General features: G+C 42.3%; 1 protein-coding gene and 2 pseudogenes across 1 annotated transcript; 1 reads left to right on the top strand and 2 right to left on the bottom strand.

Annotated features, from left to right (window-relative positions):
- The first annotated feature begins 25568 nt into the window (after nucleotides 1-25568).
- Nucleotides 25569-26357, top strand: LOC147432474 (uncharacterized; annotated as a pseudogene).
- Nucleotides 26358-30653: 4296 nt separating this feature from the next.
- On the bottom strand, nucleotides 30654-53008 carry LOC147432473 (eukaryotic initiation factor 4A-III homolog A-like). The gene is made up of 7 exons (XM_086491591.1): nucleotides 52797-53008; nucleotides 31802-32042; nucleotides 31529-31720; nucleotides 31329-31447; nucleotides 31079-31247; nucleotides 30865-30951; nucleotides 30654-30767 (listed from the first exon to the last, which is right to left on the bottom strand). Exons 1-7 carry the CDS (start codon nucleotides 52988-52990, stop codon nucleotides 30654-30656), a joined length of 1116 nt encoding a protein of 371 aa, XP_086347717.1. The 5' UTR covers nucleotides 52991-53008.
- A 7907-nt stretch (nucleotides 53009-60915) lies between these two features.
- Nucleotides 60916-65877, bottom strand: LOC147432472 (uncharacterized; annotated as a pseudogene).
- Between the last annotated feature and the right edge of the window lie 6212 nt (nucleotides 65878-72089).

Raw genomic sequence — 72089 nt, 5'->3', positions numbered from 1 at the left:
TGCTTTCCTGGCAAGACGGCAAATTTCTCGACATATTTTTGGTGAACCCGACGCGAAACTGCTAGGGTGAGAGTTTGTGGGTAACCATGGGTGATCATGTTGAGCAACAGGGTATGCATTTTGACCCAGCAACAATGCAAATGTTTCGAGCATTTGCAATGTTCATGCAACAACAACATGCTACTGAAAGAAGGGAGATTTCAGCAACAAAGGCCATACAAGCGGTCGTCAACAGAATGGATCAGTTCAATGGCAAAGATGTAACCAAGTACTTACGCGAGTATGTGAAGGAGATGGAGCTGCATCGCGTGTCAGAAGGTGAGATGATTCAAAGCTTCGAGCTAGTTGTTGCTCCAGAAATTAGGGAGCATGTTAGAGCAATTAAAAATGGGCATGGGAGAAATTGGGAAGAAATCAAAGTAGCTTTAAAGGAGGAATATTTCATGGAGGACTCGGAGAGAGTGACCAAAAGGACATTCTTAGAATGGGTAGTCAAGCCAAAGCAAGGACTATCAATAACAGAGCTACTTAGGGAATTTGAGCGGCGCTATGCACAACTCACTAGGACAGAAAGGGCCACACTAGATGCAGAGAAGACAGATCTTTTCTTACAAGCTGCAGGTAAAGAGTTTCAAGAAAATTTGGAGCTTCTTCTTGAAGATAAAGATGCTGAGCAAGGACTAAAGACCGACTGGAATGAGGTTGAAGGTGCTGTCTCACTGCTTGCCAAACGACAAAGAAGAAGGGACAAGATGGTAGTAAACACTACAAGTCCTTCCACCTCAACTTCTGACAAAATGGTAAAGCCTACTTTTATCGCTCCTAAGTTTGATGAGTCCATGCTAGATGAGCTTGTGAAGGGAATGCGTGACTTGAAAGTGAAGTTTGCAAAGCTTGAAGAAAAAGGCCAACCATCAGGGCCACTTCCTAGGCAAAGACAACAACCCAAAGAAGGGTTTGTTAATAGATGTATTTGGTGTGATAGTACAAACCATGTAAGAAGGGATTGTGATGATTTTAGTGATGCTTTGTCAAAAGATGTTGTCTTTTTTAAGGATGGTAAAATCCACTTAAGAGAGACAGGTCTACCCTTGAGAACTAACTTTGGGAAGGGGGGAATGCAAACCTTAGTTGAAGATATGGCAACCAAGCATGCCACCTCTTCAGTTGAGGCAGCTACTTATGGAGTAAAAATTGAACATTTTTGTGATGAAGAGGTGAGTGACCATCATGGTCAAATTTGGCCAAATGTCATGCAATTAGCTAAAAAGGGAAAGCTTACAAAAGAGATTCTACATGAAGCAGGTGATTGCATACGTCTAGAAACGGGATGGAATGATCCAGTGGACTCATTGTCAGTGCATGCCTACATTACAAAATGCCAACAAAATGAGGCAATTGTAGAAGAGAAGCGCAGACGTGACAATGCTGATGAAGGACCATCAAAAAGAGCTTCTAGAAGTGGGGGAAGAAGCGACTCAATGCCTTCTCAAACACCCTCAACACAAGGAGCATCTCCACCTGAAGTACTCATAGAGGAGTCTACAACAGGAAAGAAGAAAGAGCCAACGAAAGGTAAGACAAAAGGCCCAACTTATAAACTACAATCTGATATTGAGGTTGCTACAGATTTAAAGAAAGTCTTGGAGGAAAGGATCTTGAATAGCAAGATTGAGTTTACTTTGGGAGAAGTTCTTGGCATTGCAAAGCGTGAATTCCATGAGGAGATCATTGACATCATCAAGAGAAAGAGGCAAACCCTTGCTGAAGTTTCTCGTCCACAGGTTGAAGGGGAAACCTCAAAGACACAAGGGATGCAACTGCAAAATAAGGAGAATGATGGAGCTGTGGTAGGATGCTACCAATCTAGTGGGAGAGTGAAGCAAGTGCATTTCTCAAATGATGATGAAGAAGTTGAAGATATTCCTAGGAGTTACTATTCACGAAGTCATTGGGCAAGGGCTACTACAGAAACTTTGGTCAAGGTAGGTGATCTTGAAGAGCCATTTGTTGCCTTGATTGACCATGGTTCAGAAATAAACATAATGTCAAAGAGTCTCTACAACAAGTGCAAATGGCCAATGGACACAGATCATGGTTGGATGGTTAAAGTGGCAAACAATTCATCCGGTGAATTGTATGCAGCATGTCCAGGTGTGAAGGTGACAATAGGTGATGTAAAGATTGACCAAAACTTCTTTGTACAGGATACATCTTCATATCATCTCATCCTTGGACAGCCCTACATTGTGGGAGTTCGAATGGAAACAAAGGTAATGGACGATGGTTCAGCATATGCTAGGATACGTAGCAAAGATGGTAAACGTGTTGTCCAATTTCTCACAGTTTGTGTAAACCATGAAAGAAATCGTGACAACCTCAGAGAACACCCTCTACCAAAGGTGAGCAAAGAGTTTCATGATCATAGAGAAATGATGGGTTTTGGCCAAGTACCATTGTAAAGCGGGATTGCAGTGGTACAGAAAGAAAAAGGGTCTCGCCTGATCCAAAAATAGGTGAAGCATTTTCAAAGAGCTCCTTGGTAACAAAGAATGGATCAGTATGTTTTACAAAACTTGAAGATTTGAAGAGATGTGATAAGCAATATGTGCATAATGTACAAATGTGCATGAAAAAGAGTGGGTTGCTAGAGCCTACTGAAAATGTTTTGGGTTTGTGTGAACAAGTTTCTTTTGTAGATACTATGGGTGAGCTTGATGCTATAATGAGGTCTAGTTTGCATCTTGAAAATGAAGTTGTGGAAGTTTGCTCTATGGAAATGTATCAAGTAATAGAAGCCTTTAAAGAAAGCCAAACAGTAGGCCCAGAAGTCCATGTTGAAACTAAATACAAGAGTGTAGCAAAGAAGGTGAAACCAGTAGCTTCACCCTTACCACCCAACAACAGGGAAAAGATTGAACAGGCTTCTTTACAACCAAGTTTGCAGAATCCTAAAAAGATCGGGCATACCTTCACAAAGGAGTCTTTTCAAGAGTTGCAGATTGGTTGCGAGGAGTTTCTAACACAGGAGGAGACAAAGTGCTTCAAACAAATGCTTTCAAAGCATGGTAAGGCTTTTGCATTTGAGCCACATGAGATAGGATGTGTTGATCCTTATATTGTAGCTCCTATGGTAATTTTCACAATACCTCATGTGCCTTGGAATCTGCGGCCTATTCCGGTTCCAAAGGCTCATTTGCCAAAGTTGGTAGAGCTACTGAATGAGAAAATCAAAATGGGAATCTTGGAGCCTTCTTGTGCTCCATACTCAAACAGGTGGTTCACAGTTCCAAAGAAGAATGGTTCTCTACGCTTCATCCAAGATATGCAACCAGTGAACAAGGTTACAATTAGAAATCTAGGAACAGGTCCAATTGTGGATGAATTTGTAGAGGCATTTGCAGGGAGGGCAATCTACTCAATGGGGGATCTCTACTCAGGGTATGATCAATTTCAGCTTGCAATCGAAAGCAGAGACTTGACAACCATGAGGACACCTTTGGGTTTGGTAAGGATGTGTACCTTGCCACAGGGAGCAACCAACTCGGTTGCACATATGATGAATGGGATGAATAAGGTCTTACGTGACTTTATTCCTCAAATCACAATGCCTTTCATTGATGATTTGCCTATCAAAGGATGTGAAGAAAATGACAAAGATGAAGCTTTGGATCTCAAGGGATGTCGCAGGTTTGTGGTAAATCACATAAATGATTGTGATAAAATTTTGTCTAGGTTGGAAGAAGTGAATCTTACATTGTCAGGGAAAAAGTCTATGTTTGGTGTCAAAGAAGTGCTCATTGTGGGGCACATGTGCAGGCCATATGGTAGGAAACCTTGTCCATCAAAGGTAGATGCCATCCAAAGAATGAAAGAAACATGCACTAGCATCACTGAGGTTAGAAGGTTTCTGGGAGCATGTGTCTTCTATGTTATTTGGATTCCACATTATGCACATGTAGCTGATCCTCTTTATCATCTGCTTAGAAAGAATCAAAAGTTTAAATGGACAGAAGCACATGTAAAATCCATGAAAAAGCTAAAGGAGTTACTCCAGTCAGCAACGACTTTAAGAAAGGTAGACTATGAGTGTCAAAGGCCAGTGATTGTGACAGTCGATACCAGTCCTACAGGGATTGGATGGGCAATAGGGCAAGATGACAAAGAAGGACACAGGTATGTGGTAAGATTTGGAGCAAAGGTACTAAGTGCTCGCCAAAGAAACTATCCACAGATAAAGAGAGAGTTATGGGGTATGGTTACAGCCTTGAAAAGTGGGAAAGAGTACCTAATTGGTGCATGTGTGGTTGTAGAAACAGATTGTCTACCACTTCTTGGGATGATTACAAGCTGCTCAACACCAGACATTGCTATGTTGCGGTGGATTGCCTACATTAAGTCCTTAAATCCCGAGTTTAAGCACATTGCAAGTAAAGACAATACAGTGGCAGATATGCTATCAAGGGCAAGGTATGAAGATGAGTCACAAATGATTGATGAGGGAGATGATGTAGGCACAAAATTCTATTCTATCTCTCATGTCAAAGGTAACAATGTCTGCATGACTAATTCACTTGAATTGTTCTTGAAAGATCTTTATGAAGGTGATTGGCTTTCTATTGGAAGGTACTTGAGTACTCTAACAAAACAGGATGATTGGTCTGAACAAGAATTCAAGAGAATACGCAGGAAAGCATATGGGTACTTTTTAAGGGATGGTTACTTGTGGAAGCATCCTAAACAAAAGGGTGCTACACCACAACGGGTTATATGTAAAAAAGAGACTCAAGTAAAGCTCATGCAAGAGTTTCATGAGAGTCTATGGGCTGGACACAGGGGTGTGTGGGCAACCTTCTCCAAGTTGAAAGAAAAATACTGGTGGAAGGGTATGTATAAAGATGTATCTCAGTTTGTAGAGTCATGTGTAACTTGTCAAATGTATTCAAATGTTCGACATCGTGATGGATTGCACCCTACATATCCACTAGCCATGCACTATAAATGGGTTGTGGATCTAGTCACGATGCCTTTAGGACTCTGGCAGATGAGATACTTGGTTCTTGCACGAGAGGACCTAACTAACCAGGTTGAAGGAAGAGCATTAAGAGCTAAGACCACAGAAGCTGTGTGCAAATTCCTTCTTGATGAGGTGATTTGCCGTTATGGTTGTGTGGGAAAAATCACTGCAGATCGAGGTGAACTGGATGCCGAAGAAGCAAGGGAGTTCTTTTCTAGATTAGGGATCAAGCTTTCTCTTACTACAGCTTACAACCCTGAAGGCAATGGAAAGAGTGAAAGAGGGCATCCTCCTATCATCAAAGCTTTGGCCAAGGCTTGCGAAGGAAGAATTGGTGAGTGGCCAAAACTGTTACCATATGCTTTATGGGCTGATCGTACAACACATAGCTCAGTAACTGGCTACATGCCTGCGGAGCTAATGTATGGTCAAAAGCCAGTGATGCCGATTGAAGATACAATTCCTACATGGAATGTACTACCTTGGCAAGAGGGGCTTAGTAGGGAAGATCTCCTTGCACTGCGTATAAGGCAGCTAGAGAGAAGACCTGGAGACATTGAAGCTGCAAAAGAACGACTCAAAAATGCAAGGTTGAAAAACAAGGACTATTTTGATAAGCGACATCGACTCAGGAGCAAAGCAATTGACAAAGGTGACTGGGTTTTAGTGTATGATAGTAGCCTTGATAACCAGCATACAGTCATGCGTAAGTTCTCAAAAAGATGGTTTGGACCGTATGTTGTAAAGCATGTGCATGAAAATGCTACTTACAGCTTGTCTGAACTAGATGGTACAGAAGTAAATATTCCCATTGCAGGAAAAAGGATTAAAATGTTTAAGAGAAGAGGAGACAATGATCTCGAAGATATGGATGAGGAAGAAGAGAGAAACACAGGTGAAGATCAAAGTGAACATGAAGCCCTGGAATCATCCAGTGAAGAAGAAGACAAGGAAGATGTACAATCTTACAAAGAGACAATGTGGCACATACCGGAGGATGTGCAGGTTTAGAGGGGGTAGATGTCGTGCTGTGACACGTACATAGTGGGAATGCATGCTACAAAATCTATCTTGTATTTTTTTTAGATACATAATTATATTTCCTATAATGTACATATGCATATGTAAGTATAAAAATAAGCTTTCTATCTCATCTTATTATTTATCTCAAGGGTAATGTATTCTTACTTTACCATCAAAAAAATACTATGGGAAAAGTGTCAATAGCTCCGCCTCTTTAACTTGGGGAAAAAAAGCATTGATTCTTTATTTCTACTATTTCATTATCATCTCACACCCTAGCTAGATCCTATATCTAGGGTAAACTCCAATATATATATATTCTATGTATTTTTTATACTTTTCTTATATTTCTTTTTAAATAGCTACTAGGAGAGAATCAAATCCTAGTGGGACACTAGGTGGCATGATTTCAAAGATACACTTATTTTAATGCATTATTGCAAGCATGATTACAAAACTTTGTCAAGGAGCAATGTCATGATTTCATATGGCATGAGGTGTCCTTTGGAATCAAATGAAAGTCTAGGCTAAGGGGACCACATGAAGACTTTTGCTGCCAGAAATGGACCCTATTTTGATGAATTTTTTACACAAGGTTCCAATCCGAATTGGAGAATGATTTTAAAATGAAAATCGTATCTAATGAGCTGAAGTTTCTGCCCATATTTTTACTTTTTTATTTGGAGCTACGGTTGAGGAGATATGATCAAAATACTGGACCCCAGTCTGCCCACATCATGCAGGGACAGCTCATTTCCAACTTTTCCAATTCCTGTTCACACTGGCTCCTCTCTTCTTGTGTAAACCCTTGTGGGTTCCCTTCACCTATAAAAGGGGACCTCTTCTTCCTTGGAAGGAACTCAAGCATTCAAGCCATTGATGAGAGAAATTCTTGAGAGAGTGAGTAGTAATGCCTAATTGTACTTAGCCCCATTAACATAAGCCCAAGCCTACACTTTCTCCTAGAGGAAAACTAGCCATTCTTGTACGCCATCCTTGGAGGATCAACTCTAATCAAAGAAGGTGTTGTACTTGGCGTATCAATCAACGTTGAATTCTCCCCTCTTCTTCTCTCTCCCATCAATAATGGTGCCGAAGGGTTTCAAGTAAGATGTGTTCTACATTGATGTTTTCTTGATTTCTTGTTGTTTTCATTTTCATCTCTAATCCAACATATATATATGTATCTAATCTCATATCCTTAACCAAACCTATCTCTCTCATTCTTAGTAATTCATCCTCTCTAGGTTCTCTTTGCTACAGGTACATCTCTCCCCGCAGTATCCTTATTGCCTACGGGCAAGAATAGGGCTTGGGAGGGAAACTTCTCATCTCTTCACTTCTCTCGTATCTACATTTCTCACATACTATCCTAGATGAATAACCCACATGATGATCATTTCTATCGCTTTCACTCTGTACGATCTATTAGAATTAACGTATGGATTAGCCGTAAAATACACTTTCAACAACGTATAGTGTTTCTCTTCGGCCCTGAAAGGCTCAATGAAATACTTCTATCACCGGATCCCATCATACTACCTCTCATAGACTATAATTTTTCTTTTGATGTAAGCGTAGTTATCTTGCTATGAACCAAGAGGATTTGTACACACAATTAATCCCAATCACTAGGCAAAATATATATATTATAGTAAGCACAAAACTACAATTCCAAAGAACAATTCGTAGCCTATTTGGTCAGCCAAGATTGAATGCCATTAACTCATCCATTAACCCTTTCATATTACCCATGATACGATATGACCATAGCCTCGATGTTTTCATCTTCGTATTGTTTTGACATTCTCTTTTGCGTTCTTTCTTTGTGTGTGTGTGAGTGCAAGAGAGAAAGAGTGAGTCTTCTTTGATTGCACTTCTTTCCAAACCCTAGTCTTCATGGCATCCATGGTTTAACTCCTTCATATAGTTTTTGTTGAGTTCTCTCACAAACTCTCACAGCCATAAGCCCGGTGCTTTCCTGGCAAGACGGCAAATTTCTCGACAACGTTGAGTGCTTATCCTTACTACGCTCTGATACCATGTTGAACGGGAGCGAGAGAGTGTAGGTAGACGAGAGGAGAGAGAGACAACACCATCATATGCAAACCCCAAAGTGTGTATAGAGCACACACTGAGTACACATATATAGTGGGGACTCCTAGCTATATACCATGTTGAACTGGAGCGAGAGAGTGTAGGTAGACGAGAGGAGAGAGAGACAACACCATCATATGCAAACCCCAAAGTGTGTATAGAGCACACACTGAGTACACATATATAGTGGGGACTCCTAGCTATATATAGCATAAGTGTGGGCTCTCTATATAGCTCCAACACCTATGAAGGTGATAAGTATCCAGGATGCCACGTGTCTTCAAAAGCTAGATCTGGTAAGAAAGCTGGATGAGGAGCTCGCCTTGCAAGAAAACGCCTTGAGCGTTACTGACCCTTCAACTTACCTTACCTTGAGGATGCTATAAACTGACGTTCAGTGAATTGTGCTATTGTTGCTAGCCTACAACTCCAAGGTACAGGACCTCTCTCTCTCTCTCTCTCTCTCTCTCTCTCTCTCTCTCTCTCTCTCTCACACACACACACACACACACACACACATGTAGGGCTGTCAACTGCAATAAGTTATGTTCTCTACAACTAGACAAGGAAGGACCTTTCCTGGTATAGAAAGGGTTGTAATGTCGAGTTGTTAGAATAAAATAAAAATATGTCAGCTATCATGCCTCGAGAACCCAAAGGGTACGAGCACCCGCTCAAATCATTCATCATCATCCTATTTAACTACCCTATGTATCCACACATATCATTGCAATTCAATACCCGCCTAACCACCTATCTGCATGTACTGTCTCTCTCTCTCTCTACCTTCTCTCTCTTCTCCTTCTCTGTGTAACACACACACACACACACTAATGGAATCTCTCACATAATCCACACCCTATGTGCCTCTAATAGTGGGAGGCCTCCTGGCCTTTCACTCCCACATGGTATCAATTACCATATTTCGGTCTGGGACGTGCAGCCTACACACAATGAGAGAGCCCTACAATTCTTGCCCACTGTTGGAAATGGCGATAATTCCTCTAATCACACCCTCTGCAGCGCTGCTGAAGGCGACAATGGAGCCCCTCGTAAATTAGCGACTCTGCAAGCCCTTGTTTGTGTTGCTCAAATAAATCCTGATGTCGGATGCCCACCTACAAACCCTACGTACCATTCTCCCGAGCGCATCCTCTCCATGTTTGGAAGATTTTACGATTCTAAAGAAGTGTGTTTTGGCCCCTTTCACTATACCCACAAGCACACCCCAGGACATGATGCAGCATGGCCGACATGTACGAACGAATCCGAATCTCCTGAAGCAGATTGAAATACGCACTCTTGCTGCCATGATGCGGTGCAATGCTTGAAGCAAGCCAAGAACCGGCCAGAAGTCGTCAAACCTGTTAATAGCCCACGCTGCTAGAGAAGCCGTCAAACATGGTGCTGCACTTTAAGATGCTATAGAAAATGCGGCTCTCATCCTTGTTGTAAAAGATGACGTGGCATTCATTCCTGCCACAAATGCTTCTGTCGCAAATGCAACTATCTCGCCTGATGCCCAAGGTGCTTTTGAATCGATGGCCAAACCAGAGACCCTTGCTAATGTTGGTGCAACTAAAGTTGGTCAAAGCTAGCAGGTGGTCTATGCAAGGCAAGGGTAGCAGTCGAGTGCAGTGCAGAACACTAGGGTAGGTACCAAGGCCCTTGGCAGCCAAAGCGTAGCAGGAATGTATGTTTGAAATGTTTTTTTAGGCCCAAAGTGCTGCGAGATAGTCCAGATGGGATGGCAGGTGAAGGTGACCGAAATGCCAAGTCAGTGTCTAAACATGTAGTGTTCAACGTGCTCTCGAAGCCGGTCCAGACGGCTCGTCAAACGGAGCCCCGGTGCTCAAGATATTGCAGTTTAAAGTTGAAGTGTGTAGCTGATCCCCGATGCACAGGTGGCCCAAACAGGTGTGAGCGGATACGTGTGTAAAGCTCAAGTTGTGAAGCATGCATGTCTTCTCGAATTGCGAATCGGGGCTTTGGATGGCAACTTATGGACATTAGAAGATTTTCCGGGGGCCGTGTCTGAGCCCACTTGACTGCATTGGGAAAGGTTCCATCTGGCATCGTTTCGGCCTCCCCAAGGTTCTCGGTGATAGTATGTACCATGTGGAGTTGGCACGAGTCAACGGCACGTCAATCGGATGCTTGGTCGACCGGATACAGAAAGATGGAGTTGGGAGCCATGGGCAGTGAAGAGTTGCAGATGATTTTATTTCATTTTGGAGGCCTTGGTTCGAGGGTGCCGAGGGATCAAAATGCAGAGATGGCAAATGTAGTTGGGACCGGAAATGTGGAGTTTCAGAGAGTTTTTTCTGCTTGGTGATCGGGTCCAGGAGCAATGAATGGGAGCCTGCAAAAGAGGGCCAAAAAAAAGATTTTTTATATACTTTTTGGAATGTTTTTATGACCCTTAGGGGTGCAGTTAAACGGGCAGCTGCCATGTGGCCGAGGTTGAACCCACATGCGGACGTGCAGCGACTGAATGAAGGGTATAAGAGCAGGGGCGTGGCCCTTTTGTTGGAGTATGAAGCGAGGAACTGACCTCCCGTTGCGTGGGCTATGGCGCGAGCGCCACTGGCGCTATGTAGGCAGCCGAATGGGGCGTATCGCGGTGGTTTTGGCGGAGCGGGGCGGCGGAGCGGTGGCGCGCGTCCACAGGTGGGGATGTAGAGAACCCGATGATGATGTGGCACCCAACTGAGGGGTGGTCCCGCGGCCCCGAAATTTTGAGGAAGGGAAGAGAGGCAATAGCGACATCACTATTGCCCTCCCCCCCCCATGTAAGAGGAAGCTCCCACAGCAAGGCAGTAGAGTAAGAGAGAGAGAGAGAGAGAGAGAGAGAGAGAGAGAGAGAGAGAGAGAGAGGCAGAGCCCGAGGGCCTCCGCAAGCCAAAGCCAAACCAAGGGTTGTCCGGGCAAAATCAAGGCCAAGTAGGCCAAGGCCAAAAGGGAGCAAGAGGAGTCAGATAGAGAGAGAGAGAGAGAGAGAGAGAGAGAGAGGGGTCAAAGATGGGTCAATGGTGCAGTGCCAAGTAGTCCATCCAAAGGGGTAAAATTGTGGAAAAAAAAAAGAGGGGGCTAAGGGGAAATCGCGACATCGCTAATGCCCCCCCCCCTCCCCCAAGTGCAAAGAGTGAAGAAGAGAGAGATAGAGAAAGGCGGTGTCCTCTTTCCCAAAATGCCAATTCAAGGTGCCAAGTGGACCAATTAAATTGTAAATTCCCAAATTAAAGCCCCCCTATAAAAGTCATAATTAGATTAAAAAAATGGCTTTTTTTTTTCTTTTGGAGTGCCGTTTAAAGCCTGCAAAGTGGAGTTCTCTAACAAGCTAGCCCCTTTGTAACTTTTGCTTGAAAATGGCCATGGTGATGGCAGTGCAAGCCTGTGCATATATTTTTTGAAGTGCAATCAAGCCACAGTTTCCTCCCGTGCTATTGTTTCCCCTTCCCCCCTTCTCTTTCTCCTGGTTTCATGTTTCTCCTCGGTGCCCGCTGTGTGGAAGTATGTGCCCCCCCCGACCGACGATGTTTTGTGTGAGAGAGTGAGATTGAGTGTCTATGTGCGTGTGTAAGGGTGGAGACAAGCAGTGGTAGTAGGTGTATCTTGTGTGGTGGTTTGTAGACTGTGTGAGGAGTGGCAATTGAGCAGACGGCGGTCTGCTAGTATAAAGTGTTTCTTTGAAGGTGTTTTCTGAGAGGATAGGGGTGTTGTGAATACCCTTAGCTATAGAGAGGCCCTTTTGTTTGTGCTGGGTGTGTTCCCCCATTCCCCCTCTCCATCTTCTGGTGCCCCCACGGAGGAGCACGCTGATTGCTCCTAGTTAATCGAAAAGAAGCGGTTTTTCACATTGGAAGTCATGGTAGCTAGAAGCTATGGACCGATTTTCCCAGCAGAAGAGAGCTGTGACAAGTGGATGTCAGATTTCGATTTGTACATGCTATCGTTGCCTATGCCGAACGAGGATAGCAAAATGATGTCGCAAAACGGTATAGAGGATGATCCCGAGAAGGTGAAGGCATTGGTGTTGATGGAGCCGCCATCAGATGCTCAAGGTTTGGCTTCATTTTGTTCATAAGCTGAAGTATTTGTCACGTTTCTTTTGGATGTTGTCGCAATATGTGCATCCTCTTCAAAAGAGGGCTCAGCAAGTGCATGGTTATGAGTGGGATGGAGAAGCTCAGGAAGCTTTTGATAGAGTCAAAAAGGTGTCAATTGCCAGCGGTGTGTCCTCCCAATGGAGAGGACGACTTCTATGTGTCTATGACAATGGGCACAGTTGCTATTGGAGCAGTTTTACTCCAAAAGGTAGGGAGAATCTACAAGCCGATATACTTTGAGAGCAGGGTGATTAGCCCAGGAGAGGCTACCTACATCGAGGTGGAGCAGTGGGTGATGGCTCTACTCTTCGCTTGCAAGAAGTTCAAAGTCCATTTGATTGTACGTAAGTTTTTTGTATTCACGGCTAATAATCTATTGCCATAGGTATTGCTACATTTGAAGCCAGGAAGGAGGATTATGAAGTGGGTGCTCGAGCTACAGGAGTTCGAGTTCGAGTTCAAGGTAGATCACACGAGTCGGTCGCACCTGGCAGACATTCTTGTTAGCAAGGCCATTGATTTTCCGGCCTATCCAAGAGTGGTACGAGATGAAGCTAAGGAGGAACCTGACTTGGAAGATGCTTTTACTATGTGGTTCGATGGAGCATATCGAAGGGTAGTGCAGAAGGCAAGAGGAGGTGTGGTGATACATGACCCACACGGCAAAGCTATATTCTTGAATGCATATGATCTAGAGGATGTCCACACCAATAATGAGGTGGAGTATCTCACTCTGCATTTGGGTTTAAAGTAGTGCATAGAGTTTGGCATTTGAAGGATGGTGGTGAAGGGAGATGCGTTGCTAGTCATTGAGCAACTACTAGGCCAATGGTAGGTAAAGCGCAATTCCTTGAAGCATTGGTTCTTTTCCATCAAGAAGATGTTGAAGTCTTTTGAAGAAGTCCAACTCAAGCATATGAGGAGAGAGCAGAACCAAGAGGTGGATCAGTTAGCTAGCAGCAAAGTACAAGTGCATGTTGCAGGTCTATATGTGGTCCCAGCCACTTATGCAGGTAAGGAGACTCTTAAAGAGATTGAAGGTTTTTTTAGTACAGGACAGTGTTCAGAAGGTTTGTCCAAGCTGCAAAAGAGAAGAGTGGTGCAAAATGCCCGCAAATTCACACTGATAGGTGAAGATCTCATGAACTATGGGCATGATGGAGTGCTTAGAAGGGTACTATACAAAGATGAGATAGGAATGGTGCTGGAGCAATGCCATGAAGAGAGCGTACACAAGGGCAAAGACCATGTTCTATTTTGAGTGCTTAGAGCAGGCTTTTGGTGGCCTTCCATTGTGAAGGATGTACATTACTGGTGCAAGAAGTGCCACGAGTGTCAGACTATAGGTGAAAGACGATTGGTAGCGGAGTCACAGGGTGCCATCATCACACAAAGCGCCTTCAAGAAGTGGGGTCTGGATGCTATAGGCCCTCTCCCAAAGTCTACTAGTGGTAGGAAATACATGGTGGTAGCCATTGACTACCTTACAAGGTGGGTCGAGGCCAAAGCAGTGAAGGAAGTAAATGCTAATGTAGTGGCTCAATTCGTGTTTGATAATATATGTTGCCATTTTGGTGTTCCATGGGTGTTAGTTTCTGATAGGGGTCAGGGGTTTAGAAGCAAGCTCATGAGCGCATTAGTGGAAAAGTTAAAGATTCAGAATAGGTTTTCCTCACCCTATCACCCCCAATGTAATGGTCTAGTCGAGAGTGCTAATGGTCAAATTGTCATGATGTTAACGAAGTATGTGTACAAGCAGGAAGCTAAGTGGGAAGCAAATCTAGAGAAGTGTTTGTGGGCGTATAGAACGTCCTATAAGGTGGCTACAAACTTCACTCCATTCAAGCTAGTATTTGGTAAGGAGGCCGTGTTGCTAGTACATGCACATCTAGGTGCTTTAAAGGGTATGTGGTGTGTCAATGCCACTCAACAAGGGGTTCTGCAAGATCTAATAGCCAGCTTGGAGGCTTTGCAGATGGACAGAGAGGCAGTAGCAAACTACTATGTGAAGCAGTCTATCAGAACCTGCCAGACAAGAAAATAAGGAAGGAGACATGGTCATGAAGTACGAAAGCTATCTGGATTTCACATTCCAGAAGAAGGTCAAGAAGAAGTGGATGGGTCCGTATTGAAGGGGATCGGGGAGCACCACAGACGGAGAGTGAGAGAGAGATAAGGAGACACACACACGATGTGGGTGGGGAGATTCAAAAGAGTGAGCAGCCCCGTATACACTTATGCTATGTATAAGGTATACAAGTCAGTGGGCGCCCAGACTCTGGGCGGCCGGGCAAGGCACAGACGCCTATACCCCAACAACCTCCCACTTAAAGGTGACTATGCCTTTAAGCAAAGGAACCTAGTCTAAAGACTACAAAAGGTGAGAGAAAACCGCTCTCAACCGATGCCCACTGGCTGGCTGTGATCGCGTGCATCTGGATGTCCTGCTCCCGTGTAAGTCCATACACCACCAGACGTACCACACACGTACTTCAAGTATGTACGCAATACCTGCATATCTCCCTCGTGCACTATGCCATCATCAGTCAACAAACGACTGAAAACCCCAACTGCAAATGCTCCCACTGCAGCTGCGATATCCGGTCTCAAGATCAACATCTCATACATGAGACCACCGAATGCCGATGCAATGCTAGCGGGCCCTGCTAGCTCTACGGAGCATGCATCAACATATATATACCTCGCAATAGGCATCTCTGACTGACAAGGCGTGTCAGCCACATGCATCTCCTGACTGCCCACAAAAGACGCATCAACCTGTCATGCAACCTCATAGCAAACCAGCTGCTCTAGGTGTCTGTTGGAAGACATATCCTGCACAACTATATCCCCATGCTCACTGTCGAGCATAGAAAGGAATGATTGCATAATCGTTGATGTCTTAGCCTCCTCTGCAATCATCCACTGCAAACATGACCACTCAATCTGTTGTGACTCACTAGAGCTCTCATGCTCTAACTCCGTATGCATAGACTCTTGCACAACGTCCTCCTGGCGTGACTCACTAGAGCAAGACCGCTCTACCTGTCTATCTTGCATAGAAGTATCTCCCACAACTGACTCTCTGCTTTACTCAGTCACTAGCAAAGCATGCATGTCTAACTCTGTCACCTCATTGTGTGACTGCTCAAGTCGTGCCCCAACTGTGTGCACAACGAGATCATTACTCTGCACTCCATGCAAAGCATCCTGCAACCCACAAGCAAAAGAGACTCGCCTGCTCTCTCGCTCTCTACCTGGCTGCATGATCAAAGAGACAACACCGTCTCTCCCATGATCCACATGCAATGGGTAACCTGTACCACTCCTGGCACCTCTCGCAATCACTAGCGAACCCAAATGCATCACAAAATCTCACTCTCGTAGCGAAATCTGATATCCACAATCTCTAAGCTGACCAATCGAGATCAAACTCACTGTCAAATCTGGTACATAGCGCACATGTCATAACAAGTAAGATGCACCACTCGGTAATGACAGTCTCACATCTCCTGCACCTGCTATCGCATGCACCGATCCATCAGTCAAACGTACACTGCCAAGCATCCCGCTAGAATAGCTACAAAACCATTCATGATGCAGCGTGACATGAAACATAGCATCTGCATCTAGCAACCACTGCGAAGGGAGTGCTCGAGGTAAAAGTGACATCCCCATCAGTAGTATACTCCGACACTACATCTGCATCAACTGTCAAAGCAACTGAGTCCATGGCATCACTACATACATCTCTGAGACTGCCATGTCTCCTACGATGTCGCATACGACAAAAACAGCGTCGTTTAACGTGTCCAAAATGACCACAATACCAACATATCACCTGTCGGTGTACTCGTGAATGTACATGTCTCACATGAGTCCTTGATGACTCAGATCTATCATACATATCATGTAATCTGCGCCAAATTGCTCTCGAAGTAGTCTCATACATAACAAGAGCATATACAGGTTCTGCAAGGTGCAAAGAGAGCGTAGATAGTGCCATCTCCTCTAGCTCCTGCCACTGATCGTCAGACAAGCATGAAGGTCTACCTGCATCACCACTCAATGGTCCGTGCAACCCTCACTGTGTCAATGCATCAAGCATACACTCTCTCCATGCCGCAAAGTCTGACCCATCAAACACGAGCATCTGTGAGAGGTCACAATCTGATCGATCACCTGTCTCTGCCATGAGCACAAGTAGCAAGCTAGATAGCAAAACCACCTCACCAACAACACCTGGAAACTGTCTACAAATATGGCCAGAAACACAATGTAAAAGCTGTGAGACACACTCCAAAATAGAGCTCCCACAATGTCAATACAAGCCTCGCCTGCTCTAGTATCACATTGCAATCTGTGAGCTAATCACCAAGCACACACTATGCGGTATCGATGCATACACATGCACAAATCTCCCACCTGCAGAGAACACCGCACACAAATGATGAGTGCAACCCGCAATCTTTACCTAGATCGCATAAATGATACGCATAAAACTCTTGGAAAAATTTCGCCAGAGTTTCGTCAGTAAAACGGTCACAAAACCAGTAACCAAACTGACTGCACACTCAAAACCATGAGCAACCAAAGCACATCAAACCGCACTCCAAATGCATGCACCAATCTCCACACTTTGCATACATCATTGCAAACACCTGCAAATCTAGTACACAAATATCTGCTCTATTTGTGACTGCCAAAAAACATGCTCAAGGCATACATTGCCGAGCTCAAAATGCAATCACATTAGTCTCCCTGAGCATCAAACCACATAAGGCATACATCGTATCCTCCCACCTGTGAGGAAACTTGCAGCAAATATCACTCTCACATCTGAGAGCAAACCATGCGTGGAATCCTCGACACACAATTAACAACTTCTGCTGCAGAAAATTCAGCGTTCATAATTTTAAAATTCTGATATGACGAGTGCGTCCGGAGCATGCCAAAACCCCAAGGTAGACTCCTGGATCACATGTATCTGAGTCCGGGTGTGAAAGCTATGCCAAAAACCTCCGTTTCGACCCAAAAACGCAGCATAAACTGCCAAAGGAGGGCTGAAAAATGCAGCTCCTCAACCGTAGCTCGAATGAAGTTTTTGATGGCTCGAATGGCTTCGAAAGGGGGGTAAAACAGCAAGACACCTGATGGATACGCTCTCGGAAAGCTGAATTTGCCGATGCCGAAGTCGAAACCCTGTTTGCACTCTTGAAAGTGCACGCGCGCGCGGACGCGATTTCGGGAATGAAACTGGCTCTCCGCTGTCGTCGTGACTGTGCACACACGCGCTCCCTCTGCACCTACGCTCTGATACCAATTGAAGGGGATCGGGGAGCACCACAGACGGAGAGTGAGAGAGAGAGAAGGAGACACACACACAATGTGGGTGAGGAGACTCAAAAGAGTGAGCAGTCCCCTATACACTTATGCTATGTAAAAGAGTGAGCAGCCCCCTATACACTTATGCTATGTATAAGGTATACAAGTCAGTGGGCGCCCAGACTCTTAGCGGCCGGGCAAGGCACAGACGCCTATACCCCAACACGTATAAAGTGAAAAAGACCTTTCTGAATGGGACCTATTAGCTAGTAAGGGAAAATGGAAAGCTTCTTAGGAACAGGGTGAATGGTGTATGGCTTAAACTGTATTTCAAGAGGGATCTAGTGCCTAAAGTGCAGCAAATTATAGTCAAGGGGAGTGGAAAACCTACCTAAAGCATGCAGGGTGTGAAAGGAAGGAGATGAAGCTTTTGTACATAACCTCTACATACAGCCATGGTTTGAGAATGCTTTTAATCATCAACTTGGTGTGCTAGTTTCAAAGTTCTGTATATATGTTTTTGGTCGAACATAAATGTTCGACGAGGGGGCTGGGCAATGATGGTGCAACTAAAGTTGGTCGAAGCTAGCAGGTGGTCTATGCCAGGCAAGGGCAGCAGTCGAGTGCAGTGCAGAAGGCTAGGGCAGGTACCAAGGCCCTTAATAGCCAAAGGGTAGTAGGAATGTATGTTTGAAGCGGTCTTTTAGGCCAAAAGTGCTACGAGATAGTCCAAATGGGATGGCAGATGAAGGTGACCAAAATGCCAAGTCAGTGTCCAAACATGTAGTGTTCAGTGTGCTCTAGAAGCCAGTCTAGACGGCTCGTCAAACGGAGACCCGGTGCTCAAGATATTGCGGTTTAAAGTTGAAGTGTGTAGCAGATCCTCGACGGACAGCTCAACTGGGGACAGGTGGCCCAGGCAGGTGTGAGCGGATACGTGTGTAGTGCTCGAGTTGTGAAGCATGTCTATCTTCTCAGATTGCGAATGAGGGCTATGGATGGCAAGTTATGGCCATTAGAATATTTTCTGGGGGCCGTGTCTGAGCCCACTTGATTGCATTGGGAAAGACGCCATCTGGCATTGTTTCGGCCTCGCCAAGGTTCTCGGTGATAATATGTACCATGTGGAGTTGGCACGAGTCAACAGCACGTCAATTGGATGCTTGGTCGACCGGATACAGAAAGATGGAGTTGGGAGCCGTGGGCAATGAAGAGTTGCAGATGATTTTTTTTTATTTTGGAGGCCTTGGTTCGAGGGTGCAGAGGGATCGAAATGCAGAGATGGCAAGTGTAGTCGGGGCCGGGAATGTGGAGTTTCAGAGAGTTTTTCTTTCTTGGTGATCGGGTCCGGGAGCAATGAATGGGAGCCTGCAGAAGAGGGCCAAAAAAAGGGTTTTTTATATACTTTTGGAAGGTTTTTATAACCCTTGGGGGTGCAGATAAACGGGCATCTGCCACGTGGCCGAGATTGAACCCACATGCGAACGCGCAACGGTTGAATGAAGGGTATAAGAGCAAGGGTGTGGCCCTTTTGTTGGAGTATGAAGAGACGGAGTGAGCTCCCGTTGCGTGGGCTAGAGCGTGAGCGTCACTGGCGCTGCGTAGGCGGCCTAGTGGGGTGAGATCGTGTTGGTTTTGGCGGAGCAGGGTGGCGGCGCGGTGGCGCGCTGTCGAGAAATCTGCGGTTTTGCTGGGAAAGCACCAGGCTTATGGCTGTGAGAGTTTGTGAGAGAACTCAAAAAAAACTATATGAAGGAGTTAAACCATAGATGCCATGAAGACTAGGATTTGGAAAGCAGTGCAATCAAAGAAGCCCCACTCTTTCTCTCTTGCATTGACAAACCCTTTGGCACCATTATTGATGGAGAGAGAAGAAGAGGGGAGAACTCCACTTTGATTGATACGCCAAGTGCAAGACCTTCTTTGATTGGAGTTGATCTTCCAAGGATAGCATACAAGAATGGCTAGTCTTCCTCTAGGAGAAAGTGTAGGCTTGGGCGTATGTTAATGGCTAAGTACAATCAGGCATTACTACTCACTCCCTCAAGAATTCTTCTCATCAATAGCTTGAATGCTTGAGTTTCTTTTCAAGGAAGAAGAGGTCCCCTTTTATAGGTGAAGGGAACCCCCAAGGGTTTACACAAGAAGAGAGGAGCCAGTGTGAATAGGAATTGGAAAAGTTGGAAATGAGCTGTCCCTGCATGATGTGGGCAGACTGGGGTCCAGTATTTTGATCATATCTCCTTAACCGTGGCTCCAAATAAAAAAGTAAAAATATGGGCAGAAACTTCAGCTCATTAGCTACGATTTTCATTTAAAAATCATTTTCCAATTCGGATTGGAACCTTGTGTAAAAAATTCATCAAAATAGGGTCCATTTCTGGCAGAAAAAGTCTTCCCGTGGTCCCCTTAGCCTAGACTTTCATTTAATTCCAAAGGACACCTCATGCCATATGAAAGCATGACATTGCTCCTTGACAAAGTTTTGTAATCATGCTTGCAATAATTCATTAAAATAAGTGTATCTTTGAAATCGTGCCACCTAGTGTCCCACTAGGATTTGATTCCCTCCTAGTAGCTATTTAAAAAGAAATATAAGAAAAGTATAAAAAATACATAGAATATATATATATTGGAGTTTACCGTAGATATAGGATCTAGCTAGGGTGTGAGATGATAATGAGATAGTAGAAATAAAGAATCAATGATTTTTGCCCCAAGTTAAAGAGGCGGAGCTATTGAGCTTTTCCCATAGTATTTTCTAATGGTAAAGTAAGGATAGGTTACCCTTGAGAAAAATAATAGGATGAGATAGAAGGCTTTTTATTATACTTAAATATGCATATGTACATTATAGGAAAGATAATTATGTATCCAAAAAATTACAAGATAACTCTTGTAGGATACGTTCCCACTATGTACGTGTCACAACACGACATCCACTCCCTCTAAACCTGCACATCCTCCGGCATGTGCCAACCTCATGGTAACTTGTGAAAGCAACTGTATCCCCTGTCAGCCCATGACCTCCTCCAGGATCATATGGGTAACTCAAAAACTTATATTGTACTAAGCATTGAGATTCTCCGCATCTTTTAATTCCTCTCGGATCATAAGGAATTGTTATATATATCTGTCTCCAAAACATCTGTAACAAATCTCCATTATGCGCAAAATCTTCACGACGTAGAGACATAAGTTCCTCATCCTCCTCTTTAAAAAACACTTCCAGGCTTCCTGTAATATACTTGAAAGATTTTTGAAACTGCACTTTAACCTTCTCACCAACCTCTAAATCCATATGTACCTCTTTCGCATAGAAGTCTGAATCTGCATCTTCATTCTCAAAAGAATCCTCTAGATAGCCTTTCTCAACATCGAGAGAAACCTCAGAAATATGCATGGTACACCTCTCATCAATTCTCTCACCTTTTACCAAATACCTCTCCAGCTTTACATCATAAAACTTTGCATACCTCTCAAATATGGTGTTTAAATCCCTCTCCAAATCATCCTGGTAGGTATGCTCCCGGTCACTTGTAACCGACTACTCAAAAACCTCCTTGGAGTTAGTCTCTGACACAATATCTTCACCCCTTCTTCCTTTTTGACCCATCGCTAAATTATCTTCAATTGAATCATGTCGCCACTTATATAGGGAGAACCCTTCTTCATTACATGACTCTGGTGTCAGCATAGAGCTAGCATCCTCTTCTTGCTTCAAGGCATCACCATGTATACCCTTCCTATCCATAACAGATAGATGCTCACAAACCTGCTTGCAATTTATACCCTGTGACACAAGACCTAAATCCCTTTTATGCCTTAGATATTGTTTGCATACCTGCAGGCAACCCTGTATAGTAGGCACTTTATGGCAAGCATCTTTATTTGCATCTTCACACAGATAAGAAATATCACCCCAATCACAGACCATATCCCAAGAGGTTTCTTGCTCTTCTACTCTATCCTCTGATGTCACTTCAACCTATATAGCATAACCAAACACTTCTCTATCTTTGATTTGTGAATCTTGAAGATTCATAGCTTCATCCGCAGAACCCCAATCCTCATGCAGATAATCTACATCTGTCATTCCTTCCTCTACCATGGAATTGTGAAAGCTTGCTGCATCTAGCTCTAAATAAGGCACAATTTCATGAGTCATCTGCATCACATCTGCTACTCCATATATACAAGGCATACATATTACTCTATCAATGCACTCCTCTTCTTCCACCTCGTCTAACTGAGATACTTCACAATCGGCAATGCTACTAGCAGAGCTATACTCACAAAGGAAGATATTTTTAGTCACCCCCTCTAAATTAGCACTTTTGCAGCTAGGCATATCCATTTGGGTAGTACTACATGCATCAAACTCGCATAGAAAAGCATTGATAATGGCTTCTTCATCCTGGTATATGTCTTCAGTATAGGCATCCGGCTCTTCTAAACTTGGTAAAAGTTCCTGGATCTGCTCAAAAGTAGATTGTAGCACATCACTAATATAGCCGTCTTCCACCTGTTTCCCCTTCACATCCTCTGTCAAAACCATAGCATCCTCATCCTTGTATATACACTCATGTGCATCTTCAAACGAATCAAAAGGAGCGTCCAAATCATCTATCATAGCCGACGAGTTTTCATCATCCTCTAAGTCGCTTTGAGCCGTTTCAGGCGCTTGGATAGCATCATGAGAGTCATTATCTTGAGATACGAAGGTTACAAGACCCAAACGTGCATAAATAGCTTCCACTATGTTTGCTTCATCTGCATACAATAAATTTGCATCTTGCAAAAGATATGCATCTATTACTGCTTCTAAATTAGTTTGTATGGATGTGTTGACACTTGCATGGCTTACAGGAGACACCAACTCTAGCTGGTCACATCCACTTCCACTCTGCTCCATCTCTTGGTCTTGATGTTCCAAGCATACCTGTGTTATAGCTGTAGAAAACTCACCCCAATTGCTTGCATATACATTTGCATAGTCTTGAACTTGGTGCTTGAAATCATCACCCACAAGTTCAACAAATGCTACAATCATCCGAGATTCTCGAATTGCTTGAAGCCTCATCTCTGTCACATAGCACTCAAGATATCCTTTTGGATCATAGCCTTCGAATATATTAAGCTCATTATATACGGATTGCATAGCACTTTCAATCGCTTTTTGAATCCGGTCTTCTTCTTCAAGCCATTTGCATCTGTCTGCAAGCTCTTTCATTTCAGCATATAGCTGCTCCACTTTGCTAGCCATCTTTATGTACTCTCACCCTGGCTTGTTCATGTCAGGTTCACCAAAAATATGTCGAGAAATTTGCGGTCTTGGCGAGAAACCACCGGGCTTATGGCTGTGAGAGTTTGTGAGAGAACTCAAAAAAAACTATATGAAGGAGTTAAACCATAGATGCCATGAAGACTAGGATTTGGAAAGCAGTGCAATCAAAGAAGCCCCACTCTTTCTCTCTTGCATTGACAAACCCTTTGGCACCATTATTGATGGAGAGAGAAGAGGAGGGGAGAACTCCACTTTGATTGATACGCCAAGTGCAAGACCTTCTTTGATTGGAGTTGATCTTCCAAGGATAGCATACAAGAATGGCTAGTCTTCCTCTAGGAGAAAGTGTAGGCTTGGGCGTATGTTAATGGCTAAGTACAATCAGGCATTACTACTCACTCCCTCAAGAATTCTTCTCATCAATAGCTTGAATGCTTGAGTTTCTTTTCAAGGAAGAAGAGGTCCCCTTTTATAGGTGAAGGGAACCCCCAAGGGTTTACACAAGAAGAGAGGAGCCAGTGTGAATAGGAATTGGAAAAGTTGGAAATGAGCTGTCCCTGCATGATGTGGGCAGACTGGGGTCCAGTATTTTGATCATATCTCCTTAACCGTGGCTCCAAATAAAAAAGTAAAAATATGGGCAGAAACTTCAGCTCATTAGCTACGATTTTCACTTTAAAATCATTTTCCAATTCGGATTGGAACCTTGTGTAAAAAATTCATCAAAATAGGATCCATTTCTGGCAGCAAAAGTCTTCCCGTGGTCCCCTTAGCCTAGACTTTCATTTAATTCCAAAGGACACCTCATGCCATATGAAAGCATGACATTGCTCCTTGACAAAGTTTTGTAATCATGCTTGCAATAATGCATTAAAATAAGTGTATCTTTGAAATTGTGCCACCTAGTGTCCCACTAGGATTTGATTCCCTCCTAGTAGCTATTTAAAAAGAAATATAAGAAAAGTATATATAAAAAATACATAGAATATATATATATATTGGAGTTTACCGTAGATATAGGATCTAGCTAGGGTGTGAGATGATAATGAGATAGTAGAAATAAAGAATCAATGATTTTTGCCCCAAGTTAAAGAGGCGGAGCTACTTAGCTTTTCCCATAGTATTTTCTAATGGTAAAGTAAGGATAGGTTACCCTTGAGAAAAATAATAGGATAAGATAGAAGGCTTATTATTATACTTAAATATGCATATGTACATTATAGGAAAGATAATTATGTATCTAAAAAATTACAAGATAACTCTTGTAGGATGCGTTCCCACTATGTACGTGTCCCAACACAACAGCGCGCCCGCAGGTGGGGATGTAGAAAGCCCGATGATGACGTAGTGCCCGATAGAGGGGTGGTCCCGCGGCTAAAAAAATTTGAGGAAGGGAAGAGAGGCAATAGCGACATCGCTATTGCCCTTCTCCCCCATGTAAGAGGAAGCTCCCACAGCAAGGCAGTAGAGTAAGAGAGAGAGAGAGAGAGAGAGAGAGAGAGAGAGAGAGAGAGAGAGAGAGAGGCAGAGCCTGAGGTCGGCCGCAAGCCAAAGCCAAACCAAGGGCTGTCTGGGCAAAGTCAAGGCCAAGTAGGCCAAGGCCAAAAGGGAGCAAGAGGAGTTAGAGAGAGAGAGAGAGAGAGAGAGAGAGAGAGAGAGAGAGAGAGGGTCAAAGATGGGTCAATGGTGCAGTGCCAAGTAGTCCACCCAAAGGGGTAAAATTGAAGGTGGAGAAAATAAAAATAAAATAAAAAGACTAGGGGACAATAGCGACATCGCTAATGCCCCCCCCCCCCCCCCCCCCCCCCCCCAAGTGCAAAGAGTGAAGAAGAGAGAGATAGAGCAAGGCGGTGTCCTCTTTCCCAAAAATGCCAATTCAAGGTGCCACGTGGACCAATTAAATTGTAAATTCCCAAATTAAAGCCTTCCCCTATAAAAGTCAAAATTAGATTAAAAAAAGGGCTTTTTCTTGGCCTTTCAAAGTGCCGTTTGAAGCCTGCAAAGTTGAGTTCTCTAGCAAGCTAGCCCCTTTGTAACTTTTGCTTGAAAATGGCCATGGTGATGGCAGTGCAAGCCTGTGCATATGTTTTTTGAAGTGCAATCAAGCCACGGTTGCCTCCCGTGATGTTGTTTTCGCTTCCCCCCTTCTCTTTCTCCTGTTTTCATGTTTCTCCTTGGTGACGGCTGTGTGGAAGTATGTGCCCCCCCGGACCGACGATGTTTTATGTGAGAGAGTGAGATTGAGTGTCTATGTGCGTGTGTAAGGGTGGGGACAGGCAGTGGTAGTAGGTGTATCTTGTGTGGTGGTTTGTAGAGTGTGTGAGCAGTGGCAATTGAGCAGAAGGTAGTCTGCTAGTATAAAGTGTTTCTTTGAAGGTGTTTTCTGAGAGGATAGGGGTGTTGTGAATACCCTGAGCTATAGAGAGGCTCTTTTGTTTGTGTTGGGCGTGTTCCCCCATTCCCCGTCTCCAACGTCAATGCTGCCACAACAATTGATGCGGCCAATTTCTTATTTTCCGCCTGTGCAACCTCCAACTCTGCAGCCATTGTGGCAACCACAATTGACACCAACCCTGCAAGCTGCACTGCCGTCAACCCTGATGTAGCCATAGATGCCACCAATGATGATAATGCCAGACATGCAGATGAAGTTTTCCCGACTGCAGCCCATGATGAGGGAGAAATTATCACCAACCTTGTTGAATTCCTGATGGAGGACAAAAATCAAGAAAATGGGGTCGACCTTGCTGCCGCAATTGCTCCTACAATGTCACCTGTTGTCCAGCATGGAATTAGAGATGCCGTCACTATTAATGATGGCCATGACATGACTACAATAGGTATGCATTCGTGTAGATCTGTACCCCTGCAAGTCACCAAAGGTGATGACCTCATAGTCACTTCCTTGGCTAACATTGCAGAGAATAATAACACCTCTGATTTGCAGATGAACCAATTAGAGTACGGTTACACACAAGACGATGGCATATACGGTAGCCGTCTCCAAGGAGCTATCGATGATGGCCTCAATGCAAATGTGGCATTACAAATCTCTAAGCTGGATGTTTTCGAATTCTATGACAGAGTCCCCTTCTGCAAATATTGCTCGCGTGCTTCTCACGATCGAAAACCAACCTTGTGCCGCAATTTTGGAACTCAATATCACTAGCATGACGATCCATTTGCTGATGCAATCGGTCTTTCGATGGTTCAGGATACGGATGGAGCACCTGAACAAGAACAGTTCTCCGGAAATGAAATTGACAATGCTTCCTTGGTTTCACTGACATGCCTCCTTGCTGCTGAATGTATGCGGCTAGCACAATTGATCATTTTTGCTGGCTCGTGTCGTGTACGAAAGGGGGGAATAAGTGTAGCTCTTCATCCACGATACTCAAAGCTTTCTCTCGAGTGCTTGATACATCTGAAGCCACGATGGAAGATGAAACCTCACCATCAAATTTTTACCTTGAACACTTTCTTGATTGATCCCGGATGACATTTGTTTTCTCTTTCTTGCACTAATTGCAAAGAAATCACAAAAACAGAAAGCACAACCATCTTATATAGGCACTCCTACATGCACTTGTATTAGGATTGAAATGTAATCAACATCTCTCTCTCTCGGCATTCAGTTAAGGGAGGATGTTGGAATAAAATAAAAATATGCCAGCTATCATGCCTAGAGAACCCAAAGGGAATGAGCACCCGTTCATATCACTCATCATCATCCTATTTAACCACCCTATGTATCCACACATATCATCACAATTCAATACCCGCCCAACCACCTATCTGCATGTAGAATTGTCTCTCTCTCTCTACCTCTCTCTCTTCTCCTTCTGTGTGTAACACACACACACACACACACTAATGGAATCTCTCACATAACACAAACCCTCTGCGCCTCTAATAGTGGGAGGCCTCCGTCCTTTCACTCCCACACGAGTATCAGCTTGCAGGCGGAGAAAGAGTCTCGGAGGCGTAAATCCGGCGGTGGGTATAAGAGAGCAGGGCTTGCGACTGGAAAGCATGCGAATGGAGTCATTTGCTACACAACACTTGAGGGCTTTGGCAATTGCGAGGTGAGGCGGGATGGGTACAAGAGACCAGAGATGGCCGGGGTGGACGCTACAGATTGGAGTGGTAGACCAAGGCGGAATAGCTGCATGGCAATAGCGAAACTATTTCTTCTCGCAATGACGTGCAACCTGAATGCCTCCTGATAGCCCTCTTAATGCTCCGAGCACTGTTGCCTGCGCACAGCTAAACTTTTTTGTTGACATGCAAACCTCGAGCTACTCTGTTGCAGTTTGCTTGCATTATTTCAATTTTCATTGTGCTCAGTTTTTGCTGGGGCTGTGTCGAAGTGCATGCGATGCGCCCGCATATTGTGCTAAAGGGAGAGCACCTGGGGGGATGTTGGACATGGATGGTGAGGAGGTGGCTACATTGATTAGAAGGCTGCACCTCCTTGGAGGAATGCTAACTAGAGGCTTCAGGGCATGCGCAAAGAGAGAGCTGATCGGCCGCCCTTCACAGAGCTTTATGCTCCTGCGTCTAGCTCTTGCAATTAAGACATAACTCATGGGCGAATCTATTAGTGAGTTTATCGCTAATAGCTTGGTTACATGACATGAGAGAGAGAGAGAGAGAGAGAGAGAGAGATCTCAAACACACTATGTCTACCTTATATTTGTACTAATCCTCGCAATAGAGTGCTACGATATCTACCTTATTATGATGACAAACAGGCATGCATTCCTCAATATCGCATGCAAGGCTTCGTGAAATTATACAGCTTGAGCTCTTGCCCGATTTCACCTCACAATTGACCTTCATAATATAGCCCATGAGACTAAATGAAACATGTCACATGCTCTATGTTGAGCTGTAAACGTCTCTTGATGCTTCACGGTTGCGGATATGAGGATGGCAACTAAGAGTCTAGAAATAGCTAGCACAGAGGTAATATGTACGAAGTGGTTCAGAGTGAAAATGTTAGGGAAGCAAGTCTGTATGTAATCAAAATTTGTGCACTCAAGTAGGGTATGATATTGCTAGGACTCTCAAACGAGAACGAGAGAGAGAGAGAGAGAGAGAGAGAGAGAGAGAGATGTAAACACGGCTTATACATGTCTCAACCTAAAATTATTGTTCATGTGTGACTCATGTTCTAAGACACCTCTAAGTTTTATGCATCTCTAATGACTATCAATGACAAGTTTCTCTCTCTCTCTCTCTCTATCTATCTCTTTTTAGACCTTGGTTGTTCCACTTCATTGTAATTTATTTGTACTTATAATTAACCATCTATCTTGGTACTAACATGAATTTTCATGATCAATTGCAATTAATTGATGCATCTTCTTCTCGCTCTGAAAATGTTTCTCAAGGAGATCATGATCGTTAAATGAAGTCATCATGCATACACCTCCAGAGTGCAATAGCATGCGAGCGGCAAAGCAGTTGACAAGATCAGGGGGGCAATTGAATTGCCATTAGGAGACTTCGGAGGTCATTTGGAGGGCCTCCAAAGAAATTCTATTTCTCTCTCTAGAAAATGTTCTTAAAATATACTTGCACTTGTTGCGTACGTCCAAAAGGACAACTGAACACTCTAAAAAATGAACCTAACTTTTCAAAATCCTTGAAAACGGTCACTTTTTAATTCAATGCTTCTGTCGTTTTCATGAAGTACACAATGCTCATTCACTATAGCTTTTGTCATCATTGAAATTAAAAAATCACAAAATTATCAATTGGTGTTAGAATTTAAAGTTTTTGATACTGTCAATGCATACAAAATGACAAAAAACTTTAAAAATGTCTATCTACTTGCCTCAAACTGACAACCAGACAGAGAGAAGTTGTCAAAATACCCCTAAAAAAAGAGATTTTGCTTCACGGTGCGCGAGGGTCCATCTGGAAATTTCCAAATAGCCCTCCGCACGTCATGAGACAAAAAAGAAAAAGCTGGATCACGGCGCACAGAGGGTTATCTAAAATTCTTCAGAATGTCCCTCGCGTGCCATAATCCAAAATCCCTTTTTTAAAGGTTTTTTGACGATTTCTTTTTCTCCGGGTGTCAGATTGAGAAAGTAATAGGCGTTTTTTAGGTTTTATGGACATTCCGGACGCATTGAGGTGTCAAAAGCTTCAAATTCCAACACCAATTGACAGTTTTGTGATTTTTTTAAATTTCAATGATGACAAAAGCCATATTAAATGAGTGTCGTATACCTCATGAAAAAGACATTCGTATTGAAAAAAAAGGCACCCGTTTTCAAGGACCACTGACACCTTTTTTATATTTTTCTTAATATCAATCTATTTTTATACATAACGTAAGATCTTCTTTCATCGGAGGAGCGCTTTTTCCTCTCTTCTAAAAGGCCTTCCAAAAGACCTCCGAAATCTTCTAATGAAGGGTCCTTCAAAGCGTTTACAAATTATTCATGGATTTTGTGAATGCAACGTGCAAAAACTTCTTACATAAGATTTGCAAACAAGTTCAAGGTGAAGAAGACTACATCACCTTTTGAGTAGATGTGATTATAGCATTGCAGGGTATCAAGGATGAAATTACACGTTTAGAAATCAATCAACATAAACTCTATACATTCATGAAAAATTTCGAGCATGAAGTTGTGCAACAATTGTCTTTATGCTTCAAAAACCACAAGGACCAAGTTGAAGCGCTGAAAGCACATGTAGTAGGTTTGGGGTTTGAGATTAGGACCTTTAAAGAACAGAAGGAGCAAGTTGAAGCTTTGAAAGCGCATGTAACAGAATTAAGGTCTGAGATGAAGACCTTCAAAATTCCAATTAATCGCTTGAATGCCATCGATAGAAAACTTAGTCATGTTGTCATGCCTAACACACAGAGGGGTGTTACTGCATCCTATCCTAAAATGTAATGTTTTCTGTGTGTGTGTGTGTGTGTGTGAGAGAGAGAGAGAGAGAGAGAGGTTGCATACCTATACTTCTCTCAGAAAATCAAGGTAACAACCACCTCGCTACAATACCTAAGGAATTTGATCATTTCATGCTGGGTGAACACAGCATAAGGTGGTACTAAAAAGCTTGTCCTCGACAAACAGAGCTAGCTAGGCTCCTTACTAGCTTGTACTTTTCATGCTTATCACATGGTGGATCCCATTATGTTATATATCATGCAAAAGATCCTGATGACTCATGAGTAAAATTTAAAAAGCTAGCCTAGGCAACACTTTAGAATACTTTACATGAATTTTGCTGGATGCAGAACTTTGACTGTCTAGCTTGATTTAATGGCACACCCTAGCATGCTTCTACACTGCTAGAGGATAAATGCTACCCAACGGTTTCGTTTGCAACCAGATCTGGCCAATACTTTGCACATTGCTTTCATTTGCACATATTTATAGCCCATAATTTAAAAGAAGTCATGTCTGCACACTTTTTTTGTTTGTTTGTTTTTTAAGGGAGAGTTTAACTGCACCCAAACTTAGTATAACACAGGTGCGGGTGCTGATTAACCAAAAGCTCAAAGAGTATTGTTGCAAGTAATGATCAATTGGAGTCAAGAAGCGTGATCTGCACAAACGTCACCTGGGATAAAATCAATAAACCAACTCCAAGGATACTCCATGAACTCTCCATCTACGGAAATAAACCGCCTCAACCAAAGACAGAAACCCATCTTCTAAGGAGAAGTACCCCAATACTGGCCTTTGCCATGTGTCGTATCTACTGTCTAAATCTTTGTGATAATTTGTTGTCTTATGTCTAAAGCCTCTACCACTGGAGAACATCATAACAAATCTGCAACATTCATAGGCATTTCATCAATCTGCATACTGTAATACTGCTCTTTGTCCCGAAGTATCCTTATGTCGTCACCCCTGACAAAGTTGATAGCAACACCCTGGCACAAAATGCAAAGTAGTCAAAAGACATTAGATTGCAATATTCCATGCATTCAAAATGTTTGGCTACCAAACAACACATTTGCAGTGACCAACCTTGCGTCCAAATCGACCAAAACGACCTATCCGGTGTATGTACAGTTCACGATTGTTTGGAAGGTCATAGTTGATAACCAATGAGACCTACATAAGCAAAACATGCATTTACGTCAGCCAGTGGACAAACATCAGACACTGCTCAAGCAATGTACTTAATTACTCAAACACTGCATGAAATCTAGCAAGTTAGCATTGACCAAGCAGCAAGTACCTGTTGCACGTCTAAACCTCGAGCCCAAAGATCGGTAGTGATAAGAATGCGAGTATTTCCTGCTCGAAAGTCGGACAAGATTGTATCTCTTTCTTTCTGAGGCATGCCATCATGCATGAAGGACACTATAAAATTGTTGTATCGCATCCTCTCTGTAAGCCAGTCCACCCAACAACAATCAAGAGGGTTAATAAAAAATTGTGCTTGATGATTCACTTAATTTGCAATACATAGAAAATGTCATTAAACCTTCTTTTTTGTATTGCAGAAGATCACAGCTTGATTGATATTGAGTGTTTCATAGAGATCACAAAGTGTATCAAATTTCCAGTCTTCTTTTTCAAACGCAACAAAAAATTGTTTGATGCCCTGAAATATTAAGCAAGGTTAACATGACATCTTGCATTTACAAGAAAGGACATGGCACAGGAGCGTCACACAAGAGCCTACCTCAAGAGCCAACTGATCACGCTCGACAAGAATGCGAGTTGGATGTGTCATAAATTTGTTGGTCATCTCCAAAATTTCATGTGGTAAGGTAGCAGATAAGAGAACCACCTGCAGATTGGATGGCAAATATCTATAGACATCAAAAATCTGGTCCTTGAAACCTCTTCTGCTCAGCATTTCATCTGCTTCATCCTACACAAAAGGAAGAAAATGTCAATTTTAGTATTCGACACATGAATATGTAACTGTAAAAACAATCAAACTGGCACTTACGAGAACAAGAAGCTTTACCGCTCCTGTACATAAAGTCATCCTCTTTATCATGTCAAAAACCCTTCCCGGAGTTCCAGAAACAATATGGACAGCATGCTCAAGCTTTTTGATATCCTTCCCAATGTTTTTACAAGCTATGCAAGTATGAACTTGCACATTCATAAATTCGCCGATTACTAATATAACTTTCTCTGTCTGAGATGCTAGCTCTCTCGTGGGAGATAATATTAAAACCTGCACACTGCAATTCAATAGTTAGACGAGAAAGATGTGCATGGAAACAAACAAGCTCCAAGCTCAAAACAGGAAAACAACAAACCGTCACTACAAGAGGCTATTCATATTAGCGACGCTCACACAGCGACGCTCAAAAAAAAAAAATCCCGACGTCGCTATGAGCGTCGCAAATTTACTTGTAAATTTGCGACGCTCATAGCGACGCCGGCTGGGGTAAAAACAATAACAAAGAGCGCCCAAAAACTCAGATCTCAGATCTGAGTTTTTCAGCGCCCTCAAGCAAGGAGCAGGTAACGCTCTCCCTCTCTCTCTCTCTCTCTCTCTCTCTCTCTCTCTTTCTTCTCCACACACACACACACACACATACACACACACACACACACACACACACACACACACACGAGGAGAGGAAGGAGAGCCAGGTATGCTCCTTCCCTCTCTTCACTCTCATGTTCCCTTCCCCTCTTTCTCTCTCCCTCTCTCTCTCTCTCTCTCACACACACACACACATAGTGTTTTTTGAGAGAGAGAGAGAGAGAGAGAGAGAGAGAGAGAGAGAGAGAGAGAGAGAGAGAGAGAAAGAGTACAAACATAAACAAAAACGCACACACACATACATAAACAAAGAATGCACACACACATTGAGAGAGGAAAAGAGAGAGAGAGCATGCATAAACAAAAAGGCACACATTGAGAGAGGAAAAGAGAGAGAGAACATGCATAAACAAAAAACGCACACATTGAGAGAGGAAAAGAGAGAGAAAACATGCATAAACAAAAAAACGCACACACATTGAGAGAGAAACTAATTTAACGTCGTAGGAAACTAATTAAAATTAAAAGACCTAAAGATCTAGCCGACGAGGAGTTGAACTCAAGACCTATTATTCAAGAGGGAAATGACAAAACCAATCTATCATACTTGGCATGGGTGATAGAAAGGTTATACCATTTATCTCTTTTTATTGGCACACACATCCACACACGCGCACACACACAAGAAGAAGAGAGTTATAACGTCGTAGGAAACTATCCTAAAAGACGTTAAAGATTAGGTTAGATGTAGACTTACGTTAAATTAGATTTAGGTTTATTTAAGTTAAATTAGATTAGATTTAGGTTTATTTTTGGTTAGATTTACGTTTATTTACGCTAGATTTAGATTTACGTTATATTAGATTAGATTTAGGTCTCCATAGACTGCGATGCCTGCATGAAGCGGGTGAAGAAAGCCCTCAATGGAATATAGGGTATTGCTGCTGATTGCCGTTTTTTCGGCTCTTTGTAATTGCCACAGTGAGTTACCTCACCCTACCAAAATCACCCAAACACTGTGGCTATCCCTACCATTTCACTGTACATAGGCGTGCGTGAGTCACGGGACTTTTCCCATATCTTCTTAAAAACCCTCAGCTAGCTAGTCACTGGGCTAGGTGAGCCAAAATAAAAATAAAAAAAATAAAAAAATAAAATTATATTATGGCCTCTTTGTGTGTAAATATTTCATTGTATATATGGCCTAAATATAGGGATTTTTTATAATTATTTTGGTATTTTATTTAAATATTTCTACTTAGGTGTGTGTTTTATTAAACCTATGTACACCTTCTTTCATCCTCTTACACCATAATTTTATTTTTTTGCCAATATGTACATACTCTAACCTCATATTTTTCCTTTATACAAATCACTCCCACATTTTCACCCTCACCCTCGTGAAAACAAAAAATTGATTTCTACTCATTGGTTACTTTTATTATATTATTCACTTGCATACATTTTCCTCTTTCACCCAGAATAATTCAAGGAGGGACCATATCATATGATTCCAATATCTTTCCATATCCATAACTCCTCCATATTTTTATTATTATTTTTACTCATTATTCTAACACCATGTGCTCATTGAGCTAAAGTCCATGAATAGTCCATACACTAGTCCCACCATGTATATATTTCTTATTTCACCAATAATCCTCCTCCATGCATGGGTCAAGGGCAACTTGAATGCTTTGTATTATAATATGACAAAGGAGGGGCTCACTCTTGGATGCATTGTACAAATTCAACAAAGGAGGGGACCACTAAAAGACTTTTGCAGGCCTAAAAAACAGGCTTTTTGGTGAGAATTTTGGCACCTATCTCCACTCCGAATTTGGAGCGGTGGTCAAAAGAGAAAATATAGCCCACGCTCTGAATAATCACCCCAAATGTTTTCATGATTTTTGGAGCTACCAGCTGTGAGCCATGATTTTTTTAGTGGACCCCAATTTTCCCATGCTATGCAGCCACACTCTCTCTTCCACTTTATCATTTTCCTCTTTCACACACACTTCTCCACTCATCATCCCCATCTCTCTCACCACTCCTCTTTGCACACTACTCACCTTCTCCTCAACCTTGAAGAATAAGAGAAACCATGGTGAACTCATACCTCCCACACACAATTCCATTCCAAAATTGACCACCTAGTCTCATTTTTCCTCCTCCAAATTACCCATATCTATCAAAAAACCACAAAATTCAGCCTCTTCTCTTAAAAGACAGCATCATGGTGGTTGATTACTCAGCTTCAATTACCTTGTCTCTCAAGGAAGGTCAAGAGTGGAGAAAAAATGTACCGTCAAAGCTAGTAGACCGTCAACAAGCGTCAAAATTGGCCCTACTCAAGACACTTGGAGCATCAACCTTGTAAGAAATCCACCTTTTCTTACCTCTTAAGAGTTTTTCTTCCTTATTTGTATCCTACATGGATACTCCCATTGTAAATATTCAATTCCATTTGTAAATTAATACTAACTCTACTAACACTAACCCACTATGAAAAGTCCTATCACCTCCATTTCTCTCCTCTCTCTTTCCCCACCAACTTCTTGATAATTCCAAGCAAAAGAAATTAGATAAATTGCTGAAAATCTAACCCAACCATGGTTAGAGGAGTAACCCTAGCCTTCAAAATTGCTATAAAAGGAGGGTGTAGCTAGCATAAAAGGGGGAAGCCATAAGCAAGAGCACTATGATATAGCTTGAGAAGCCAAGCTCAACCTCTCTAGAAGGAGCTCTTGAGTGGAAGCTCATTGTCTTATGCATGTGCATGTGTTGTAATAGGGGATTAGCAAGGGAAATCTATGCCATTGTAAGAGAGAGAGTGATCATTCAATTGAGAGTAGGAAATCTATCATTTCTCCTACTAGTGTAAGCCCAACATTCGTTGAATCAAGGAGGGTGGATTTGGACTAAGCTTGGATACTTTGTCTCCCTTCCAACGTGAAGTAATGGACAACAATGATGCGTAAGTGTCTTGGTGTTTTTTTTTGTTAAGTTCTTGATAGCTTGTCTCTGGTGTTGTCATCAATCTAGCCATAAATCCCACATACTGTAAGAGGGCGACAGGGTGGAGAGGACTCCCCTGGCCTTAAGACAGTGATTGGGGTGGCTTTTCTTGTGATGTGTTGTGGTGAAATTTACACAAGCTATGTTGAACAAGTACTAATCTCACTTTGATTTGTCATGCAGATTTGTAAGAAGGTATTAATGCAACAAGCACCCCCTCCCCCTTTCTCTCTCTTTCTTAAATATATAGTTGTGTTTGCTTGATCATCGCCGATACGTTTCAAAGCAGCCCGAGCACTATCTCTCTCTCTCTCTCTCTCTCTCTCTCTCTCTCTCTCTCTCGTGTTTTAGTGTGTGAGAGTATTCCATTGGTGTTAGGGTTAGTGTAAATTCCTTGCTTGTTTGTGGGTCGCTCTAACGACTCTCCTCTTTTGCGTCCTAGTTCGCTCTTAAACTAGGTGGTGCCCCTTGTGTAGTTGGGATTTGGCGGTGGGTTTGTTGTTTTGGTTTGTGTTGTGTTGTGCCCCAGCCCCATTGAGCAGCACGGGAGCCTTGAAGGGTGTCTAGAGGCCACTCTTCTTGTTGCCCGCCCCGGACCGCCTCAATTTTGGTGCCCCCACTGAGGAACGGCTTGTGTATTTTTGTGTAGAATCAACCTTTAGCATAGTCAAGTAGTTTGCATGAATCACGAAGCTTTGTATGATCCCTTCATTCCCATTGCAAGGCAAAAGGTACACATAATTGTTAGTACTAAGTTGCAATTTCAACGTGTCATTTGTAGAATTTTAGGTCCTCTTAGGTTGGCCGAGATAAACGGTTCAGTAAATCCTTTTATTTTGCCTCTCATTAGGTACGACCTTAGTTTGGACGTCTATATTTTTGTTTTGTTTTAAGCATTAGGACATGCATAGGCCATGGATAATGGCCCAGGAATAGAGGTTTTTCCCTTTCATTTTACTCCACACATTAGAATAAACGTTGCAATTAGTAGAAAGATCCATTTTCAACAACGAATGGTGTTCATGTTTGGTGCCCAAAGAGCAGGAGAAATTCTTGCATCACCAAACCCTGTCATTCTACCTCTCATTAACTACCACACTTCTTTTGATGTACATGTGTTCATTTTATTTTAAAATGAAGTGCAACCCGGCAAAGTAGTGTGTATGTTTGTTTTTTCTTTGTCCAAGTTGTTACAAGAAACAAAAAAACGATCATTATTCTAATTGGGAATGTGTGTGCAGTGAAAGTTCAATCCTTAGAGATCTAGCTCTATTACCAATTGAGTTGCAGGAGCAAGTAGTAAGGCGTCTCCCTCATAACAAGAGGGTGGTGAAGTTAAGACGGAAGGTCCTACGCGTGGATTCCATTTTCCTCTTGTTGTTGGGCACTAAGGAAGACCGCGCATTCATCCAACTAGTGTGTGCCCTAAGATTGGTAAATAGAGTGAAATTTGGCGTTTGGCGAGTGCATTTCACCATTGAGGAAGACTCTTCAGGAAACTTGCGGCCAGAGTTCATGCTTCATAGACTCACATTTGGTGAATTTTTCCCTCATTTGCGTCTTATTAATAGTCTTCCTTTCGCTTTCAACAAAGGAGATAGGGAGCTATTCAGAGCTTGTCTTAATAAAGAGAGCATAGAGAAGATTGCAAATTTGTATAAATTCTCATCCTTCTCTACTTTCTATGACACTTTGTTCATAGAGACATTGTAAATCTCTTTATGCTTTTGAATGATTTAACCATAATCCTAAGGAGTTTTTGTCCAGGAATTTTGTAGCACAAGTGAAGTCTTTAACTCTTGCAAACTTGATTGGACTTGATGAGGATGTTCTTTATGAAATTGTGAGAAGGTTGCCTCACTCCGACTGTGTGGAACTCGAAGGAAAGGAGCTCCTAGTCAATTGCTACTTTCTCACGGCCTTCGACGAGCATGAAGATCTAGTTTTTATACAAACCGCTTGTGCATTGGGAATTGTAGAGCAAGTGCAATTTATCACTTGGGACGTGGTTGCTCTTTTGGATCCAGAAAATGAAGTTCTAGAGATTTCTGTTTATCGCCTTAGCTTTGAAGAATTTCAACCCTTCTTAGAGCTCATCAATAGTCTACCCTTTTGTTTTGATCAAACAAATCGAGACCTTATTGAAGCTTGGATAGCTGAAGAAGAAAACCTAGAGTGGTATTTTCTCACTTCTTCATTTGCAGGCGAGTGGTTCTAGATCTCTATTGTATCCCTTATTGTGACTCATGTTGTAATCTTTCATAATAATGGAGAGCCAACGCCAAATGTCTGGATATCCTCTTTTCTTTGGAGAGCCTGGAGAGGATGCAGAATTATTTTTAGCAAATTTCAAGATGTCTTGCCGTATCAAGAGGATAGTAACCGATCAAGAACGTGTAGAAATGTTTGAGGTGGTCCTTAGGAAAGATGCTAGTACTTGGTTTGACTCTTTGCCTGAGGAAGTTAAGGGGAATTACACAGAAGTTTTAAATCGTTTTAAGAGATACTTCTTTGATCCCCAAAACACTCAGAAACTATGGCAAGACATTGTTTCTCATAAGCAAAAAGACTTAGATGACTACTACTTGTACAAGCAAGAGTTTCTACGTCTTTGGGCTCTATGGATACGAAATGTTGCTAACCCTGGTGATGGTGCAGAATTTTTAAAGAAGGAGAGGTTCATAGCCGGACTCTTTCCTGACCTTAAGGTAAAAGTTGAGGGGGGTGCACCTGCTACTTTTGATGCAGCTGAAACTAGGGCTGCTGAGAAGTATAGGAAACTCAAGTGCTTAAGGGGAGAGGTTCCAATAGAAGGTCTTAGACCCAAAGGTAAGTCACAAGCATCAACATCGAGGGAGCTTCCTGAGGTAACGGCGGAAGTAATTGAGAAGTTAAACGAATCTTTAAGCAGCCTGTCAATTCACCTTGCACAAGCTGTAGGTCCAAAGGGACAAGCAAAGAAGTCTGAAGAGCGAGATCCACGACCTAGGAGAGTCTTGCAATGTTGGAATTGCGGAGAGTCTGGACATGGGATGTATAATTGTCCTTGGCCCCATGGGGAGCCAGGGAGGCCTAACTTGAATTAGCCAGTGATGAATGCAGGTGAAGGAACTGGTCAACAACCAAGGCTTCTACAAAGGCCAAATGGACCAAGACCACCTCCACAAGGGGTAGAAGGAGTTCCACCTTTGCCAGATCCAAATGTGCATGTGGTAGAGGTGACAAATTCAAATGAGGTTGACATGGAAGCCAATGGAATTAAGCGTGGCCGAGGAAAAGGTAAAGAGAAAGAAGGAGTCACATCACAGAGTGACCATGGACAAGGCAAGAAGGCAAAGGGAACCAAGGAAACCAAGAGGACTCGACGTCGTATCAACCTCCAAGACTTCCCTCTTGGACATGGTATGGCTCCGTACAACTTGTTGGAAGACATGAGAGGTAAGGGTCCTGATATTTCATGGCCTCAATTTCTTGCATTATGTCCACAAGTTAGGAGGGATTTAACAAGGGCAGTTAGCACTAGGAGAAAGGTAAAAGAGAGTGTGCCTGTTGTAAAAATTGCAAAGCTGAAATGAATGAGGACATTACACCGGTGCTAGACTATTACATCAAAGGGAGATTGGTTAGGAAAGTTCTAGTGGATGGGGGTGCACAAATTTGCATCATGACAGAGGGACTCATGCAAAAACTAGGCATGCACATCCATGAGACACCTGAAATTAGGGTCAAGATGGCAAACAATAGCAAGGCTAGGTGCGTAGGCATTTGTAAAAATGTTTTTGTGGAGGCCTTTGGCATTAAGAAGGCAGTGGATTTCTATGTCATGTCTACCAAGGGAAATGGTTACCCATTTATCCTAGGAAGACCATGGCTAATGAAAATGCGAGCTTTGCAGGATTGGGAGAGTGGAAAGCTAATTTGCAGGAATGACAATCACAAGAAGGTTGTCTTTGACATGAAGGAGCAACGCCAAGAGGAGCTCCATGAAGAATCATCTCAAAGTGAGACGGAAGAAGGTTGGACCGATAGCACTTCAGAAGAAGAAAGTAGCGGCAGCATTACTGAAGAGGAGTCTTCCATCGAAGTCATGGGGGTAAGGTTTAAGCCAAGCAACCAAGAGACCTCTTGTCAAGGCTTGGAGGAGGTAGGTCCTCAAGAGAACGAAGGTGATCAAGATGAAGGGATGCTGGAAGGTATGCTATCAACAACACTTACAAGGGATGAAAGAGAGGAGTTCAAATGTGTGCTAAGGAAGTTTCCTAGGCTTTTTGCTAAAGACTACACCGATGTGCGTGGAGTAGATGCTGTTCAACACAAAATTGAGTTGAAGCCAGAGGCCACACCTAAGGCTCAGAAGCTACGAAGGCTAGGAGTCATCAAGGAGCAGGCTTTACTCAAGGAGGTAAGAAAGCTTCTAGCAGCAGGGTTCATTTATCCAGTGGAGAATTCAGAGTGGGTCTCTCCTGTTGTTGTCACTCCTAAGAAGAACGGCAAGTGGAGGGTGTGTGTGGATTACCGTCCCCTCAATGAGGCAACAAAGAGAGATCACTTTCCCCTCCCATTCCAGGATGAGATACTAAATGAGGTAGCTGGTCATGAGAAGTACACTGTGTGCGATGGTTACTCAGGTTACTTTCAAATAGGGATTGCACTGGAGGATCAATTGAAAACAACCTTTATCACTCCTTGGGGTTGTTATGCTTTTAGAGTCATGCCATTTGGTCTGACAAATGCTCCTGCAACATTCCAACGTTTCATGAATATGGTGTTTCAAGCATTCTTTGGAAAGTCAATTAGGGTGTTCATTGATGATTTCTGTATTTATAGCTCAAAATCATTGCATCTACAAAGGGTAGAAGAAGGTTTAAAGAAGCTCTACGACATGGGAGGTCAACTCAACCCCGACAAGTGCCATATAGGTGAGGATGAAGTAATCTTGCTTGGTCATAAAGTTTCTTACAAAGGCATTGAAGTGGATCCTTCGAAGGCAAAGGCTCTTATTGAGCTACCATCACCCAAGAGTCTTAAGGAGGTCATCTCATTCATTCAAAAGGTGAAGTATATGTCACGCTTCATTCACTTAGCCTCGGAGTTACTTCACCCTTTGCAAAAGTTGACACAACAAGTAGAATTTGCATGGTCTGATGAGCTTGAAGAGTACTTTTGTAACATTAAAGTCATTTTGTCAGAGCTACCAACACTCATGCCTCCTTGTTGGGAGTACACATTCTTTGTTAGCTCTAGTGCTGGGAAAGAAACAATTGGTGCTGTGTTGCTACAACAAGATCCCCACAGTACAAGGATGCGACCCATCTACTTTGCTAGTAGGGTCATGAATGCTTTGGAGAGAGACTACACAGAAGCAGAACTCATGATGCTTTCTCTCATGTTTGCGGTGAGAAAGTTTAGATCCTACCTGCTACCAAAACCTTTTGTAATTCTCACTGCAGAAAATTTGTTCCCTTGGGTGTCATCTCAAATGAATCTTAGTACTAGGATCTCAAAGTGGATTATGGAGTTGCAAGAGTTTCAATACTCTTTCAAGGTAGAAGATAGTGTGCGTGCACAATTGGCAGGGATTCTCACTTATAGGGTGCACGAAAAGGAGATTAAGGTGCCTGAAGTAAAGACCCTACCATTGCCACCACCAAAAAGTATTCCTAATGCTTTTACTTTGTTCTTTGATGGAGCTTTTCGTCGAGCCACAGGAAAAGCAGGGGGAGGGCTAGTGTTGCTCAACCCAAGTGGAGAGGTGGTCATGAGAGAGAAGTTCAATCTACCAAGTTCAGCTAGCAACAATGAAGCAGAATATGACAATCTACTTCATGGTTTGAAGATGTGCATTGGCCAAGGGATACAACGCCTCATGGTAAAGGGAGATGCACTTCTCATTGTTAAACAGATTTTAGGCATTTGGGCATGCAAGAATGAGAGCTTACGGACAAAAGTTCATGCCATTCGTAGATTGTTTAATCAATTTGAAGAAGTGCAACTATATCATATTCCTAGGAAACAGAATGAAGATGCTGATTTACTTGCACAACAAGCCGTTGCATGTGTAAAGAAAGAAGTGCAGGTCATCATGGTGGCGGCTGCTGTGAAGCAACCGAGGTACCAGGGATTGGAGTCATTGGCTCCCATCATTGGCTACATTTTGGAGGGTGAGTTTCCACCAGACTTCACAAAAGCTCAGAAGAGGAGACTCATGAAGAAGGCAAGCGTATATCTCTTCCTAGAAGGCTCCCTCTATCAAAGAGGGAAGGATCAAGTGTGCAGACGAGTACCAACTATCAAGGAAATTCCAGCCATTCTAAAAGGTTTGCATGAAGAGGCATGTGGTGGTCATTTTGCCCAAGAATTAACTGTGAAGAAGATTTTTCTTTCGGGGTATGTTTGGCCAAGTTTGCATGTGGATGTTCAACATTGGTGTAAAAGCTGTCACACTTGTCAGATAAATGGAAATAAAAGGTTGGTGCATGGCCCGAGGCAAATAGTGCTTCCAAATGGACCCTTTGAAAAGTGGGGCATTGATGCTATGGGTCCTCTGCCTAGGACAAAAAATGGTAAACTCTACATTCTAGTGGCTGTAGACTATATGACTAGGTGGGTGGAAGCACAAAGTGTGGCAAAGGTAAATGAGAAGACAGTGAGCAAATTCGTCTACACTCACATTTGTTGTAGATTTGGCACACCTTTGGAGATTGTTTCTGATAATGGTCCAGGGTTTAGAAAAGGATTGCTCACAGAAGTTTGTGAAGAGCTTCACATTCTACATCGTCATAACACACCATACTACCCACAGTCAAATGGTTTGGTGGAGAAGGCTAATGGTGTCATTGCAGGAATCATTAGAAAGATGGTGCAAAACAAGACAAAATTATGGGATGACTTCTTGGATGGTGCCTTGTGGGCATATCGAACCACATATAGGGAAGCCACGGAGTTCACACCATTTCACTTGGTCTATGGTCAAGAGGCTTTACAGCCAATTGAGCTAAACATTCCAACAATGTGACTTCATGGCAAATCAGCACAAGATGATCAAGAGGTATGGATGGATCGACTTCTTACGTTAGTGGAGCTTGAGTGGAAAAGAGAAGCAGCATACGAGTGCTACAAGAGAAAAGCCACACAAGCGAAAGAAACGCACGACAAGAAACTGAAGGACAAAGGCATCAAGGAAGGAGAGCTTGTGCTAAGGTATGACAATCGACTTGACAATCGTTTTGATGCCAAGTTTGAAACTAGATGGCAAGGGCCATACATAGTCAAGAAGGCTTTCAATTCTAGCTACTATCAGCTTATGGACTTGAATGGTAAAGAGCTCTCCAAGAAGGTAAACGGGTATCTCTTGAAGCCCTATTTGAGTCGCCTTCTACCAAAGGATCTACCAAAGATCTGTCCAAAGGCCGCTGTCTCATGTAAGTATTGTTACATGAAGCATGAGTGTAACTCCAGCCAAAATTCTGAGGGGCCAAACAATGAAGATCTCGTCAAGGACTCTGAAGCACTCTCTTTGGAAAAGATGCTCTATGATGGTACATGAATATACCATCATCCAGGGGGAGGGCTAATGATAGCCGTTTTTTCGGCTCTTTGTAATTGCCACAGTGAGTTACCTCACCCTACCAAAATCACCCAAACACTGTGGCTATCCCTACCATTTCACTGTACATAGGCGTGCGTGAGTCACGGGACTTTTCCCATATCTTCTTAAAAACCCTCAGCTAGCTAGTCACTGGGCTAGGTGAGCCAAAATAAAAATAAAAAAAATAAAAAAATAAAATTATATTATGGCCTCTTTGTGTGTAAATATTTCATTGTATATATGGCCTAAATATAGGGATTTTTTATAATTATTTTGGTATTTTATTTAAATATTTCTACTTAGGTGTGTGTTTTATTAAACCTATGTACACCTTCTTTCATCCTCTTACACCATAATTTTATTTTTTTGCCAATATGTACATACTCTAACCTCATATTTTTCCTTTATACAAATCACTCCCACATTTTCACCCTCACCCTCGTGAAAACAAAAAATTGATTTCTACTCATTGGTTACTTTTATTATATTATTTACTTGCATACATTTTCCTCTTTCACCCAGAATAATTCAAGGAGGGACCATATCATATGATTCCAATATCTTTCCATATCCATAACTCCTCCATATTTTTATTATTATTTTTACTCATTATTCTAACACCATGTGCTCATTGAGCTAAAGTCCATGAATAGTCCATACACTAGTCCCACCATGTATATATTTCTTATTTCACCAATAATCCTCCTCCATGCATGGGTCAAGGGCAACTTGAATGCTTTGTATTATAATATGACAGAGGAGGGGCTCACTCTTGGATGCATTGTACAAATTCAACAAAGGAGGGGACCACTAAAAGACTTTTGCAGGCCTAAAAAACAGGCTTTTTGGTGAGAATTTTGGCACCTATCTCCACTCCGAATTTGGAGCAGTGGTCAAAAGAGAAAATGTAGCCCATGCCCTGAATAATCACCCCAAATGTTTTCATGATTTTTGGAGCTACCAGCTGTGAACTATGATTTTTTTAGTGGACCCCAGTTTTCCCATGCTATGCAGCCACACTCTCTCTTCCACTTTATCATTTTCCTCTTTCACACACACTTCTCCACTCATCATCCCCATCTCTCTCACCACTCCTCTCTGCACACTACTCACCTTCTCCTCAACCTTGAAGAATAAGAGAAACCATGGTGAAGTCATACCTCCCACACACAATTCCATTCCAAAATTGACCACCTAGTCTCATTTTTCCTCCTCCAAATTACCCATATCTATCAAAAAACCACAAAATTCAGCCTCTTCTCTTAAAAGACAGCATCATGGTGGTTGATTACTCAGCTTCAATTACCTTGTCTCTCAAGGAAGGTCAAAAGTGGAGAAAAAATGTACCGTCAAAGCTAGTAGACCGTCAACAAGCGTCAAAATTGGCCCTACTCAAGACACTTGGAGCATCAACCTTGTAAGAAATCCACCTTTTCTTACCTCTTAAGATTTTTTCTTCCTTATTTGTATCCTACATGGATACTCCCATTGTAAATATTCAATTCCATTTGTAAATTAATACTAACTCTACTAACACTAACCCACTATGAAAAGTCCTATCACCTCCATTTCTCTCCTCTCTCTTTCCCCACCAACTTCTTGATAATTCCAAGCAAAAGAAATTAGATAAATTGCTGAAAATCTAACCCAACCATGGTTAGAGGAGTAACCCTAGCCTTCAAAATTGCTATAAAAGGAGGGTGTAGCTAGCATAAAAGGGGGGAAGCCATAAGCAAGAGCACTATGATATAGCTTGAGAAGCCAAGCTCAACCTCTCTAGAAGGAGCTCTTGAGTGGAAGCTCATTGTCTTATGCATGTGCATGTGTTGTAATAGGGGATTAGCAAGGGAAATCTATGCCATTGTAAGAGAGAGAGTGATCATTCAATTGAGAGTAGGAAATCTATCATTTCTCCTACTAGTGTAAGCCCAACATTCGTTGAATCAAGGAGGGTGGATTTGGACTAAGCTTGGATACTTTGTCTCCCTTCCAACGTGAAGTAATGGACAACAATGATGCGTAAGTGTCTTGGTGTTTTTTTTTGTTAAGTTCTTGATAGCTTGTCTCTGGTGTTGTCATCAATCTAGCCATAAATCCCACATACTGTAAGAGGGCGACAGGGTGGAGAGGACTCCCCTGGCCTTAAGACAGTGATTGGGGTGGCTTTTCTTGTGATGTGTTGTGGTGAAATTTACACAAGCTATGTTGAACAAGTACTAATCTCACTTTGATTTGTCATGCAGATTTGTAAGAAGGTATTAATGCAACAAGCACCCCCTCCCCCTTTCTCTCTCTTTCTTAAATATATAGTTGTGTTTGCTTGATCATCGCCGATACGTTTCAAAGCAGCCCGAGCACTATCTCTCTCTATCTCTCTCTCTCTCTCTCTCTCTCTCTCTCTCTCTCTCGTGTTTTAGTGTGTGAGAGTATTCCATTGGTGTTAGGGTTAGTGTAAATTCCTTGCTTGTTTGTGGGTCGCTCTAACGATTCTCCTCTTTTGCGTCCTAGTTCGCTCTTAAACTAGGTGGTGCCCCTTGTGTAGTTGGGATTTGGCGGTGGGTTTGTTGTTTTGGTTTGTGTTGTGTTGTGCCCCAGCCCCATTGAGCAGCACGGGAGCCTTGAAGGGTGTCTAGAGGCCACTCTTCTTGTTGCCCGCCCCGGACCGCCTCACTGCCTTCACTCATGGTGGGCTCCGTCGATCCAAAAGTACTGGTGAAATGTCTTCAGAAGATAGGGAAGAAGGTGGATCTTCAGGGCGGCAAGAGTCACTACATCCCCGACAATGACCATCTAGCTAGACAACCTCTAGTCATTCAACAACAACTTCAAAGTTAGTAACAAGAGGAAGAACGGTCCAAAGGGCCAATTGCTGTCGTCAGATGTGGATGGAGATGAGGTAGCGTCACCGCCGGAAGTTAACTCTCACATCTTTAGTGATGAGAATGCAAACTCTTGCCGAGTTATGTGAAAAATTATGTGTTAAATCAGTTTTAAGGTTCTTATAATCCCTGTTAGTTTAGTTCTTTGTTTTTAATATAACATAATTTACGTTAGATTTAGATTTATGTTATATTAGATTAGACTTAGGTTTATTTAGGTTTACCCACACACACACACACACACACACACACACAAGAAGAAGAGAGTTTTAGCATCGTAGGAAACTATCCCAAACGACGTTAAAGATTAGGTTAGATGTAGACTTACATTAAATTAGATTTAGGTTTATTTTTAGTTAGATTTACGTTTATTTAGATTTACGCTTATTTACGTTAGATCGACTCCACGCAAGAATTACTTACGGTTTAGGGTTTAGAGTTAGACGAACAGTGAAAAGATCTACTGTGAAAAGATGTTAAGATGCTGTGAAGTGCTACAGCTAGAGAAGAGGCAAAGGGGTTTTGTCCACTACATGCACTATCATGTAGACGTGGGTCTGTAGATTTCTTGTACCCACAAATATAGGTATTGACCAATAAAGACGAGATTATAACCCGGTGGTTCTGATCTCCGTGCACCTCTAGACCGAGGTGTGCGGGGATTGGACATGACTAGAGAATGTGAGGTAGAGAGAGAGAGAGAGAGAGAGAGAGAGATAAGACGAAGAATGCCAATAGAATATTAAATTTGTTGTCCAGGTTATAAGTTTTTTATCCTCATTATGAGTAGTGACGAGGATGTGGGACCGTCCAACCGAAACACCTATCTCTCAATGAGGGTCTTATGTCCTTGTAATCAATGCAATCATGTTGTGCGACGGATAACACGTGTTTCTTTGCAGCACGTTCGTGAATTTGGCGAGTTAGATCCATCTATTGTAGATCGAGTTGTTGCCAATTATAACTCGTCGGACTCTGACGCTGGCCAACAAGCAGCAATCTTGCAACCCAATAGACGTGTTCGTAGGCGCTTTGGTCAAGCAGCATATGTGAGGCCACAAGATGTAGCCTCTGACAGCTCGGGGGATGATCATGCAGAGCACATTCCCAACGAGGCAATGTTTGAGCCCGAGATTGATGAAATGATCGAGACGATCATGGATTCAGAAAGGCTTATCTATGATGATATGAAAAGTGAAGCCGATACGCCATTGTATAATGGAGCACGTATGTCTAGATTGAAAGCACTCCTGGTTCTTCTCAACATGCAGGCAAAGTTTGGATGGAGTGACACTAGCGTCACAGCGCTTTTCAGGCGATCTATTACAATTAGTTTACTTTAATAAAACTCTAAATGTATAATGTCGATCTGATAGATTTTTACACGACTGTATCGTATTTTTATGTTGTGTAGATTGCTTAAAGAGCACATACTACCAGCTGACAATGTGATGCCAGATTCCCGAGATGAAGCAAGAAAGATTTTGCGAAACTTGGGGATGGATTACAATTCTATCCACGCTTATCCTAATGACTGCATTCTTTTCAGAGGGGAATACATAGACATGGAGAAGTGTCTGAAATGTGATTCCGAAAGATATCGAGTAGATCTCCACGGGACAAAAATTCCACAAAAGATTTTGCGACATTTTCCTCGCATCAAGCATTTCTTCGAATGTAAGTCCATGGCCGCCCTAGCATCATGGCATGAGGAGAATAAATCTTCGGATGGTGTGCTACGAATTCCTGCAGATTGCATAGCCTGGAAACATATAGATGGAACATGGTCGGATTTTGCCAAGGAAGCTCGAAATTTGCGCTTAGGCCTGGCTATGGATGGCGTAAATCCATTTGGTCAAAGATCAACATCTTACAGTGTATGGCCCGTTGTCATCGTCAACTACAACATTCCCCCGTGTTTGACTACGAAGAAGGGGCACCTATGGCTAAGCTTGATTGTGCCAGGGCGATATAAAGTGGAGAATATGGATGTGTATCTTCGTCCACTATTGGAAGAGCTACAACAATTGTGGATTGGCATAGAGGTGGTGGATATGAGCCGACACACAGGACGACGGAATGCTTTGATCAGAGGCATTCTAATGTGGACCATGCATGACTATCCCGAGCTAACAGAATGCTCAGGTGATCTATTGACACTCCTCACTCAGACACTGTAAATCTTTTTTTTTCCCATAGTTGATCTATTATCATGTGTATACATGCAGGGCTTCAAACAAGCGGATACAGAGCATGTGTCACATGTGGACCTAGACTGAATGCACATAGGGCGCCCTCACTGAAGAAGCAAATCTACGAAGGTCATCAAGCGTATCTTCCAGAGAATCATGTGTTATGCGATGGCTTTTTGGGAAGAGAGCCACCAAGGATGTCTGCACAAGCATGGTTAGAGCAGAAGGAGATGTGCGATGACGGATTGCCTCCAGGGATGAAGAGACTATCTCTATGGTACGAGTTACCATACTGGCCCCGACTCATGATCAATCACTTGCTCGATCCAATGCACATATTCAAGAATGTGGGTAATCTACTATGGGACCATCTGACCGGCAAGAAAGATACTTTGGGAGCGAGAGTTGACCTTAGAAATGTGGATCGTATGGAGCAATATTGGCCGCAAACAGCGTCTGATGGATCGATAAAACTCCCTAAAGCACCATGGATTTTCACAGGAGTCCAAGAATGCAAAGTAAAAGAGACCATTCGATCTTTGCGGACCCCCACTGGCGTAATGCACTCGCTCCGAACGTGTTTTACTAAAGAAGGAAAGCTTACCGGTTTGAAGTCACACGATTGGCATAAAATGTGTCAGGTACGTTCATAGTGGACTTTAATATCATTGCATAAAATGTGGACTTTAATATCATTGCTGCACATACTTTACAGTTTATTTTACTAGTTGCCATTGAGGGATGTTTGTCTCTCGACATCCGTAACACAATCTACAAACTTGCAAAGCTAGTGCAATGGATCTCACAAAAGGAGATCAACGTAGACTCCATACCATTCGCCAAACTAAATGTTGCGGAGCTTGTGTGCATGTTTGAGAAACATTTTCCTACTACCATGTTAACCATTCAGGTGCATCTTCTTGTTCACATAGTTGATGAGGTGGAAATAGCTGGCACAGTTCATTCCAGATGGATGTTCTTCTTAGAACGTTTCATGAAAACGCTTAAGGGATATGTGCGTCAAAAGGCACGTCCGGAGGGTATCATGGCAGAAGGTTGGTTAGTATCAGAGTCCCTAGTGTACATTGGAGAGTGGCTAGACGGATTTGATAAAGCCCGGGACACGCTATGGCGAACCATAGATGATGAGCGCATATCTGGGATTGTCATGTGCAATCTCGGTGTGAGAAGAAGATGACGGAAGATCTAGAGGCTAAAATCAACCGATTTTGCATGCTTCACAATCCAGTGATGAAAAAGTGGATTTCACAATATGAGGATGCAAAGCAAGAGCGACAAAGGGCACGAATCGAGTGGAGATGGGGAAGACGACCACCGATGCACTATCCGACGGGTCTGGAGAGCCTACCAACATTCATGAGCTTAAGATGGTTGCACAACCAATTGAAAAGCGCACAACAATGCGGTGACGAAGTGACTGAGGAAGAGTGGGAGTACTCTCGGGGTTGCGCGACCAAGGTAAGTTTGCAATGTACGACTAGCTAGTGACTTTATTTCTAAACGTTTGAACGGCCACTTCTAATGTTTGTTCGTTGTAGTATAAGTCATACACAGCAGCATGGTGTAAAGGTCGACATTTTAGGGTGGAACGGATCGACAAAAAGCATTTTACTCAAGATTGTGGAATCATGGCAAAATTTGAACAGTCTAGTCGACGACGTTCCTCTGATGCAGATCCTGTGGTGGCGGAACTCACTTACTTCGGCACGCTACAAGAGATTTTGAGGATCGATTACAGAGGATTTTTTGTCGACTTGTTCGACGTGCAATGGTTCAAGATAATCATGGAGGGTCGCAACGCTACTGTGCGTAGAGGAGAGACTGGTTTTCTTGAGGTGGATTCTACTAAGAAATGGACTGACCTAAGAGACACTTTCGTACTACCCGAGTATTGTGAACAAGTAAGTATGTAAATAGTTAACATCCCCCTTTTACAAGTTATGTGCTTGAAAGCTCTCATGTAAGTTATGTGGCTCTGGCAGGTAATATTTCATCCTACAAAGTCTACATCAAACTGGTGGTACGTCATAGAGGTAGCCCCTCGTAGTGCAAGGATGTATGAAGGCTACCATGTACCAATCACAACGGCATCAATGGAGGAGATCAAAGAAGATGCTCAATCAGAAGCCGCTGCGGTGGTGCCAGACAAGCATCAAGATGCTACTACTCTATATGGGGTGCATGCAGAGCAGCTACAAAATGAAACAGAGGATATGTGTTTAAACGGAGAGCTGTATATAGATATAGGAAGTTATGCTGAGTTATGCGAGGATGAGAGAGAGATCTCTTAAAGCCACAAATATTGTATTTGAACAATTTTTCTCCGTGTTGTAAAAGCTCTGGCTCTCTAAGTGCCTTCCATGGTGTATAACGCTCTTTTCTACTCGCGCTCACATCTTCTGATTGAAAATTATGAGTTTTCGACTTGCCTCTTCTATCACTCAATTCATTGCGTCATTGTATTTATATGCGTCATTACGTCATTGTATTTAATGGTCTTTGCGTCATTGTCTACTCTATTCATTCAATATTAAGTTTAAATATTTGTGTGTTTAATGCAGGTATGGATGATGAGGAGTTCCTTTCTTCTTTGTCACCGCAGCACAGACAGTGGTACGTGGAGCGTCATCGCTCTGGCGCATCATCGCGCGTTCCTACTCCATCCGCATCTCCCTCTCTTTCGGAGCATTCGGCGCGCTCCGAAGCTTCGGTGTTGACGAGACGATCTTCACACTCGTATGGACATCAGCGCTCTAGTGGTGGCGGTGGCGGTTGTTGTGGGGATTCCACCGCCGATGCCTCCACACCGCCTCGTGTTGGACGAGGCTCTTTACCCTCCCCTTCTTTGCCCGCCCCCACACCAGCCACAGCATCGCCATCTACGCCAGGTTTCGCGCGGCTGACTGTTCCTAGCAGCTACACACCTCTACCTACTCCGCCAGGAGCCACCCCACTCGACACTCCTCGCTTCGGGGCCCAGACGCCGGTGGAGACACCTGACGTCCGTACCCCCATTGACACGCCGCTAGAGACCCCTGCCGAGACACCCAGGTTCACGCGTCACCGGCCAGAGGGCTTGCCTTACTCCGTCGACTTCAGCGGCGGCATCATCATGGATGATGACGGCAAGAAGGTGATCTCGCGCATGCGTGGTCTTTGCTCTCAGCTGTTTAGACACTACATACTAAACAAATGGAGTGAAGTACCAAGTGATTTAAAAGCCAGAGTCATCAGCATACTTCATGATGAGTTTCCCATTCCAACACGGGATCAGCGCTTCAATGAAGACCTGATGAAGATTCGAATGCGCAAATACTGCAAACACAAGCGTTCCGAAGTGCAAAAAGCAATCAAGCATGGGTGGAACAGGCCAGATTGGCTGGCCAAAGAAGATTGGAAGAATGCGAAGAAAGCAGCGCGTGAGAATCCCGACAAGTGGAAGCAACAAAAGGATGCAGCCAAAGCGCGAGTAGAGGCAGGGAGCTCGCACCACTTGGGGAGCGGTGGATGGGCATCATTTGAGGCCGATTTTGTAAGTGTTTTCGCATTGCTCTTTATGTTTGATAGTTTAGGGTTTATGAGTTTTTTAATTCTAACATAATGAAATCTTTGTATGTTTTGACAGTGGTCGATGACAGGACGTGATCCTACACCGTACGAGCGCGAGTACGCAGGCAGGAAGGGCTTAAACGCCCTGATGGACATTCTCAGTTCTCGCGGCGGCATGGTTAGTATTAGGGTTTACTCTTTTCTATTTTTTGTATTGTTTTATAAATGTCGTTATATGTTTATACTTACTGAAAGCTGTCTTATTGTCTTTTTTTGCAGAATCCGATAGATACGCCGCTTGGACGCGATGAGACGTCTGACTAGACGACGTCAGTTTAGCCGTAGCTAGATAGCATTAGTTTAGGGTTTCTCATAGCTTATGTATCATGAGACGGATTTTATACGTCTTTTTGAACCATGTATATTATTACATTTGTCACCGCAGTTCATTTTGCCAATCAATTCTTTATGCCTATGATGTTGTACAATTGTCATTATTACATTTGCCAATCAATTCATTTTGCCTATGATGTGTACAATTGTCAATTTTACGCTTGTCAATTTTGCAAACAATGCGTCTTGTGGGTGACTATTTTGGGTCTATTATCTACCCTTACACTTTTTTTAAAAAGTGAATCAAGTACAATATGGTTGATGGGTGGTTGGGCATTCAATGCCCTGTCACCAAAAAAAAATTCTCTCGGGCGTCGCTATAACCGTCGCTATTTATGGCTCTGTAGCGTCGCTATGAGCGTCGCTATAGACTTCTGTGTAAACATCGCTATAACCGTTGCTATAACCGTCGCTATGAGTGTCGCTATATAGCGACGCATATAGCGATGCTCTCGTAGCGACGCTATTAGCGACGGTTTTAGCAACGCCGGGGGTTATAAAAACCCAGTGTATTTCCGTCGCTAACAGCGTCACAAGAGCACACAACCTCTTGTAGTCCTGTTTATTTATGTCTCATTTATAAATCGTGCGATAAGTGATTTAAGACTGTTTGTCGGTTTATCTGCAAGAAGCCGAATCAAACTGACATCATAGAACCATCTTTTAGACACACATGCTCCCCCCCTTTTCTTAAGTATGCAGCTGTTACTGAGTCGACGGATATCGTAAATCTTAAAGAGCTTTAAATCCTAGAGCAACAATTAGTAATTAAGAAGATCGACAGGCCTAGAGGAGAAGCTTACTCTCGGACAGTGGGGTCAATGATCTGGCAGGCGGCAAGGGCAATCAAGGCAGTCTTGCCAGTTCCGGACGGAGCCTGAGCGATGACATCCGCATGGTGATTGGTGATGAGAGGGATGGCGCGCTGCTGAATCGCTGAGGGTTTCTGGAAGCCGCAGGCGTAGATTCCACGAAGAACCTCATCGCGGAGGCCCATGCTGTCGAAAGTGCTGCAAACGTCAGGAGCTTGTGCATCAGCGGCCATGGTCGCTCACAAATAGTAAAGCGTTCCGCACGCAGTAGCTCTTTAAACAGGGCAATCAGCCAGCAGTCTCAAAATTTTCGAGTATTGCCGCTACATAAACCTTACCTCTAAATTTTAAATTTGAAGGTGAGATAAGGACATGCTCACGCGAGGCTTAGGGTACGCGGGCGACTAACGGGACCGGTCCCAATGATTGGACCTGTCTACCCTTAATTTAACAATACACAAGCACCACCTTTAGGACAACTGAACGTGGGTTGCCAAACGGTTAGCCCAGCTAGGAAGGAATCCTTCACCGTTGGATCCGCGCTCGATGTGCATTGGCAGCAAAGTCGTAAAACTGGGTATGGCCGATTTCGCAACTCGACCTCTTTTTTGTTAAGCACGACATCATTATTTGGAGTAGATTTTCAATTGTGAAGTGACGATTACGTCGATGCTTATGCTGCAAGTAGATCTTTCATGCCGCTATCAATCACGCCCCTCCTTGCTCAAAACGGAGTAACGTAGACGAAATCCACCCAGCCCCAAGGTAAAGATGTTAATATGGCCCCTTTACCCTAGTTAGTTTTGTCTAAGCCTCGACAGATCTGACGCGAGGTAGGTACCGTTGCTCAAAAATGGAGGGAGAGAGAGAGAGAGAGAGAGAGAGAGAGAGAGAGAGAGAGAGAGAGAGAGAGAGAGAGAGAGAGACGGGGGGTAACTGTCAGAAACCGGCATAGTTTGAAAACTATGCAGTGGAAAGTTGATATGGTTGTCACTGTTGGTTGGCTCCAATTACGTGAAACTAAGAGTATCTATACTTATATACTACTCTATCAAGGAAGTCCAAATTTCGAGGACCACGTGACGTAAAATCCCTTCTCGAGCTAAACGCATAAGCTTTCAAAGTATTGACTCTATGAAAATCACAAAAAGTTTGTCGTGACATTTTTTTCGTGGTTTGTAGAGAGAGAGTCTAAAATGGGCTAGCCAAAGAAGAGAGAGGGGGACAGGGGGTATTTTTTTGTATTTCAAGTATTAACACAAATATTATTGCTCATATTACTGCGTGTATTACCGCGATTATTGCCGCACTGATTATCGAACTCCACTTTAGCACTAAAACATTCAAATTTTGGTGTTTCTCTATGTTTTGCTAGTAAATAAAAATTAAAGAACATTATTTAAAATTTCAAAAAAATATTTGAAAAATGATATTGAAACATGAAACAATGGCTATGTGGATAAACATGAAACTACGAAGAGGAAGCACCATCCTAGAGTTATGCATGCGCCTCCATGTAAAGCAACTAGTGAGCACCGTGAGAGATGAGAAGCCAAACATGGACGACATCTTCTGTCGAGGCATGGATATGACTTTCTCAGACTTCGCATATGCCCACAAGAGCAACCTCCATGGCATCCATCCATCACGTTTTGGATTGGCTCTCACAAACTAAGGCAGGCAATTCATCCCATTATAGCAAAACACAGTCCAACATGTTTTACAAGTGGAACTCCTCGTCTTCTACCTACACCCTCCAGGCTTGGGGATGGCCTGCCTTGTGATGAGCCAGAAAGCCCTTCGGTAAAGAAAGTGTCGACCTCGCCTTGAAGGTACTCCTAGTGTTGTTTCCTCAATGCCACTTTGGAGCCCACATTTTTCAATTTTCATCATGATAGAGTGAAGGGTGCCTACATTTTACTAGATGGTAGCACCTATGTTAGTTTCTTCGACCTCTATCTTACAACAATGTGCAAGTGGCCTACATTTTTGCAAGAACCTTTCTCATTCTCTTGCAAATGGGTTCGGGAGGTGCACTATGGAATCATGACCCCCCTATAGAATCATGTTAAATGTATAACGTGAGTTTGAAAGGAGGGATTTTAAAATTCACAAATTTAAGAATTTTAACACAAATACATTAAAATAAGGGGTTTTTTTATTCAATTTTGGAAAATTTCCTTAAATAAGGGGTCATTTTATTCATTCACACATGTTAAAAGAGGGGTTTGTTTAATACCCTGCGAATGGACATTATATAGAGAGTATTGAATGGTGAACCCCCCGAACAAATGGGTTGTGCAAATAAGAAAGAGTGGGATAGGACGCCAATTTTTTGGTGTTTAATTTTATCATTTTTATTACCGCTTCTAGTATCGTAGGCTTTCGAAGAATATCCGACACATTTCACCAGAGAGATTGCATCCATGCATTCTTCGCATATGCTGAAAGGTTTTATGTAGTGGTGCCAAAGAGCTCTCTTTCATGAAAAGGTGTTGAGCAAGGAGGACAATAATGGAGCTCTTCTTCAAAGCATTCTCTCACTATGCACAACACAAAATGCTACCTCCACTTGCACCCATAATGCTTCATAATAACAACGGAATGCATTTTGTGAAGGTGGATAGAAGGGAGAGAAAGAGGTTATAATTGTCATCACTACAAGAGACCGCTTAAATTTTAACGTCAGATTATCGACGTCAATGGCCGGCCTCGATATATGTGTAGGTAAACCAGGAGGGAGATCAAATTTCAAAAAGAAAAAAACAAATTTTTGACGCCTATACCGATGCGCATACGGAGGCCGGTTCAGATGCCTATATCGACTCCTACTTCAATGCACATTTCAATACACAAACCGATGCCTGCACTGGCAAGCTCTGCAAAAACAATACCCGTGGTCGGTTTCTCCTACTTATTTCACTCGTTTTTCTTTTCGTCTCTTGCCCTCCTCCTCCTCTCTTGCTTCAGATCTGCTACCACGCCGCTTGCCGAACTTGATATTTTCACTCATACATTGCTCCCCATCAACAAGGTAAGCTTCTTTACAAGTTTCGTAGTAGATTTATTTACATTTGTGTGTGTGAGAGAGTAACATAGTGTGTGTGTGTTTGTTTTTTGTAGGTTTGACAATATTTTTTCAAGTGTTTCTTGCTCAAATAGGCCGCATGTGAGTGCGGCCTATTTGAGCATTTGTGTGTGTGTGAGAGAGTAACATAGTGTGTGTGTGTGTGTGTTTGTTTTTTGTTGGTTTGACGATATTTTTTCAAGTGTTTCTTGCTCAAATAGGCCGCATGCGAGTGCTCTATCATTCTCTTTTGTTGCATACACACATACACACATATTCACATAAACATGCATGCAAATTTTTAAAAAATGCACAATAAACAATATAAACACACTATATACAACGCATACACACATTTTTCAATTCAAGAAACATAATAAAAAATAAACGATAATATAAATTTTGTTATTTTATAAATAATATTTATTAAAAATCATCATTAACAAAGAAAGATAATGGCATTTGATAATTAAAAGAAAGAGGTTTTTAATTTATGTCATTTTATAATCAGGTTTGTTCTTCTTATGTAAATAAATTTAGAAATTAATAAATTATATTGTTTTTCTTTTTATTGTGACTTGTTGTAGGTGTTGTAAATGTAAATTAGAAACTTTTTAGTGTTAGGTCATAAGTACATTTGATTGAGTTTATTCATTAATTTGCAAATCGTCGATCGACGTTGTTATGTCGATCAAACGTAGTTGTCCGCTTTGGGCTACTTCCTTAATTAAGGTTAGTCCCTTGCAACTAACCGGTCCTTTAGGTACCGACTGTCTACGACTGGTCGTATTTATACCGCTGAAGGCTAGCTGCTTAATTAGGGGTTGTCGCTTCTAAGGTATTCAATTGTTTAGCGCTAGCGAAGCCAGCTTACGCCTACCTGTGGCTTGGCTACCTTCATTATTTAGCCACTTAGACGCTTAGAGCTAGTCGTGTAGGTTTTATTAGGGCTTGTCGCTTAAAGCTAGCTGCTTGGGTATTTGGTCGCTTAGCCGCTGAGGCTGGATTACTTTGTACTTAGGTCATAAAAGGGCGCTACACGCTTAGGGCTAGCCGCTAGTGTTAGGAGCCTCCCGCTCGTTGCTTAGGGTTGGTCGCTTAGGTATTTTGGCGCTTAACTGTGTCTCTTAGTCCTACCCCCTTCTTTTTTTAGCCGCTTAGCCGCTTAGGACTAGTAACTTAGGCTTAGCCGCTTAGCCGCTTAGGACTAGTCACATAGGGCTGGTCGTTTAGGTATTTAGTCGCTTAGCCACGTCGCTTTGATCCACCTACTCTGTTATTTAGCCATTTAGTCGTTTAACTAAGGCTAGTTGTTAGGGAAAATCGATATTCATACCGCTTAAGACTTATCGCTTAAATGGCTTGTTGCTTAGGGCTAGCCGCTTAGGTTAACAACCTCTTTGCAAAATGTTTAAGCCTACCCGCTTCGTTACTTGGGTAGGGCTAGTCACTTATGTATTTGGCTGTACGAACGTTCGTGATATATAGGCATTGACCAATAAAGACGCGATAATTACTCGATGGTCTTGATCTTCATGCACCTCTAGACCAAGGTGTACGGGGATCGGGAATGGCTAGAGAATGTGAGGTTGTTAGAGCTAGCAACAATTGGTAGAAAACAGCAAACAGACTTTGACAAAAGAAGTAAATAACACAAACGCACTTCAATACCGCAATTAGACTTCAAAAACGCGAACAGGTTTTAAAAACGTAAATGATGTTTAGAGATGTCAGTCTATTGAGGATTAGGGTTTATATTGGATCTTCGTACATGCGTCGTCATATAGTTATGGGTGTGTACTTGTGTCGAACCCTATATACAGGCATTGATCAATAAAGACGAGATTATTACCCGGTGTTCCTAATTTCCATGCACCTTTAAATTGACCTAGGTGTGCGAGAATCGGGCATGGCTAGAGAATGTAGCGGTTATTGGTATAAAAAATACAAACGACTTTAGAAATGAAACGGTCTCAAAAACGACTTGCGTACTTCATAAAACCCAAATGGACTTCGACAAACGAAGTAAAATAACGCAAACGGACTTCAATAGCGCACATAGACTTCCAAAAGGCGAACAAAATTTAGAAGCGCAAATGATCTTCAGAGATGGCAGTCTGTTGAGGTTTAGGGTTTGTACTGGGTCTTTGTACATGCATTGTCATGTGGTTATGGGTGTGTACTTATGTCAAACCCTAGTGTATAGGCATTGCACAATAAAGATAAGATTATAGCCGGTGGTCCTGGTCTCCATGCACTTGTAGACCAAGGTGTGCGGGCATGGCTAGATAATGTGAGGTTGTTAGAGCTAGCGAAAAATGGCAAAAAAACCACAAACGGACTTTAGAATTGCAACGGTCTTCACAAAAGACTTGTGTACTTTAAAAACACAAACATACTTCAACAAACGAAGTAAAATAAAGCAAACAGAGTTCAATAGCGCACACAGACGGCAGTTTGTTGAGGATTAGGATTTGTACTGGATCATCATACATGCATTGTCATGTAGTTATTCGTATGTAGTTATGTCGAACCTTGATATATAGGCATTGACTAATAAAGTCAACATTATTACCCGGTGGTCTTGATCTCCGTGCTAGAGAGGTACGAAGGGAAAAAGCAACAACGCTTAACAAACAAGCAACCGCTTGCAATTCAAGCGCAATCGTGTAGAGACCTTCCTTTTCTAGATCATCTTTAGAAATTGCTTAACTTTCCTACTAGACGATGGCTAGACACGATGATGGATTCCAAATTTTCGTCCGTCAGTGTATCCAGGAACTGGTCAACCCAATAATCAACCATTCTCGTAATTCCTATATAGGTGCTAAAGTGGATTCAAGGGAAATCTTCCACCAGTCTTAGAGAGGGCCTCCCATTTGATGTGTCAGGGTGGGTTCATTGTCTTATCTATGTAGTCGATGCCTTGGAATATGCACGGTTTAGCATGATGATCGATTTCTTATGAAAGTCCTCAATGGGGAGCATCGATGTCAAGCTACCTGTCTATCGTCTATATATGTCCTCCTTGCAGAGATGATTGAGAGTGTGGGGTTCATTGAGGTTATGATGAGGAGAAACTACATTGATGTGCTCGATGGGCATTGGCATTGCATGGCATGGAGCCAAGAAAGTACGCTTGATGAGTTTGTCTAGGTTAAGTGCCAGCACTGGTTAGGTCAAAGCTTAGCGGCTACGGCGTACGCGAAACTCAAGAGGCATTGGATCGGATAATGATGTTTTGGTGGGAGTCCACCTTTGGTTGGATATTTTTTTTAAATGGTTTAAAAAATAAATTTTTATAGAGTGCAGGGAGATGGGCTTGCCCTAAGGCCACCGTCGGCTGGGAGAGCAAGGGGTATGTGTGCGTGAAGCAAAGGGCGGCGCGGCCGCGTATATCCTGCTAAGGCTCCCACATGCAGAGCAATATAAAAGGAGGGCACAGGGGGGCTCAGAGCACGCTGCAGGAGCTAGGCGCCGCCAAGGGATTGGAAGGGGCTGAAGGCCGCCAGCTGATTGACAGCCAAAGAGAGGGATGCGAGCTGCAGGTGAAAGGGGGGGAAGCCATCTGACAAGCTCAGAAAAAGGCTCTCAAGGCCAGGCTCAGAGAGAGCGAGGGAGATTAGAGACGAGCTCAGTACGGAGCCCTTAAGGGTGCGCTGCAGAAGCTTTAAGGGCGAGCCGCCTGCATGGCATGAGCAGGAGAATAAGGCTGAGAGGTGCAAGTGCGCGAGCAGGAGAGCCGAGCAGGAGAGCCGTCAGAGCGGTGGATTTGTGCAGGACAGAGGATAGCAGAGAGGAGAGCCTGCAGAGCGCTACACAATGAGGCCGATCTGTGGAGTTCATCAGTTGCAAAGGAAAAGGGTGGCACTATCCGCAGGAGGGGTCTTTCACTACAACTTTTAGACATTTTCTCACTTTGAGAAAAAGGTCCTTTTTCTACCCTTTTTATCACCCTAATATGTGAAAAACACAGGAAGTGTGAATTATTTTTCTCATTGCTTTTATTTTTTTTCAATGGTTATTTTTCTTATCCATGGATCAAATTTTCTCATTCTCAAAGTGAGAATAAATCTCTTGTAAAATAAAGTAGTGATGTGAAAAATAATCAAGCTCATAATTGTTATTGTCTTTCTTCAATTCATAAGAGAAAAAATTGTTGACGCGTAATAATTGTTGGTCCTATGGAACAAAAAACCAAATTCACAATATGAAAATAATTTTCACTCAAGACCTTGCAAAGTTCATGGTGTGAATTTTTTCTAATCGAGGCTCTTAAAGATTGTACTGCACCATAGAATTATTTTCATTCTACATTTCTATTGCTAATGCAAATATTTTTTACTCACACATCTTATAATAATAAATATTTCCTCTCTTAACTGAGAGAATTATCAATCTTGAGTGTAAATTATTTCCACTTGTGACATTGAAAATTATTCATTCTTAAGTTGATTTTTTTAACGAGCTAATTAATACATTGGAAGGTAGAAAACCAGTGGAAAAATTTTCTAGCTGGAGCCTTGCCCTTATTTTCTAAGCAAAAGGGAGACATTAATGGTCACCGTCAGTGCAAAAAATTGAACAGGGTAAATTTTTTCACTTCACAATGACTAAAGGATCCTTATTCTCATATATAATTTTTTTGTAGTTATATTATTCACACCTAAAAAGTTTACACGTTAGAAACATTCACACCTCTAATATATTTTCATAGCTATAAATTTATCACATATGGAAAGGAATCTCTATCTTGTACGCATAAAACTGTCCAAATTATGGGATAACCTCAATTCAAACATCTTTATGGCTAGTTGTTTAGTATGAAAACTGCTAATAGTGATCAATCAACTATCATACAAGCATTCAAGACTATAACAAGAGCAATAATTAACTTGTCCCACAAAATCTTTTAGCTTTATAAGTCAGATATGCGCCTGCGCAATACATGTCAAACTGCCCAAACAAGATGTCAGAATTAACGACAATGTTTATCACCAAAGTTCCATAGTGAACTTGACTTTAAACAAGTTCAACTTCATCCTAACCCATATCTTTATCTTTAAGCTTAACCTTGTTTTGCCCAATGGTCCAACGTACTAAAACATCCAATGCCTTCGAGTCTTGACATTCTTTCTTGAAATAAAATGATTTCTTTGGAGTAGTCCATTGCAACTCTTTTAAAAGTCAACTAGTTGCCGATACATGACATCTATGTTGTGCTCGCCCATCAGTTTAAGAGCTATCGCTTCTTTTCTTGTCATCTTAAGTGCCCCATTCTCGAAAAAATATATTACACTTGTGTAAGAACTTTGATAAAAAATCTATCAAATTTACAACGCAACACGCTCATTTGTAAGACCAAAGATGTTAGTAGCAATACATGAGTCAATAATGTTATGAGAAGGAATCAAATTCCTCTTTTTAGACTTATAAACCTGCAATAAAATAGAAACAATTCACAACATTAAAACATGCTTGATTGGATTAGTATACCAAGAAAAGGGCTTGTACCAGGGTAGAGTTATTCTTTTTGCATCTAGCAGGAACTTTGGTAACTCTTTTAGCTTTTGCACTTTCTCTTCCTTCTCTCTTCAAAAACCATTCCATCTCAAAAACATTACAAAAATAGAGATTTGAAGTCTCTACAAACAGTTGACAATGAGCAGACCCTTGAAATGATGACATCATTGTGATGATTTCTTGTTTGTGAGATCCTTTAAAGGCTGCAAAAACAAGAATTTCTTGAGCCCTTTCAAGGGGGACGCCCTTTAATGACATCAAACCACAAATATCATTGAAGGTCTCTTTGTTTCAACACTATAAGTAGACATATAGATACCATTCAAACACCATTAATAGATAGAGTTTTTTCTTTACACTTTGTGTTTGGGACAATTACGTTTAAGCGCATGACCTTTGGCTTATTTTTTGATATGGTAATGAGTAGTGTAGTATCACCATCCTAAAACAAAATTGACATTAGCATGCAAGTCCCAATATTTAGCTCAATGAGATGACAAACCAACGAAGTCTTCCCATCTAGATGTCTCCATATCACTTCTGTCGTCAAAGTCTACTAATGCATGGTTAAGCACCTACATAAACTATCATCTATAAGCAGAAAAGTAGGTCTCAACCCATGAACTAACCAATACTAAAATGAAATCCTCACAAAATACTTGATGATTGAAACGCCATGGTCTTAGCCAAATCAAACATCTTCCATGTCGACTATTCACCAACACCAATAAACATAGCCAAAGTTGAGGGATTGCATGTAATTAATTTTGTGGAAAAGAACACAATCTACCTCTCTCACTTCTTCATTTGAATGATCCAAGTGAATAGGTAGATATGTGCTTAGAGGAGAGTCATTTCCATAAATAGAGATATGCAAAGTGGATACATGCAAGGCCCCTGGTGGGACTGCCTCAGAATGAACCTCCCAACCCCCCTTTATATAGCCCCTGGACCTCATTCCCTATCCACAGTAGCAGTTAGCCCCTTGGGCCTGGTCCTTCACCACTGGCGTTTCTGCCATTGGCATGACATTATTCCCTCCTTGGGGAAGTGTTTTCATCCTAAAAAAGAAAAGTGGGAAACTTCTTCTTAAGAGCACAATTTTTTTCCCAAGTGGCACTTTATTTAGATCGATCTTTCCACTTGACAAGAGCCTGTCGACGCACATGATGACACATACGTAAATCATGATAGTTGAGAATACATTCATGTTCATGCGGTTGGGTAGAAGTCTCAACGAAATCAACCAAAATTTGATGGTCAACAAAATTGTTGCTCCATGCAGGCATTTTCATAAATGACGTAGATGAAAAATCGGATGAATACAAGAATGTAATGGTAATGAGAGTTTGTAAGCTCAATTATCCACTCGCTTGAGTATCTTGAAAGGCCTACAATATCTCGGAGATAATTTAGGTAGTATTGTAACCTAGGGAAGTGGAAGAGGTCACCTTCTCATTATCATGGACGTGCTTCTCTTGCGGTAAGTAAATCTTCAAGGTCGAAAATTTATCTTGTGCCCAACTATGAAATTCAACTTGATGTGTTGGTATGTCCACTCCCAAGGCTTCCCATAAAGGCGCAAACATATATAGAAGATTGCTTCCGTTGATGTTACTATTGAGTATGGTGCTTGTGTATCAATTGGAGCCTAGCATTTAACAAATCGAGTAACTTCCCTTGTATTCTAGAAAGAGATGCATTTTAAGAACTCTTTCTCCATGTTTTAATGAAAGAGCACAAGATCTATAAGTGAAAATTGCTAGCTAAGCACATAATTGGCCTCTATTGGAGGCATGTGAACAATTGTAATAAGAATGACCTCTCTCTCTCTCTCTCTCTCTCTCTCTCTCTCTCTCTCTCTCTCTTTGGAGTAAAAGGTGAAAGAAAAGGTCTTGATTTAGGGTATCATCATTGATCATTTAGGGAAGAATTTGGGCCGCTATCTTTTCTTTGAGATTAATTGTCCTCTTTTGTATATGAACGTGTGAGGCTCATGTTACCCACCCTTTACATCTTTAGTAGTATTTCTCATATCCCCACCTATGATAGATTGGTTAATATAATAATACGTCTCTCTCTCTCTCTCTCTCTCTCTCTCTCTCTCTCTCTCTCTCTCTCTCTCTCTCTCTCTCTCTCTCTATGTACATCCCTCTTTCACCAGTTTGTAGCGGATTGGTCTCATGGGTTATTTTGGCCTTTTGAAGGCAATAATATATTAGATGATTTCATCAACCCCCCACCTCCCCTGCCCACTGCCCGTCCTTGTTTATATACCTTAGATATGTTAAGTAGAGTTTCTTTCGACTCTAGTAGCACCTCTAGATTCATCTTAGTATCTCTTTTGTACCTCTTGAAGATGTTAATATATCATTTCATCTCTCTCTCTCTCTCTCTCTATATATATATATATATATATATATATATATATATACACACACACACCACCCTTGAAGATCATCGATCATAGTCAATCTCGGATAGCTTTCTTGCACCTAGCTTGTGCGATGCAAGAAGCGAGTGTTCCGAGGTCAGATGGAGCGGGACTTATACCAATTGTTCTTGGGAAGAGACTCAGGAGAGGCATGACATCTCTTTCACAAGCACTCTCCTCCCCTAGTGATTACTTTTTTTTATATATGGAGTCAGTATGCAACATCCTTATATGTGTAGACACCCCTTCCAGATCATCTTGAGCCATGTCCATGTACAAGTACCTTCTTTCCCACTGAGATGGTAAAGACAACCATTGACAGGATGAAGACCAAGAGAGCGTATGATCATGAATATGGTCTAGTAGCAGAGCACTTTATACATGCTAGAGATATGTTGACAAAGGTTCTTGCAGTCACGTTCACTCGTGCATCTATGAGGGTCTAATTCAGATCTTGCCCATCTTCAAGGTAGGTGATCCTACTAAGGCTAGAAACTATCATACTATTATGATTGAACACACATTGGCATGGTTGTATGCATCTATCCCTAAGCAAAAGTTGAGGAGCTCTGTAGAGAGTGAGGGTGTACATGCAACACGACATGAGGATTTCAGGAGAGGCTTCTCCACTCTTGACCACATTCCAACACTTAGAGACATCATCAAGGAGGGGAGGCCACAGGAAAGATGGATTTATTATAGCTTTGTGGATTTGCAAAAAATCATTTTACAATATGGTGCCAAGAGCTAGATTGATGCACATGCTACAGGAGATGGGAGTAGAGGAGTATAAGCCACCTCATTATATCACCCTCTTGTACTAGGCACCCATTGTATCAATGATCACAAATTATATTACCCTCTTGTACTAGGCACCCGTTGTATGAGAAATCAAAAATATGCCACACAATACCAGCTAGTAGAACTCCTAGATTCATTTTTAGGATCTCTTTTTTGTACCCAAACATGGTATCAGATTCACCAACTTGTGTTTGTTTGGTCTCATAGGTCATTATGGCCTCTTGACGACAGTACTATGTCATTTCATTTCATTCCTGACTCTCTAGATTTTGGACAAACAGAGGAGCAACCACCACTGCAAAGCTCGGCTCATGCTCACACCCATAGTACTCTCATTGATTGAGCATTGGAGGTAGTGATATCTAGATGCTTGTGACTAAAGAGAGGAGGTTCACAACATTGATGGGGACTGCAGTAGAGGATTCGAGCCATACTATCTCGACATCTAGAGTACACACGAGGATAAACTCATGACCCATTAGATCACCCTATTGTAATGGACACCCATTGTATCAGTGATCACACATACCCTACACAGTTCTAGCTAGTAGCACTCGTATATTCATTTTAGCATCTCTGTTTTGTACTCAAACATGGTATTAGATTCACTAGTTTGGAACGGTTTTAGTTTAATATGGTTTCAGTGGTCTCATAGGTCATTTTGGCCTCTTGAAGGCACTAATAGATCATTTCATTCTCTCTCTCTCTCTCTCTCTCTCTCTCTCTCTCTCTACATTTCCCTCACCTTTCCGCTAACGTCAATCTATTTCCAAGCATGACCAGCAGCTCTTGATTTAAAATGTCACCTATTAGAAGCGGCTGATGATGTTGATCTTGGCAGAAATTTGCGATGGGAGCCCTGCGGAGGCCAGCTCCGCCCACTACTCCGGCAGGCAGCCGTCCTTCGCCGCTAGCAGAGTGTCGTCGGTGCTGACTGTGGTGAGAACATTCTTGCCATCTGTGCTCGACAGGGAGATAGTCCATACAGATGTGCCCATAGTCCATTGGATGGCGCTAATGGACGCCCAGGAGGCGCAACTGTAGTTGCTAGTGTACATACTTGCCCTCCTTGAATGGCCAATGAGCAGGAGCTGGTGATGGCACAGGCGAGACGGCGTTGATGGGGAATCAGCTAGCGCGAACAATGTCTGCACTAGGTTGTGATGCACAATATGAGGCCAAGGCTTTCGTTTGCTAGAAGAATACTAGTGCTGTTCGCTTCATGATTACATTGTTTCTGTCAAGGAGTGGGGGACCTGCCATGCCTTTCCTCAAATGCCACAACTTGGGTGTTTAGCAGTAGCGCCGGGCGCTACTGCTCCCTCTGCATATTGGCACGATTTCTCAAAACAATAAGGGCGCTTGGCCATAAATTTAGCTCGGGTTTAGAGCACGGCTTCAAAAAGGCGGCACCGACATATAATCTTTGTTTTCAAGCGTCAATATCAATGACAAAGCAGTAGGCGAGTGGTGGGGTTGAAGGCTGCCATCACATCCATGCAGGTTCGATCAGGACGCACCACCTTTCAGGCTGAAAAGCGAGTGAAGTGCAAGGTTTCCGAGGGAGGGGGTGTGTCACCAGTTTTTGTGTGGGTCCGGATATCAAGCACGTAGATTTTTTTGAATCAGACAACACCTTGCATGACTGGCATCCCTTTCCTTTTCCTTGCCTCCAACTCGTTTGAGCCCCCGGCCTTAGCCTACAGTAGTAGGCCGCGACGTTCTCAAGCTTAACATCATGGGAAAACGCCGCTACCTGTTGTACTAATTGTACCGCACCTAAGGACCCAGTGTGTGCATGGAATGGCCGTTTCTACTTACGAGGATTGCGCTTGTTTAATAGCCAAATAGGAAAATCTTGTTGTATACAGAAAAACCGCAGCATAACAACTTGTGATCATGCTTGTCGTCGAGGATCATGTTGACTATGGACAAGCTAGTAAGAGAAACCCTATTGAGAGAGAGAGAGAGAGAGAGAGAGAGAGAGAGAGGGATGGTATGTTACATTGACACCTTCTAAACGCCAAAATGGCTTCTGTTGGTAGACAAAAACGCCTTTAGAAGGCCCAAATAATCTATATTCTCAGGGTAAATGAAATAAATGATATATTATCTTCTTGAGAAGGGGGAAACAAAATAAAATGACATAGTAAAGCCTTCAAAAGGCCAAATTGACCTATGAGACCAATCTGTTATAAGTTGGTGAAAGAGGGATGTACAAATTGGGGGGGGGGGGGGGAGAGAGAGAGAGAGAGAGAGAGAGAGAGAGAGAGAGAGAGAGAGAGAGATGAAATGGTATATTAATGTCTCCAAGAGGCCAAAATGACCTATGAGACAAACCCATTACAAATTGGTGAATTTGATACCATGTCTCAGTATAAAAAGGAGATACTAAGATGAATCTAGAAGTATTACTAGTAGGCATTGTGTGGGGTATGTGTGATCACTAATACCACGGGTGCCCAAAAATAAGAGGGTGTTATAATGGGTAGTTCATCCAGTCTCATCTGCATTGTGGATGTCAAAGCCTTCTTTGAATAGCACATGCGACATATCGTGTTGATTGTTGTTATCCCTCTAAACCTACCAACATCAAATCTTAAGTTGTTGTGATGATGAATGCACCATAAGCAGCATACCGTAACCCATGAGAGAGAGAGAGAGAGAGAGAGAGAGAGAGAGAGAGAGAGAGAGAGAAGGGATGTACAAATTGGTAGCTACTATAAAAATTGAGGATGTATAAGCAATTTGAAAGTATTGAAATCCACATATAGAAAGTGCATTGTGATTTTGTGTTGTAAGTATTTTATGTCTAATTATTGTTATTGAATACCTTGATTGAACATGTTCAAAGTTCCGGTAGGGCCATGGAAGAGATCTCGGAAAATGTCATAACTAATTTAGGCAAGGTTGTGAGAGTTGCAACCCAAGAGGGGTTGAAATTATCTGGGCTAGTTGTAAAGGGGATGGGCACATATGTTGAGCTTGACACAATGTTCTTGGAGAATTGGATGGCCAAGCACGAAGTAATTCAGTGCGAGGAACCACTCCCGTGGGTTCTCTTGTGCCAATTTCATGGTCACAAAGCTATCCATCTAACAAGGAGAAACAACATTGAAGGCCTGGTTCATAAATTTAGGCATCATGTGGCACATACGTGATGTGGATTTACCTTGCAAAAAGAAGTGCATGTTACCCACATATGCCATACTACACATGTGCTTCTTTCTACCATTGCAAATACACGAAACAAGGTGATATATGAAATGAGCGACACCATTTTTTGAATTTGGTTGCTAAAACCTGGAAATGTTGGATGTGCATGACCATGGCTGGAAATAGGGGATGTAGTATTCGTTGTAAGAAGCTCCTCCTGGTCTACTCCATCTTTCAAGGTTGTTGTCGTGTTCAATATAAATGCATAACAAAAAGCTGTTGAGCTAGGGTTTTTGAGGAGAGTTGCAACCAAAGATTATCGGAAGAGAAAACAAGTGGCAAGATTTTGAAACATGTTTGAAGATGCTTCGTGGAATGCCATTGATGCCAATGCCATGCCTACTTGTTTGAAGAAAGAGACATTAAAATATTGATAAGGTCACTCATTGTAGCACTCAATATTTCAACATTAAAGAGTTTATCACATTAGAAACCTCTGCTAAATGAGTTTTTAATTTGTATATAGCAGGTGGATACTCATTTTGGTAAAAGCGGCCCACATTTTATCTTGCTTGTAGTGCTCACGTTAGAGAGAGAGAGAGGGGGGGGGGGGGGGGGGGGGGGGGGGGATTTGTGCTCACCTAAAAGTAGAAAATGTTTGAATCTATCAAAAGTAGACAAAGAGCATATATATATTTCATCTTTTCTTGTGGTAATTATTTAGAAGTGGAAAAAACAAGCCATGAAAAATAGATAGTGCAAGATTTGAATATCTTGTTCAAGCGTCAAACATTATTTTCTCTTTACATACATTGCACACCCATATGAAGGATGGCCACCCCGATGACATCACACTCATGTGGTAGCCGCATGAGCACATGTTGAAAATCTACACCACATCAGTAAGAAATGTAAAAAAGATAACATAAATTAGGTTGATGTGAGCTCTATTCATGTGTTGAGGTAGAAGCACTCTTGAGATGGATTAAGGAGTTGAGAGATTTGTGCACTTGTCAGGCCCTTTCCAAAGTTTCAAGAGGACGGTGGAGCATAGCTTGAGAAGCATAGATGCATGGGCATTGGTGTAGAGAGAGAAGCCATTCCACCAAGAAACCATAGTGGAAGCAACAGCAAACCAACTTAAAGATCTAGCTTGGAAGGAAGAAAAAAGAATTCTTTTGTCCTTCAATATGGCTGTTGGTATGTACATAGGTTAAAGTTATTCATTGATCCTCATAGAAAAATATTAGATCGTAAGAAAAATACCTATTGTGAAAGATAGCTACTTAGAACTATTTAAGTGTGGAGCTCAAATAAGAGTGAAAAAATTTGTGAAAATATCCAATGAAAATGAAGTTGTGATTGTGTGAGAAAAATTCATGCCGTGTATAGTTGTATTGAAAAAAATTATGAAAATATCCAATGAAAATAAAGTTGTGATTGTGTGAAACAAATTCATGCCGTGTATAGTTGTATTAAAAAAAATTCCGTTGAAATGCTACTCGAAGGTAAGTAAATATACTCATTGCAAAAAAAACACATGAGCTTGTTTAAGGTATAAATATTTACACGTAAGAAAGTTGCTATTTCTACCTAGAAATTCCTATTTTATGCTAGAAAAAAGTATAGTTCAATTTTTCACTCGAAGAAAAGGGATGTAGAAAAAGTGCCATGTGTAAAAGCCATAATATTTACATTCAAATGGAGTCTAAAAAACGTTATTCACACTTTAGAGTGATAAAAGTGATATTTACGCTCAATTTTCATAGGTGTAAAAATGTCTAAAACTTGTAGTGTTTTCTCATGAGCCAATGAGCCGGGCTATGGCAATTATGCTACAAAAGTAAGGTGGACATATAGTAGCTGGGGGAGAACTCGCCGTGAGCAAGAGGAAAAAGCCGCCATGGGGGCTGGTCTTGGAAGAGAGCAGGTGGGCATGGTATCGGAGGATTGTGGCTGTCGGGTGATTGACAACAAGGCCGCTCGGTGCTGCCGAGAACAGTCAAGAGATGCATGCTAAGGGGGCCGCTTTCCAAGACACACAAGAGTTGGCAAGCAACCGAGAGGGGCCTCTCGTGACGTAGAGGAGGTAGAAGAGCACCGCTAGGAAAATGAAAGGGGAACGGGTCGACCAGGAGGAGGGTGACCAACTTGCTAGAGGAGCCAGGGGAAGCTCCAGTGTTGCAAAAAGAGCTCATCACGGTCTGAAGAAACCAAGGAGAGAAGGATATTGCTGGAGATAGCACATAAGGAGAGCATCGCAAAGGCAATTGGAAGCTAAAAATGAGCAAAGGGAGGTCACAAGAGAAGTGAACGCGGATTGGATGATGAGGATGTCACGAATAGGTCCCAACAAAAGGCATTCGTTCTCTTGAGAAAGCTATCATTGTATACATTTCACCTTAGGTTAATCGAGCCGGCTCTATCGTAATCTCCATAGTCTGAGTGTTACCATGTATGTGCTTTTTGTTCCTCTCTCTCTCTCTCTCATACCTATGTGTGTGTCGTGTATCCGAGTGGTCTTTGGCTGCATGAGGCGGGTGCAAAGGGTATAAAGCTTAGGTAGTTTGTGTATGTAGTTTCTCCCTATATTAATGGGGATGTATGTCAAGTTTTTTTTTAAAAGACACTATAACATATGCGCGATATTATCGCTCACATTACCACAAAAAAACAAACAAACTTGAAATATAAAAATTCCCGTGTGCGGAAAACACTCCGGAAAAGTTTGCGGTAATGGTCTAGCGGTAACTTCCGCGGTAATGATCGCGGAAATATTGTGGCAATCGTTACCGCGTTTTTTGCTGCAAAATACTCGCAAACATTACCGCGTATGAGTTATCGCGGGCATTACCGCGGCGGGATTTATTATAAAAAAAGAGATGACCGTTTGGATTGTCCTTTGCAAGACCATCCAAAAGGTCATCTATTTTTTTATTTATTTTAGTTATTCTATAAAATTATTATTAATTACAACAAAATATCACAATTGGACAATACATTGAGCCAAAAAAAGATTGATAATTTCATTTACATAAGTGGAATTACAATTGGGGGAGGTATTGAGCCAAAAAATGATAGGTATTGCATTTACATAAAGGGCAAAAAAAGCCCGCGTGTACAAAATAGAGTATGGTCATGTGGGATAGGACAAACGGGGCCCGCGTATACAAAATAGAGGATGCTCATGGGGGAGTTGGCGGCATTTCGCGTGGAGCTCCTTGACTCTACAAAACCATAAAAAAGAAACAACTAACACTATGTTATTTAATATTTGATATAAAATCAACAATTTGATTATTTAAATAAGATTAAACTTACATGTTGCAGACTTCTGCACGCATTTTCGAACTCCTCTCGAGAGATCATTTGATTTTCAAACAACCAATACCAAGTTTGATACTCGGTATGGTTCTCTCTAGATCTCTGCACATCTCTGGTCGGACGACTCATGGTAATGTTATACTGACAAAAAATAGCAGCCAATTAATTAAATAAAAAAATAGATTTTTTACAATAAAGCTAATATTTTTACTTACATATTTGTTTTTCCAAGCCGTTTTTCCTCCCGAACCATAATGTGTAGGAGTCTGATGGGATCTAGCCTCAAGTTGACGCGTATACATCCTCGCACCCGTTGCCCTTTCGTCCTCTTTCTCGCCCATAGCGGTCTCCCACTCCACATCATGGACATTTCTTGGCAGATAGCTATGCTCTGGAGACTCCATTGTCTTCTTTGCAGCTCTCCTTATACTAGATTTTTTGTTCTTCAGAAATGTTTTGACATGCTCTTGCAACCATTGCCTTGAGAATTGTTGCCCCTCAGGGTTGGGGAAACGCATGTGCATGGTTGTCTCTATATATTGTTGAGATGTAGAGAGAAAGAGAGAGAGAGATGAGACAAGAGACACACCATATACGCTCCCAAAGACTGATTCATATTGAGGACAAGATACAAATATATAGATGAGACCAAGTTCAGTAGAGTGAGCCATATATAGCTCCAACACCCCCATTCAAACAAAGGTCTCTAGCTTTGGATGAGAAAACCCTTGGGGAGTTCAAGGGAAAAACCCAAGCCCCTATACAATGTGAAATATGAACCAGCGGTGATGATGTAAAAGTGAATTGTGCATCTATGTACAAATATTCAAGTGACTTAGATATCACAAGGTGCAAATGTGGAGTGTGCATAGTGCATGGTACCTAAAAGATTACAATGTCATATGTACAAAGCTATTACAATAGCAAAGAAGCTAATCTAGAAAGAGTGAGGCCGAAGCAACTCCAAGCTCCGAGCGCA

The sequence above is a fragment of the Adiantum capillus-veneris genome, chromosome 20, assembly GCF_014529385.1.
Source record: "Adiantum capillus-veneris isolate H3 chromosome 20, ASM1452938v2, whole genome shotgun sequence".
In the NCBI taxonomy this organism is placed as follows: domain Eukaryota; kingdom Viridiplantae; phylum Streptophyta; class Polypodiopsida; order Polypodiales; family Pteridaceae; genus Adiantum; species Adiantum capillus-veneris.
Note: the sequence above shows the minus strand (reverse complement) of the source record. Positions and strands in the feature narration are given on the sequence as shown.

What these genes read in the sequence shown, in the direction of transcription:
- LOC147432473 (XM_086491591.1), bottom strand. Translation starts at nt 52,990, where the DNA reads ATGGGCCTCCGCGATGAGGTTCTTCGTGGAATCTACGCCTGCGGCTTC. An exon ending in TTCTGCAATACAAAAAAGAA is followed by an intron (nt 31,248 to 31,328) that starts GGTTTAATGACA and finishes TGATTGTTGTTG; the next exon opens with GGTGGACTGGCTTACAGAGA. An exon ending in TTGGTCGATTTGGACGCAAG is followed by an intron (nt 30,768 to 30,864) that starts GTTGGTCACTGC and finishes ATTTTGTGCCAG; the next exon opens with GGTGTTGCTATCAACTTTGT.